Source organism: Thalassophryne amazonica, chromosome 1, assembly GCF_902500255.1.
Source record: "Thalassophryne amazonica chromosome 1, fThaAma1.1, whole genome shotgun sequence".
NCBI lineage: Eukaryota > Metazoa > Chordata > Actinopteri > Batrachoidiformes > Batrachoididae > Thalassophryne > Thalassophryne amazonica.
In genome coordinates this window covers 73,744,992-73,817,080 of record NC_047103.1, presented here as the reverse complement: position 1 = coordinate 73,817,080, position 72,089 = coordinate 73,744,992, and the positions used below count along the sequence as shown (strand labels likewise).

At 41.4% G+C, this 72,089-nt stretch overlaps 1 protein-coding gene across 1 annotated transcript; it reads right to left on the bottom strand.

Moving 5' to 3' along the window:
- Positions 1 to 16,235: 16,235 nt before the first annotated feature.
- LOC117511793 (leukocyte elastase inhibitor-like) lies at positions 16,236 to 70,410 on the bottom strand. Its single transcript, XM_034171710.1, has 10 exons — positions 70,264 to 70,410; positions 63,694 to 63,868; positions 59,696 to 59,800; positions 36,447 to 36,578; positions 34,051 to 34,168; positions 32,309 to 32,451; positions 23,238 to 23,315; positions 20,517 to 20,606; positions 17,919 to 18,099; positions 16,236 to 17,334 (listed from the first exon to the last, which is right to left on the bottom strand). The coding sequence occupies exons 2-10, from the start codon at positions 63,862 to 63,864 to the stop codon at positions 17,108 to 17,110; spliced, it is 1,245 nt and encodes a 414-aa protein (XP_034027601.1). The 5' UTR covers positions 63,865 to 63,868; positions 70,264 to 70,410; the 3' UTR covers positions 16,236 to 17,107.
- Between the last annotated feature and the right edge of the window lie 1,679 nt (positions 70,411 to 72,089).

Below are 72,089 nucleotides of genomic sequence, written 5' to 3'. Positions count from 1 at the left end.
ATATGTGCAAAACACAACTCACAAGGCAATTTGAGACCCCAAAGAGGTAAATTTCCAACACCACAATATCCCTTTCAAGTGATTCATATGGATTATATACAGCTGAGTAAACATGAAGGGAAGGAATTTTGTTTAGTCATAATTGATGCCTTCTCAAAATGGGTAGAATTGTTCCCTACAAAACATGCAGATTCACTTACAGTGGCTAAAGCATTATGCAAAGACATCATCCCACGATTTGGAATACCAGAAACAGTCTATTCAGATAATGGAGCGCATTTTGTTAATGCAATAGTGCAATACGTGGGAGAAGCACTACAGGTTAATCTCAAAAATCATTGTTCTTATCATCCACAAAGTGCCGGATTAGTGGAAACGATGAATGGAACAGTAAAAAACAGACTTAGAAAGACAATGGAGGAAACAGGCAGACCATGGACACATTGTGTAGATTTGGTAAAAATGTATATAAACATAACTAGTACCATGGGGTTGACACCGTATGAAACATTGTTTGGCAGAAAATATCGATTGCCATATTATGGACACATTTGGGATGTACCTGAGGAAGCCAATTTGGCGGATTACATGAGGAAAAATGTTAGAAGGACACCGAGGGAGAGTTCCAAACATGATGATCCCATTTCTCCACAGGAGGACCTAAAGTGGTACCTGGAGACTGGGTGTTGATAAGAAGCATCAAGAGAAAACACTGGCATTCACCTAAATGGGAAGGGCCCTATCAAGTACTACTCACAACACCCACAGCTTTGAAAATTGGGAAAGAAGTACATGGATTCATTTAACTCACTGTAAGAAAGTCATTTCTGCAGACACAGCCAAACAGTAAGAACAGTAGGACAAGACTAGTAATAGTGTGTGAGCTTGGTGTTGAGATCCAGGTTAGACACGAAAGCTAGCAGAAGACATTAAGAAGCCACTGTTCGGAACATAGGTGTGCTGTAGTGTGCAGAAATGGCGAAAGAAAAAATAAAAGAACGGGGGTTTCTGGACCCCACGGACAGTCCTTGTTATGCTACTTTTCTTTTTTGAATTGGGAGTATTATAAAAGCCATGAGCACGGGACATGATAATAAGGATCACATCCGCAGATTGCAGAGACCAAAAGAAGTAACAAAGACCCCAGTCCGATAATTAATGCCACAGTACATAGCGTGTGATGGGAATAATGCATACCGATTTGGTGTACAGGCCTGCATTCCTAGAAATACTTCTGTGATCATCTCTGTACCATATAGTGCTCTTACCCATGGAATGCCGGATGGTGACAGAGGGACTAATTACGGAAATAGTTTCTCATGGTATATGACCAACGATCAACAAGATAGGAGATGGGAAACGTTGGTAGCCGATGAATGGAGTAGATGGACACCAAGATGGGCACAAACCGAGTGGGCTAAGTACCAGAGTCAAAGTCTCAAAATGTATCAAACAGATGATAAGCTGTCTATAGTGGTGAATACCACAGAAAAGGAACCATATTCCCACCTGATATAGAGGGAGACTGTTGGTTGTTCCTCCTTTGGGTATACAAACAAGGAAAGATCCGTATTTCAATTCTTCCTCTGTGAAACAGATAGAGTACAGCAACCAATATTGACCGAATTAAGTACGTCAAAGGGGGTGTCCATACAAGCAAAGGGGGTGTCCATACAAGCAAAGGGGGTGTCTGTACAAGGCACAAAAGACATGAAGGCAGATGACTGGTTCCTAGTAACTACTGGAATTAGTGGACAAAATAACAATTGGCTTTTAATGGCAGAACAAGCAGGACTAGCAGCAAAGAAGGACTGTGTTGTATGTATGGGACCCAGACCTATATTACAGGTAATACCGGCAGCATTACCCAAAGACTGTCTACTGACTGCTATGACACAGACATACATTGCGGCAAACAACAAATGTTCTAAGTGGGACAGATCTATCCAGTGACCAAATTGACTAAGATTAAACCTTTATTCTCAAGCAAAGTTGGGCATGCTAACCATACATGTGTACACTTGACAGGGACAAGTAAGACTTTGGGTAGCTTAAACCACACCGCCTGGTGTAAGAATGTGGTCCATAGTACTCCCACATTCAAACCTGTCGGGAGGAGTGACGTATGGTGGTGGTGTGGGGATAACAGAATCTTTGACAGACTGCCACGAAATGTGTCAGGTTATTGTGCATTAATATCATTATTGTTACCAGTTGAAGCCATACCCATGACCCCTGAAGACGTTACGACATATGCAGCCTCTCTATTCCTGAAGATTGGCAGAAAGGCGTAGCCAGACATAGAGTGAAAGAGATTGGAAAGGAGTGGGAAATCCAACATATATTGACGCAATAGGAGTCCCCAGGGGGAGTGCCTGACGAGTATAAACTGGTTAATCAAATAGCAGCTGGATTCGAATCTTCCATCTGTTGGTGGTGCTCAATTAATAAAAACGTGGACAGAATAAACTACATCCACTACAATGTACAGAAATTAGGAAATTGGACTGAGGAAGGATTTAAGGCTGTCCATTCACAGTTAGAAGCCACGTCCCTTATGGCCTTCCAGAATCGCATGCTCTGGATATGTTGTTGGCAGAGAAAGGAGGTGTTGTGCCATGTTCGGAGAACAATGCTGCACATTCATTTCCCAACAACACAGCTGCAGACGGCAGTCTCACTCAAGCCATTGACGGGCTGAGGACGTTGAACAGGAAGATTGAAAGAGCACAGTGGAGTAAACACCGAAGGCTGGGATTGGTGGCTGGAAGGGATGGGAAAATGGAGGTCTTTGATTTCTTCACTATTAGTGTCTATAGCAGTATTTGCTGCAATTCTAACATTGTGTGGATGTTGTTGTATTCCATGTCTCCGAGGCCTTGTAAATAGAATGATAACCACAGCAATAAGTCCAGGACCAGGAGGGGGTCCAGCATCATATCCACTTCTGGGGACAGATGACGACAAGGAGGACGATGGCTCTCCTGACCTGTACCCAGACCAATGGCAGTATGATGCCCCAGACACCGATGATGGTGACAATGATGACATCACCTCTGGGGTGTAAGCCTAGAGAAAACATACCATGATGAACCTCTTAGTGAAAATCTCAAAAAGAAGTGCTAAGCTGAGTGATGCCTACTGTATGTTTTAACAGGCGATAAACAGGAGGGGAATGTTAGAGATTTTGTATACATGTTATCACTGTTAAACGTTTGTACATTTGCCTTCTTTCTCATGAGAACGGTGTTGTGCTGTTTTGCACTTCACCCTGAGAACGTACGTGTTATTCAACCTTGTTTAGCTTTGTCTTCTTTCTCATGAGAACGGAGATGTGCTGTTTTGCACCTGTCTTAATGCAATCCTGAGAATTCAATTTTGTTTTGACGTTTGTGATGTGGTGTTTAGTGTGAAGGAGTGTGGAAGACAGGACACTTCAGGCAGATGCAGAACAGCTGATACCTGCAACAGACGAACGAGATGTGCTGACCTGAAGTGTTCTTCCTTACAGCTGCACTTATTGACGTATGCGTTTATGTTATGGAAGAAACTTGTCTTGCGTCATTACCCCCACCCTTAGGACAAGTTTCTTGTTTATGTGATGAGGGCGTCTCTTAATAAAAAGAGCGGAAAAGCAGGCCAGACTTTAGTGTAGCCTTGGTGTACAGCCTGGCCGCACTCCGCGCGTAATATTTGACTTTCTGTCTCACTGGTGTTTCTTGACTCTGTTTGTCTTGTTAAAGGTTTTAAAAATGTTTGGAGGAGAAAATACCCAACAGCTGTGAGCTTTTCATCCGCGGTTTTCTGCAGCAGCTACGACTCGTCGTCACCTCTTAAAGCGCGGTGACAACAGTACACCTGCACTGAGCTTTACAAAGACATTTCATTGCTTTTTCCTCCTTTATTTAGAATTCTGAGCTGAGCCACTCCATATCTGCTCGTTAAAAACAGCTGATCCTCCGCAACGTGTCAACAGTTAACACTATTTTCCACTCAAATGCACCTAAACTCTCTTTCGTGGTGTGAAAACATGAAAAAACTTTACCTGTAAATCTGGTCATGGTTTCTGCATAAATAAATGTTATCCATTCTTTGTGCTCAAACGCCAAAGCAGGGGCAAATCCAGATGGAATGGGGGCGTCGGGCAAGGATGTGCCCCCCACAACACCCCTAGATTAAAGGTCCAGTTTTGAAGCCTTTTTTTTTACTACAACTACTACTACTACTTATAATAATAATTTCAACAAAAAAAATGTTTAGACAGAATTTAAATGTTAAAATGTTAGAATTTAAGTTACATTTATAAACAATTTAGGTTAGAAATTGCAAGTTTTACTGTTACAGTGCTGTCAACAGTTAAATATGAGGGTCAAGAAGAGGTCTTTATTTTATTCTTTATAAAATAAGTATTTATTTCATTGAAGTCAAGAAAGGGTGACTATAAAGTGAGTTTTGGCAAAACAGGTGGTGGCCAAGTGGTTAATGCGCTTGGTTTCAGTGCAGAAGGTTCTGGGTTCAAATCCCACCCCTGCCACATTTATCCATATAATGTGGAGTTGCGTCAGGAAGGGCATCCGGCGTAAAACTTGTGCCAATTCAACATGCAGATTCACCTTGGATTTGCTGTGGCGATCCCGAGTGCAAACAAGGGAGCAGCCGAAGGGACTTACTAGGTATCGTCATGTTGAGGTGGCAGAGGGTTGTTATCGGCAGCTGGGGAAAGTAACTAGTAATCGAACTTAGTTACTTTTACAATTGAGTAATCAGTTAAAGTAACTAAGTTACTTTTCAAGGAGTAATCAGTAATTGGATTACTTTTTCAAAGTAACTGTGGCAGCACTGGTCGTGGATGGGTCTTCCAACATGACAATGACCCGAAGCGCACAGGCAGGATAACCAAGGAGTGGCTCTGTAAGAAGCATATCAAAGTTCTGGAGTGGCCTAGCCAGTCTCCAGACTTAAACCCAATAGAAAAACTTTGGAGGGAGCTCAAACTCCATGTTTGTCAGCGACAGCCTAGTAACCTGGCTGATCTAGAGAAAATGTGTGTGGAGGAATGGGCCAAAATCCCTGCTGCAGTGTGTGCAAACCTGGTGAAAAACTACAGGAAACCTTTGACCTCTGTAATTGCAAATAAAGACTACTGTACCAAATATTAACATTGATTTTCACAGGTGTTGAAATACTTATTTGCAGCAGTAACATACAAATAAATTATTAAAAAATCATACATTGTGATTTCCGGATTTTTTTTTTTTTTTTTTTTTTTTGATTATGTCTCTCGCAGTGGACATGCACCTAAGATGAAAATTTCAGACCCCTCCATGATTTCTAAGTGGGAGAACTTGCAAAATCGCAGGACGTTCAAATATTTATTTTCCTCACTGTAACAGTCACTTACAAAGAGGAAAAAAAAAAAAAAAGATTCAGGAACAAATATCACAAGAACTCAGAGATGGACGGACTGTCATCAGAAACTAACCATGAAACCAGAGCCAGAAGGAACGTCAGCACTGCAGAATCACTGGCATCTACAACCCCTGGCAATAATTATGGAATCACCGGCCTCGGAGGATGTTCATTCAGTTGTTTAATTTTGTAGAAACAAAGGAGATCACAGACATGACACAAAACTAAAGTCATTTCAAATGGCAACTTTCTGGCTTTAAGAAACACTATAAGAAATCAAGAAAAAAAAATTGTGGCAGTCAGTAACGGTTACTTTTTTTAGACCAAGCAGAGGGAAAATAATATGGACTCACTCAATTCTGAGGAATAAATTATGGAATCACCCTGTAAATTTTCATCCCCAAAACTAACACCTGCATCAAATCAGATCTGCTCATTAGTCTGCATCTAAAAAGGAGTGATCACACCTTGGAGAGCTGTTGCACCAAGTGGACTGACATGAATCATGGCTCCAACACAAGAGATGTCAATTGAAACAAAGGAGAGGATTATCAAACTCTTAAAAGAGGGTAAATCATCACGCAATGTTGCAAAAGATGTTGGTTGTTCACAGTGAGCTGTGTCTAAACTCTGGACCAAATACAAACAACATGGGAAGGTTGTTAAAGGCAAACATACTGGTAGACCAAGGAAGACATCAAAGCGTCAAGACAGAAAACTTAAAGTAATATGTCTCAAAAATCGAAAATGCACAACAAAACAAATGAGGAACGAATGGGAAGAAACTGGAGTCAACGTCTGTGACCGAACTGTAAGAAACCGCCTAAAGGAAATGGGATTTACATACAGAAAAGCTAAACGAAAGCCATCATTAACACCTAAACAGAAAAAAAACAAGGTTACAATGGGCTAAGGAAAAGCAATCGTGGACTGTGGATGACTGGATGAAAGTCGTATTCAGTGATGAATCTCGAATCTGCACTGGGCAAGGTGATGATGCTGGAACTTTTGTTTGGTGCCGTTCCAATGAGATTTATAAAGATGACTGCCTGAAGAGAACATGTAAATTTCCACAGTCATTGATGATATGGGGCTGCATGTCAGGTAAAGGCACTGGGGAGATGGCTGTCATTACATCATCAATAAATGCACAAGTTTACGTTGATATTTTGGACACTTTTCTTATCCCATCAATTGAAAAGATGTTTGGGGATGATGAAATCATTTTTCAAGATGATAATGCATCTTGCCATAGAGCAAAAACTGTGGAAACATTCCTTGCAAAAAGACACATAGAGTCAATGTCATGGCCTGCAAATAGTCTGGATCTTAATCCAATTGAAAATCTTTGGTGGAAGTTGAAGAAAATGGTCCATGACAAGGCTCCAACCTGCAAAGCTGATCTGGCAACAGCAATCAGAGAAAGTTGGAGCAAGATTGATGAAGAGTACTGTTTGTCACTCATTAAGTCCATGCCTCAGAGACTGCAAGCTGTTATAAAAGCCAGAGGTGGTGCAACAAAATACTAGTGATGTGTTGGAGCTTTCTTTTGTTTTTCATGATTCCATAATTCTTTTCCTCAGAATTCAATCAATCATTTTTTTTATATATATAGCACCAAATCACAACAAACAGTTGCCCCAAGACGCTTTATATTGTAAGGCAAGGCCATACAATAATTATGTAAAACCCCAACGGTCAAAACGACCCCCTGTGAGCAAGCACTTGGCTACAGTGGGAAGGAAAAACTCCCTTGAGAATTGAGTGAGTCCATATTTTTTTCCCTCTGCTTGGTCTAAAAAAGTAACCGTTACTGACTGCCACAATTTTTTTTCCTGATTTCTTATAGTGTTTCTTAAAGCCAGAAAGTTGCCATTTGAAATGACTTTAGTTTTGTGTCATGTCTGTGATCTGCTTTTTTTCTACAAAATTAAACAACTGAATGAACATCCTCCGAGGCCGGTGATTCCATAATTTTTGCCAGGGGTTGTACAACAGGCGTCTGTCTTCATATGTCAGAATTGTCCAACAGAGGATTTAAATCTAAGATTGATTCACACAGTCAAACAAGATAATCCTTCTGGTGCTACACCATAGTCAATATGACTGACGGTTGACAACAGATATAAATAAGTAAGAAAATGGTGAGACCACTTTAAACCTTTAATAATGCAAACTGTTTAGGTGGTTTTACAAACATCAAGCTAAATGTTGAGACAAATATGCACCTTGATAAAAGAACTAATCATTTCTCCCTAAAAGACAGATTAATATAGCGTCTAATGACAGACATTTAGCATGCGAGGGCATGTTTATTGAAATTTGCAATTCGTGGATGTCTTGTATGAGTTATATTGTAGCCTGCAGTCTTTTGATGTCAATTGCAATTTCAGGAGCACTTCTGAAATATAAAAATAATAAGAAAAGAAAAACTTTGTGCAAAATTTTGACCTTTATTTCGGGGGGGGGGGCTCGGAGGGGGGTCTCGCCCCGGGCAGTAATTCAGTGTCGAACCGCCAGTGGTTCTTGTTCTGTGCTGCGTCCTAAGTGGACTTTTGCCACCAGACAGCAGTATCTTGCTGAGCGGAACAGCGGAGAAACAGGAGCAGTGCAAGATGATCCGTCCGGAGTCAAAGCAGAGTTGAGGAGACAATCGCCGAACCTTTTACACTGGTTCTGTTCCGTGCAGCTCAGCAAGCAGGGGCGCCTGCAGCTGCAGGGAGAGGGCGCCAATTTGCTAATTCCCCACACAGTGATATGATCACCGCTTTGCGGCGCAGACGACTATTTATTTTTTCTTAAGTGTTTGTGCCGCCTCCTGTGTGTCATGAAAAAAATGCGCCCCAGGCAGCTGCCTGCTTCACCTGCATCAAAAAACCACACCTGTTGAAAACAGAATACAGACACATAAAAACAGAATAAAAGTTGGTTTGTTATTTTCTTGTATATTACAGTATGTGCTGTCTGAGTGCGCTTCATTTTTAGATTGAATGAATTTTCACAATAGATCATGAATTGTTTCTGTTCCCTTCATGAATCAAGTAGAGCTAAATGAATCATTTACACTTTCTTTTATTATAAATAACAGTTTCATGTTTTTATTTGCTCCATATTGGGGAAAATAACCTTTTCTCAAAACACATAAAATCTCAGGTTTCCCCTGTGAATCCAAGGGTAGTGCAAGACAGAATACACAGACATCAATACTTTTGAATTTAAGGTAAACCTACCAGGTTTATTAAAACAGCAGAGCAAATCAATCATCAAAAATCACTCATCTTTGTGCTAAAATGGGTTCAGAATGCATACACATCTTTTAATAGCACCACAAAACTGATACCCACAGCAATGTGCAACAAATGAACACTCTTCTTTTCAAAAACAGGGCTCTTATTCTTTCAGTCCAGAAATCTGTCCGGGAGGGGTATCCAGTCCCACACACCCTCAGTCTGAGCGCAAAAATGCACTCCATGATAGAAATGGAACATTGTTATTAATCCTTAATCCTCCAACATTGTGATGGAAACTGATCTGATAATCACCCTGAGCGCAGAGGTCACCAGTACATACGCCCTCACATTGTCTTCACGACAATGTGTAACTCATTAATTAATGTAGTTCAGTGTTAAGGAGTCACTCTCTTCAGCTTGTTGTTACAGCTCCATTATGAGAGGAAAAGTCCACGAGTTCAGTTCACAGCAACGTTATTGTATTCGTCCAGACACTCTCAAGGTTGGCTTAGATAAGAAATAACCCAGCCATTGTTTTCCCTCTGGAAACCAAACTCTTTCACACTGCCAAAGTATGAGATCACTCACATTTTACAGAATAAAGCAAGCAGCAATTAATTTTGAACAGTACAATCATTCAACTGCACATTATTGATCAGCATATTTAAACATGAATGTAATAAATCATATAAACCATTTGATTATAAACACTTCTAAGCATGTTATTTTATGAAAACCTTAAACCAAAACACTTTACTGATTTGAGTCAACACACCTGTCAGCAGTTCCACATGTTCAATACAATTCATCATAAGCACATATTTCAATCATTAATGAAACCGTATAATATTGTATCATTTCAAAATCACCATAAATCAACTGAACACCCATCAAAGCATAGGCATACACATTTTCATTCATTTGACATCATGATAAAACCCTTAAACCATTATGGCACAAGTATACGTATAGAATATGATTGATCTGCTCTGCTGCTTTAACCCTCTGGGGTCCGAGGGCATTTTTTTGGACAGTTCACTCTCCTGGAATATAAATGATTTATTATTGCTGTTAACAGCTCTCCCTGCATCCCACAATCAAGTTTTATGCCTCTTTTATTCAGGACAACCTGTGCTTTCATAATATATATGGTTTTGTAATGTTTTATAAGTGTAATAAAGGTTACAATCAGAAATAAGAAAGGAAAAGTAAAGCGGAAATAATAATGGCAGCTCTTTGGTCATAATCAACTGCTTAAAAAATAGTTTTACTATTTGTGACATCAGAAAAAGTGATGGTGTGGATTTTTTTTATTTATGACTTTTTTCTGAGAAACACGTACATTCAAATCTGAAAAATGTCACGAGGGACTGAAAATATCAGCTATTTTTAAATAAATATTGTTTCCTTCTTGAATACAGGTAGTGTACTGTACATTAGTAGCACAACACATTATTATTAAATATTAAAACCATTCATACAAGGAGAAAATAATTTAGTCTTACCTGTCTGTTTCAGTGAGATCAGTCTGATGAAAACGTCTGAAAATAATTTAATTTGTTGACCTGGTTGAACAAAAGTCCATGATAGTCAGTCTTTGCTGCACTGATCCACAACTGGCACAGTAAGCTACAGGTGTAATCCGTTCATTGCATCTGCGGCTGTCATGCGATGTGGTCATGAACCTGATCCAGCCATCCTTGCTTGGTACTAGGTACCACATTTACATGGACAATTTTTACACGAGTCCCAAAAAACTGAGGGGCCTCTGGTGTTTGTAAAGTGGATGGACACACGGGAGGTGTCTGTGTGCTCCACCATCCATCATGCGTTTTCAGGTGAGACAGTGCAGAGAAGGGTGAAGGATGAGCAGGATGAACGCTGGACAGTGAAAGACATTCCCTGTCCTACCCCAGTGTTGGCTTATAATGGGTGGAGTTGACCTATCTGACCAGCTTGCCCAGTACTACTACACCCATCGGAAAACTGCACACTGGTACAGGACAGTGTTGCTACACTTCCTTGACACTGCAACCACAAATGCATTCATCTTACATCGTCAGATCAGCAGTGTCAACCAAGTGCAGATCATGACACACAAGGACTTTAAGGTGGAGCTGGTGTGTCAACTGTGTGGCACAGACAAAACAGGTGTCCCACACGGACCGGCGCCACGAGGGGGCGTTTGGGGGCGACGCCCCCTCACGTCATCAACCTCGCCCCCTCGGATGTGAGAGTTATCAAAAAATAATAAAAAAGAAAGAAAAAGAAATACTGGAAAATATAGCGCCTTGCAGTTTCACTGATTTTTTTAGTCCAATTTTGCATGCTTTTTTTTTTTTTTTTACAGTGCATTGTGCTCTGCGTCCTCATCAAGCAGGCCGGTGTTCTGTCGAGATGACGGGACACCTGTTGCGGCACCGCGAAGGGAGAGTACGCGCATTGTGTCCTGCGTGTCTGTTTATAAGAATCTTCTCGCCCAGAAGAAAAAAAGAGCACCAACAACTACCCATAACTGTGTTCTTCACTTGGAAAAAGACACCTGCACCGAGGCCTTCAGTGGAGCGGCGCCACGACGAAGAGGCGCAATCAGAAGAACTGTGAAATACTGGTCAGTCACTATTAATGATTTCTTATGTGTCCAACCTCGTAGGTTGATCGTTAAAATTAAAGTCATTAGTCCTAAAAGCCATCATAATTATTTATAGGAAAACGTTCTATTTTTATTTCTCAAACAAATGTTTGGGCCTGGAAAACAGGTTGGTCTTATTTTTCTACAAAGGTTTGAACTTTGAGAGTGTATACACACGAGAGAAAGAGTGAGAAATATTAATGCCTGTTTGAGAAAAGTGTACAACCCCTGGCAAAAATTATGGAATCACGGCCTCAGAGGATGTTCATTCAGTTGTTTAATTTTGTAGAAAAAAAGCAGATCACAGACATGACACAAAACTAAGTCATTTCAAATGGCAACTTTTCTGGCTTTAAGAACCTATAAGAAATCAAGAAAAAGATTGTGGCAGTCAGTAACGGTTACTTTTTTAGACCAAGCAGAGGAAAAAAATATGGAATCACTCAATTCTGAGGAAAAAATTATGGAATCACCCTGTAAATTTTCATCCCCCAAATAACACCTGCATCAAATCAGATCTGCTCATTGACATTGACCCTATGCCATGACATTGACCCTATGCCATGACATTGACCCTATGTGTCTTTTTGCAAGGAATGTTTTTGCAGTTTTTGTTCTATGGCAAGATGCATTATCATCTTGAAAAATGATTTCATCATCCCCAAACATCCTTTCAATTGTCCAAAATATTAACATAAACTTGTGCATTTATTGATGGTGTAATGACAGCCATCTCCCCAGTGCCTTTACCTGACATGCAGCCCCATATCATCAATGACTGTGGAAATTTACATGTTCTCTTCAGGCGTCATCTTTATAAATCTCATTGGAACGGCACCAAACAAAAGTTCCAGCATCATCACCTTGCCCATGCAGATTCGAGATTCATCACTGAATATGACTTTCATCCAGTCATCCACAGTCCACAACTGCTTTTTCCTTAGCCCATTGTAACCTTGTTTTTTTCTGTTTAGGTGTTAATGATGCCTTTCCTTTAGCTTTTCTGTATGTAAATCCCATTTCATTTAGGCAGTTTTTTACAGTTCGGTCACAGACGTTGACTCCAGTTTCCTTCCATTCGTTCCTCATTTGTTTTGTTGTGCATTTTTGATTTTTGAGACATATTGCTTTAAGTTTTCTGTCTTGACGCTTTGATGTCTTCCTTGGTCTACCAGTATGTTGCCTTTAACAACCTTCCCATGTTGTTTGTATTTGGTCCAGAGTTTAGACACAGCTGACTGTGAACAACCAACATCTTTTGCAACATTGCGTGATGATTTACTCTCTTTTAAGAGTTTGATAATCCTCTCCTTTGTTTCAATTGACATCTCTCATGTTGGAGCCATGATTCATGTCAGTCCACTTGGTGCAACAGCTCTCCAAGGTGTGTTCACTCCTTTTTAGATGCAGACTAACGAGCAGATTTGATATGATGCAGGTGTTAGTTTTGGGGATGAAAATTTACAGGGTGATTCCATAATTTTTTCCTCAGAATTGAGTGATTCCATATTATTTTCCTCTGCTTGTTCTAAAAAAGTAACTGTTACTGACTGCAACAATCTTTTTTTCTTGATTTCTTATAGTGTTTCTTAAAGCCAGAAAGTTGCCATTTGAAATGACTTTAGTTTTGTGTCATGTCTGTGATCTGCTTTTTTTCTACAAAATTAAACAACTGAATGAACATCCTCTGAGGCCGGTGATTCCATAATTTTTGCCAGGGGTTGTATAAAATGTGTAGTGAGGGGTTTTACAGCCTTAAAACGTCTATAATAATTGTAAAAAATAACACTGTCTACTTTGCGGATTTCGCCTATTGCGGGCTATTTTTAGAACATAACTCCTGCGATAAACGAGGGACCACTGTATATCTACATGAAAGGTTTATCTTTGACCCGTTGTGTGACTGTTATGCCCAATTGCGCTGTGTTTGTGCTTGTGATGGAGGGCTGTATGTGGGGTTAATCTACTGTCTCGTGTCGTTTCTCAGATCAGTTGTTGGTTTGGTTTTGTGGTATGCAGGAGATCACTTGACCGAGGGTCTATACGTTCAAATAATTTAAAAAATACTGTCATCACTCTTTACTCTTAGTCTCTTACAACGGTGTAGCCTAAATACACGAGCATTCTAGGTGCGCACCCAATTCATTACGCACGCTCAGAGGCACGTCCCCTCCGGTGCGCCCTTTTTTTGGGGGGAGGGCGACCCCGCCCCCTGTGAAAAACTCATCACTCCCTTAATGTTTTTTTCTGGCGCCGGGCCTGGTCCCACAGAACAGGAGCCAGAACCCATTCCTGTGCCATTTGTGACAGGCACAGATCCTTGCCAAAAAGCCAGCCACACTTGGCATCAGGCAGTGGTCAGGGTGGACACTAAGCTCTCATGACATGTAGGTGAAAGCCTGGAGCGAAGCATCACTTAGGCTGTTTCACTGTCAGCGCCAGCATCCTGGAGAGACTGTAAGTGCAAGGACAAGTGAGAAAGGGAGTTCCCTGGACATAGGATCAGACCAGCACCTCTGAAGCTCTTCAATATATGGTAAAGAGGGTGGGACACTGAGCACTGCTTTCTGAGTGACCTTACAAAAGAAGGAGCAGTCTCTGTGGGAGGAGCATCAATTCGAAGCCACGAGAAGGCCAATTTTAAGCCTGCATGTCGTTTACTCAGTGTAACAAGGTGAAGACCAGATTGAAAAGATGTTCCCGCGAGCTTGGCTAATGGGGAATTCCCCTTTGGCTGACCTGGTAAGAGTTCTGGTCTTTAGTTCGAGCAGTCCAGGGTTCGGTCCCACCGCTGTCCCGGCCACAAAGAGCCTCCCGTCACAATTTGCGTTGTCGGCAGGATGTGGGTAGTCACAGACAATGCTTAAATGCACCTGTGACTTTGGGACAAAGTCAAAAATAGTTGGGGAGTCACACTCAGGTCCTCCAATCACACTCAGGTTTATATTTGCACAGAAAGGCTTGTACCTTACCTTTCATTGTACTTGTTACAATGACAATAAAGAATCTGACAGACTCTGACTCCTGAGGAGAGTCTACATCTAAGGTGTGGGAGTCCCTCTAGAAGGAAGAAGGGAACAGCTTCCCTCTTTTTGGCCATCAAACTGACCTGTCTGGTCCACACTAAATAAAGACTCAGAAGCTGTGATAGACATAGCATCCTCATCACAATAGCTAGTAGTGGGGAAGTCAGCTCCTTCTCACTATATTCACAGGAAGGCACCAACTGCTCTGTGACAGGAATAGCAGAAGCTGTAGGAGGCTCCAGACAAAGGAGCAATGACTGAATCTGAGCAAATTCAGAGGCTAGCGTGTCGACCTTAGCAGACAAGACCAGGTTACAGTTATTCTTCTTTGCTGTAGTAGTAAAGACCTCAGCATGTGGGTGCTTACATCAACTGGAGACCAGTGTTACAGAGAGCATCTCAGCTTCAAACACAGCCAGTCTGGCCATTCTCTCAGCCAACGGTATGGAAACACAATTGAAGCAAGCAGCTTCTGTGAGTGCTTGTTGCAAGTGTCCAGCCCCAAGCCAAGTTGTACATAAATTGTGGCTGTCCTCCGGACTCAGAGGGGCCAAGCAGCTACTGCATGCGTGCACCAACGCGGTCAACATTACTGTGAGTAGTAGTCAGGAAAGCACAGTCAACGTGCTACAACACAGTAAAACAGGGAGCAGGAAGTACTCTCAACCCACCAGCTACTTTACTCCGTGCTACAGGATCCTCATGGAAGGGAGTGGAAAGCACTCACAGCACCTCAGACTCACAGCCAGTTGTCACAATGTTAGAGCCCCAAGTAGCGGGGTAGCAGGGAGCACTCACACTACTGAGGCCAAGTCAGCTTGGTTTGTCCCAGCTATAGCTGCTGTATGAGTGGAGTGGGAAACATTCGCAACATGCAGTGTAATTTAAAAAATATGCCAACAGTCTGTGGACTAACACAAACGGCAACAGTAACGAGTTAAGCCACCAACTTGTAGTAAGCTGATTTAGTCACTGAGTGGTATTCCTATCTGAGAAAAAGAAAGGAAGTTGTCATCTTGCAGCCTCTGGAGGACGCATATGCGTAACTCCAGCCAAAATGATTCAGACAGGAGAAGCGATCAAAAATATTCCTACCATCTGCTCTAAGCGAGAGATGTAGAAAGAACAGAATGCTGAGACAGTTTTATATATTGTTACTTACGTCACTCAGGTCACGTTCACTAATGTGGCTTTGTTGGTACAAGAGTTCGACTGCTGCACATGACGCAACTTCACATTACATGGAGAAATTGGCAGGGGTGGGGTTTGAACCAGGAGCCTTCTGCACTAAAATCAAGCACGCTGACTCCTTGACCACCACTTGTCACTTTATTTGATCAGATGAAATTGATCATATACACTGGCTGGTGTCAAATCAGTAATGTGAGTGATATGTCTTTTAAATCATGACATGCTCCCCCCCACACACACACCTTAACATCTTTGCTCATGTTATATGCATATGGCCCCAAGGTTTCAGATGAAAGAAAAAAGATTTCAGGATGTAATGTAGCTAATATGCATATTAGCTACATTTCCATTCTGGCTAAAATGTCAAAGCACGGTCTTTTATACTGAAGGTCGTAAGTTTTCATTCTTCCTGTGGCCGTGACCTTTTGACCTCTGATTACATAAATTAAGTTGACCTTAAATTAAATTTCAGTGTGCAGGGGGATCTAGGCCATCTTTATCAAGACCTCAACTTCTAATATATCTTACAAGGAAGTTATTCAAATTATTATTTCCCGTTCCCCCAGGGCCCCCCCTCCAATACTTTTTTGCCGTTGTGCAAAAAAGTAGTTTGTAGGACTATCGGCATGAAATGTGGACAAAGAATTTAAAGTGTGTGCATGTGAACACACAACCACCACAGAAGGATGTTCCACCAATAGCAGCCCTCCATTCCCCAGTTTAAATTTAAAAGAGAGCCATACAGCATCTGGCAACTACACACTTTAATTCAACACGTGAAAGCAAATACAAAATAGACTGGACTCAATTTAATTTTTGAACTTAACAAAATCTGTTGTCTTTGTACTTAGTTTCATTGGAAGCATAATTTCCAGTTAAATGTAACGGCACTGTGCAGTTACAATGTGTAAAGGACACTTCACTCTTTCTGACAGCTTGTCTTTGCTAAATGAACCGTATCAAATGATGACATCACATTTTTGTTGTACACTGCATTTCTACTACTGATATTAAGTGTGGCAATGCGTGCACGTCTACGGATTTGTCCTCATCCTGTGGAGGCTTTACAAGAAGCTGTCGTGTACTTTGGACAAGATAAAGTCCACATAGGCAAGCTGTGATTTTTGGCTATATAATTCAAACAGAACCGATAAAGCACAGAAAATCTTTCCACTTTCTGATCATTAGGTGCCATAAATGTTCAGCTGGTGTCTGCATTGTCAGGTGAACAACAAAAACTTTTTAAAATTATGCAAATTATAAAATAAGACAACCTCTAGGTGCAAAGAGAACCCAACAAAAAGGTCGCAACAAAAAGGGCTTTAAAAGTAAAAGTAAAATATCATCCTAAAGCTGCTCAATAAGGTGCAACGAATATCAAGTCCACAAAGCTATTGCTAGGAAAAGGCACACTGTTAACAGAGTGTGTACACACACCTGTTGATGATTAGGTTAGAAAATTCATCATATTAAAAAACAGTGTTGAACTCTGTTTCATATCGGCAATGTACAGGAAAGTTGTGGTGTGCACACAAATTGCAACTGTGTTTCTCAATTTTCATTTTGATATTGTACTCTTATCAGATTTACAACAATCAGATGAGGGTGAGAAAACAAACTCATTCAGGGCTGCAGTAACGGCCAATAAACAGAATGCTCTTGGTCTTGTTATGTCTGATAAAGAAGAGGAATGGGTGATCTGCAATGAAGGGGCGCTGGATCCGAAAACAACGCAGCATCACGATGGCGGCTGTGGCGGCTGCAGCTTCGGTTCCCTCCTCGTTGACTTCCACACAAGCCTTGTGGACGACTTTTGACAATGTCAGATCATTGGTGGGAGACATACCTGTCAGCAGGAAGAGAAGACAATTTTATTTACTTTCAGACATGTGTGCTTCTTACCCTGTGTGCTGCGAAACAATACTGCTGGAACCTCAGTTTCCCTGGAGGAGTCAAAGTTCTATCTAATCTGCTTTTACTGATGATGTTTACTTATACAACCCCAAATCAGAAAAAAGTTGGGACAATATAGAAAATCAAAGTAAAAAATATAACAGTGCTAAAATACCCTCAGCCATATGAGCATTGTGTTTTTTTAGAATTTGCAGTTGTTTAATTAATGCGTACAATTTTGACATGTTCAATAAAGCCCCTCTATCAATCAAAAACAATATTTACATTTTAAGAGCGGAAGTTTGTAGATCAACCTCTATTTGTATAGATCACCCTCTATTTAGAATATATTTCCAAACCAGTTTTTGCTCAAGTCACCAAATCCCCCTTAGATGCTAAAAGGTTTGGAATTGAGAAGGTTTGTGGAACTGTGCTAACCCACTTCATACTGTGACTCTTCACAAAGGCCATTTCCTGTTGCTTGCTCTTTAAAGTTATTTGGGAATACATCTGATATGGTATAGCCATGTGACCTACCAGAGAAGTTACTTGCTGCCATGTCAAAAGCATCCACCATGCCCATGTTGGTCAAGACATCTTTCAGGTCAAACTTCTCCTCCATCTTGAAACGTGGCAACCCCACCTGGATTTCTGTTTCATCCATCATGTCTGGACGAGTCCACTCCATAAAGTTTTCAAAGGTCAGTTCTCTCTCCAGCTGAAGGAGATGCAACATCAAACATTAATTTGTGCATTTGTTTGGGAGCATATTAGGGGAACAAAGATTAGAGATCGGACAAAGTATCTGTCAAGTCACTCTGGTGGTGTGAACTCCATGTCAAGTTCAAAGTCATCTGAACAGAAACTGTTTATATGGAATTTTTATGGTCCAAGCACTTTATAGTGATGCCTTACATTCACCTATTCTCTCTCTCTCACACACACACACACACACACACACACACACACACACACACACACACACACACACACACACACAGCAACTTTGCTCTAAATATGTGGCAGTCAAGCTGACTTGAGATTTACTGTGTCAAGACACTTGAGAGAAACTTTACAGGAACTTGATCCGACTTCAGGTTCAGTTTTACCAATAACTGTAAAATTTAAGTGTCATTTTAGCATTTACACTATTGTGTAAATATACTTTTGAATGAAACCTGAAGTATGAGATAAAATTTTTACAGAAGTGTAAACAGTCTTGGAGAATAGCAATTTACACGCTGCAGTAAATATGTGTTGCTGGTAAGTGAGTTTTTTTGTTTGTTTTGTTTTTCAAAAATCTAAGTTTCTGAACAGTGTTATTTTGGTGACTTTCTTTTTTCCTTTCTCAGTGACCTCACTGTTCTATGAACTGTGGACAGATGCCTGGAATCTGCTTTTTTTTTTAAAGCTTTCAAATTTATACTTTGAAGTTGTTTTATTCTTTAAAACATTCAGACAATTACTTTAAGCTTATTTGACATGCATAATTAAAGGCTTATTGTTGTCAGCTGCAAAATCAGTCTGCCTTATCCGTTTAAAAACACCACAATGAGGAAATGAGGTTGAGCTTCAAATCTGAACTTTACAGCCACAATTTTACAAAAGTAACTGGCTAATATGATTAACACAGACTCCTGCTTTCCAATTTTAAGATTAAGAAGTAGTTGGCTAAAGATGCTTGTTAAAATGATTGTGGTTGTTATTTGCCGTGCAGAACTTAAATTATCTTAAATGTTCTACATTATTTTAAAAAGTATTCATGTGTATGTATCTGTATTTACGTGTGATCAGTGGCAGGACATTTACTGTGATGGAAAATGTTTTTTCCAGGTTCTCTAACTCCAAACACGTTTAAATTACTGAACGTGAAACTTTTTAGCTCTTAACTGCTGCATTAAAATGTAATCTGTTGAGATCACCTGCAACTGGCAGGAATGCAACATGAAATATTGCATTAACAAATTAGAAATTACAGCCATTTTTAGTTCCTTCCCACACTGAAAGCATTTTGTGGTTGGTAAGGTTAGTCAGACCTGACTTGTCTGATGCGCCTTGAGGCAGGTTTGTTGTGATTTGGCGCTATATAAAAGAGTGAAATAAATGAAATTGTGAAGTGTATGTACTGACACAAAAATAGGATTATTTTATTTTTATGTAACTGCCCACATCAGACGTCTGCGTAGGGCTTGACCAAGTCCCACAAAACTACAAGGACACAGAGTGGAGAAAGAATATATGAAGACAAATAAGCAAAGATTTGGAAACAGATTACGGTATGTACTTACATTTTTTTACGGGATTTCCCTGGTATGTATTTTTACTTGTATTATCTCATGGGTGTATTTGACATTGTATTTACCAATTGTAGATCCACAAACACGGGCTAAAAAGTGAAAGAACAACAGGGATGCCTATCAGGGAAACAAAAAGTTGCTGAAAATGACAAGCGGCCAGGCAGCAAGCTTGGACCCTACGCACGATACACCCTAAGCCAGATTTCATTTATATGCTCACAGTCTGGGTTATGCAGTCCTCAAAAACTGAGTGACTGTGCAAACAGGAGACTTGTGTGAGAAGCCACCAAGACAACTCTGAAGGAGTGATATGTTTCTGAGAGTGTCCCCGGAGAAACTATGCACAGGGCAACTTTTGTCTGTTGCATCAGCAGTTGGACAGCTTCATGGTGGAGTGGACAGTAAAGGATAAAAAAAAAAGTCAAGGAACAAATTTCTGCTACAGTTTGCCAGAAGGCACATGGGAGAGACTTAAGCCGAGATCGGATCTGGGTTTTTTTTTTTTTTTTTTGCATAAAATGCTTTTCTGTTCCACTAACCAAGGAAGCTTTGACTAGTGATGCAAAATGCAAAAGCTACACTCTGCACAGTTTCTCTCCATGTGAAGGATGTTCAATGCTACTTGAAAAGAGCACATTTTTTATTTGGCAGCATAGTGATGCACACCGAGTGGTCTCTTAAAGGGGCCACACTAAAATAATTTAATACTGAAAGGTAAAAATAATTTATTCAACATGAAAACAGTTCTTTAGAGCCAAAGCACATTACTTTCCTGTATTTCAAATTGTCATTGATATACTGCTTATAGTATATACAGTACAGTAAGTAGGTGCCCTACCTTCTCCAGACCTGATGTATCATCTTCAATTTCATTGGGCAAAAAGATGAGCATACTGAGGTCCTTCCCTTTGTAAGGCATCTCTAGGATCTGTCAACACATACAGTAACAGTGATCATTTATTGTGAATTAAATGAAATGGTTGTTACGGTTTAATGCTACACTGAATCACGATGGGATCCCAAATGCAAGCAGCCAGAACGTGAAGGTGAGGGTAAAAACCAAGGTGTTTTAATAAACCAAAATGACAGTGAATGGCAAAGGTGACCCCAGATAATCCCACGTGACAAAATTCCAAACATGCCACCAAAACACTTGGTGAAAGAACAAACAATGAGATAACAACAAAACAGCTGTCAAAAAAAATACAGCAGGGAGAAACACTTGCGAACAGGAATAACCAGGTGAAGTCGGACAGAACACGTGACAGAAACGGGACTGAACGTACTCGACCGGCAAACAACAGTGAGGAGGGAGAGTCTTATGGCCCAGTCACACGGCACAGGACAATTCCTGAACAAAGTGAAAAAAGTAAAAAATCACAATTAATTGAGAAAATGTGGACGAAAGAGCTTTATCACTGAATAGCCTGCGAAGCAAGAGTGCAAAAGGGACGAAAGAGGAAATTAACAAAACCTAAGCTAATGATCTTGACGCTTTAAATGAAATGCACCAAGAGCCCCAGCTGGAGAAGTGTGTGTCTGCATCTCTGAGTTCCAGGACTCAGCGATGGGATGGAGCTCATAGTGCCTGAGTCCTGGAGAAACTGCAAACAGAAGCTGGGGAGATCTGTGTGCACGTCGGTGGGACCACCTGCTCTGGCTCCTTGTCCAGAACAAAAGAGGAATCATCTCCTCATCAAGAGAATCCTCACTGTCTGACGACATGCTGCGCACCATCTTGCTCCAATTAAAAAAAAAAAAAAAAAACCTCTGGTGTGCCGTGGTCACTGCAGTATCACTGTATAAGGTTACTAAGCCATGCCATATATATTGATTTATAACAGAAAACTGTCAAAAGGGGGAATAAATCCAAGTGTAAAGATGATTGAATATATCAGAGCAGTAAATTGATCAGTGCATGTGAACGTGCATTGACTCACGTGCGGTTATTTCAACCAGCTGCAGCTGATCCACAACGTGAATTCTGCCTTCCAGAACAGCTCTTTATATAATCTTTTGAATTATCTACCTGTTGCCACATGTACATAAGGGCTGGACTGTCATTCCTACACTGATATTATATTTAATCAAAAATAATAAGCACACGCAGGAGCTGCTGCTGCTAATGCTGCATTCAAGTACCGGCTGAAATTAGACAACTATTTTGTTGTTTCAAATTCAGCAGTTGCTTGTGGCGAAATACTTAATTGTATCCATAAAAAAAGATTAATTCTTCCCTATATAAGGTGCCTGAGCCCACTGAAGCTGACCCACCACCCAGATAAAAAAGTCGAAGCAAGCAGGCTGAGTTTGCCCAGTAATTTCTGACGGTACATGAATGCAGCTGCAGTAGCAGCGCTCATGAAACGTTTTCAGCACTGTGTGAAAACATTCGAACGACTTCGAATGAAGTCAAACTAAACAATAACGTTACAAAACCTAAACAAACGATTAAAAAAACGTCAAGAACGACAGCAAAACGAAACACGGACGAATTGAGGTTTTCGTTGCCCTTCGTTCAAATTTTTCAAGTTTAAAAATCCTGACAAAGCACCAGCTGCAGGAATGAAGCTGCGCGAAGGTTAAATGATGTCAACGAAAGTCCAGATTTATTGTTTCGTTAAGGCTTCGTTGCCCTTAAGTGCCGTGTGACTGCGCGATAAAATACAACTCACCTAATTAACAACGGGTGTAACAAACGAGTGAACGGAAAAGCCGGAATACGAGGAGAAAATGAAGGGATACAAAATAAAACAGACAACTCGAGGTGAGTGGAAAATAAAACCAAATCATGAAATATCAAACCAAGACAAAGTGCAAGAAACTGTAAAAAACAAAACAAAAAAACAACACGAAACAGACAACACAATGTAGCAACCACACAAAGACAAAACAGTGCCAAAACCCGACATCTAACATCCCAGATTGCACACAGAGAAAACGAAGGTGGGGCATGAGACAAGCTTACAAAATCCTGAACAGAATGGCATAAAATACAACAGACCAGACAGTGGGAGGAACAACATAAAGACAGACACATGTACGGACGACATGACACACATGCAAGGGAGCAAACCCCACAGATGACATTTCCACACATCCACATGAAAGAAACAGACACCAGAAAGATCGCAACACACACACACACACACACACACACACACACACACAGGAGCTGGGACACACAGTGGGGAGCCATTCCACAACACGCTCATACACACACACACAGATGACAGTGAGAGGTAAGACACACTCACAAATCCACACACCAAAACACAAACACAGACAGGTGTGCTCACACACACTCGCACATGACTGACAGATGAGGAGGACAATCCATACACAGACAAGACCCACGCCACACAGGAGACAGACATGACCTTAACACATGACAGACTAACAGGACATAACACACAGACAGGGACTAACAGGGCACCCCCACAACCGGTTGACATTTTGTGCAATGAATAAAATCCTTACTTGGTTATCGATACGCGTGCTATTTGAGTAAAATTATGTGACTGTAGTTTCACAGTTTACCAATTGAATGATTCATTACCTGGCAGTTGATTTCAGGGATGTAGGTGAGAGGGAACTTCGCTTTCTGGTGCATCATCTTCACCCGCTTAGTGTCTTTCTAAAAAAGAAAAAAGAACCTCAGAGGCAAATCTCACTTTACAAGTTACTCCTCTGTGTCAAGTCTCAACATTTCTTTAACTGTAAATCAGTGGTTTCTCCTGCATGTATCCATCCACTTACACCTGTGCATGTCACACATTCCCTTATGAAAACCACACTGAATGAAAAAGCTTTGTCCACTTCCATGAAAGAGTTCATTCAAATACAACTGTAATAACCTGTGTTCACCACAAACAGTACACACTTCATAGAGGCACAACAACAAATACAAAGACTAACTATTTTGTCTTAACTTGAATTTGCACAGGTTTGTCGAGTCACTGGAATGACGTGGTGCCAAACACAAAGTGTTGCACATCACCACTTCCACCACACTGCAGAATGACATTGGGTCCTGGATGTCAGCCACCCAGACAGACTAGTCCATGCCCACTTCTCAAATTTAAACCATCGAGATCAGTTTCTTCCAGCTCAGTCAGCTGTTTATTAGCTAAACATACCTGATTAACTGATAGAAAATACAAAATGTGCAGTGCATTGGGTCCCAAGGATCAGGATTTGGAAACACTACTCTATCTGTTGCAGCTAGGTGACACATGGGTACCCACTTGGTCTGTTTTCTCCATTGTTGGGGTCCTCGACACTGAAAGACCTGCATGTTGAATTAAGTCCAGATACGTGTGCGGACTTTTTCAAGGTGTTTCTTCATTTTCTTTTTGTTCCTTTAGGGGTAAAAATAAATTGGGTGAAATTTCATGAGATTTGAAAAATATTACCCACTGCTGCACGGCCCCTGTTTTTTGTGACATGCAAGTGACATTTTGAGTTATGGACTGGATACATCAGTTGATTAGTGGCAGATTTTGTTACATCTGCCTCAAGTCGCATTTTTGAGGCATTGAACATCAACATGGACTTCTTCATCAAGGACCCCTCAGAGTGGGAGGAAGACCCGTCATTCCAGTCGTGACAGCAGGTTCTGGATAATGCTGCTGCTGTCAATGATTTTGCTGAGCGACGAGTTGCACTTATCCAAGATTATAATCAGACCGTAATGAAGGATGAACAGCGGCACCAATACCTGCTGCAAGTTGCTGAGTGGCATCAACATCAGTTCCAGGAGGCAAAGAAAATCGTTACCAAATGCAACTGCCCATGACTGTTTAGTATTCATCAAACAGGTGGACAAGTAATACTTTAAGGATTGTAGTTTCCATTGTATTTCATTTGTGAACAGGTACATTACTATTGCTGGTTTGCACCAATATGTTCAACCACTGCAATTTCCACCCCATGTGCAGCAGTGGTAAAAAAAAAATATATATATATATAGCCATATTGAAATAAAATTATGCACAAAACATTTTTCCATCAAGATGAAAAATTTTGTCAGGAAACACCTTAAGAAAGTCAAATTTTTATTTATAACATACTGTAGAGGACTACCTTGACCAAAGGACTAAAATGTCACAGCTGACATTTCCTCAAATGCAAGTGATACGCTTCATTTAAGTGTCCCCAAGTACTGTATGTTTCGGACTATAAGTCGCACTTTTTTTTTACATGTTTTGGCCGGGGTGCGACCTATACTCCAGAGCAACTTATAAATGAAAAATATACCGGTAGATTCTCAATTAATTACCGTAATAAAACAATTTACGTGACAGAGTCGCTCTATGTTTTAAAAATGGTCACCGGAAACGGAAATGCAATGCATCATGGCACTGTAGTATGGCGGCCACCCTATAGGTCACGCTGGTCATGATAACCAATCAGAGAACAGAACATTGGACGCGTATTCTCACCTCATCCAGACCTACCTGACACAGGCAATGATTGTGAAACAGCATGTGAAGCAGATGAACACGGTGCTTGCTGTTATTCCCGGGAGGGCTAACAAAACAGCTTCAACCCTTGGATATCAGTGTGAGCGGAGTGTTTAAGTTGACGCTGAGAGCTGCGTGGGAGCACTGGGAAGGAGCTGGCGTCGACACCACAGGGAGGTCATGAGCTGCGCAGGTAGGTGCTGCACGAACATCGGCAGCTGACACCTGGTGTGTACTATGGTCCACAGTGGGTAATGTGTCAGAAAAGAACCGTTCAGCGATGGTGCGGGTTATGGTTCGGCTCGCAATGTGGTCCGCAAAATACAAACATATCCGTACGGAAAATGCAGCTCACGAGAGGGCGTTCAAGACTTGTGTGACTGTTCCTGCGACTTCTGACTACCATAGAAAAATAAAAATTTCAACATTACTGATAAGACAACGGAGAAGGCCCGAAAAAATGCCACCAAAAAGAAAATCATACTCTGCAGATTACAAGTTGCAACTGGTGAAATATGCATCCGAAAACAGTAATCAAGCAGCAGAGAGAGAGTTTGGAGTGAGTGAGAAACTTGTGAGGGACTGGAGGAAAGCGGAGGTTACTCTAACCACCATGAAAAAAACAAAAAAGCTAATCGCGGGCTAAAAGCTAGATGGCCACAGCTAGAGGAACGAGTCCGCACATGGGTGCTCAAACAACGTGCGGCCAGGAGAGGGTTGTCAACACTGTATGTCCATGTGACTTAAAGTCCAGTGCAACTTATTTATGGTTTATTTTTCTTTATATTGGATATAGTGGCTGGTGCAACTTATACTCCGATGCGACTTATAGTCCGGAAAATACGGTACGTAGCCATTTGTTTGACACAAACGTACAACCCCAATTCCAATGAAGTTGGGATTTTGTGTAAAATATAAATAAAAACAGAATACAATGATTTGCAAATCCTCTTCAACCTGTATTCAACTGAATACACCACAAAGACAAGATATTTAGCGTTCAAACTGATAAACTTTATTGTTTTTGTGCAAATATTTGCTCATTTTGAAATGAATGCCTGCAACACATTTCAAAAAAGCTGGGACAGTGGTATGTTTACCACTATGTTACATCACCTTTCCTTCTAACAACACTCAATAAGCGTTTGGAAACTGAGGACACTAATTGCTGAAGCTTTGTAGGTGGAATTATTTCCCATTCTTGCTTGATGTACGACTTCAGTTGTTCAACAGTCTGGGGTCTCCATTGTCGTATTTTGCACTTCATAATGAGCCACATATTTTCAATGGGAGACAGGTCTGGACTGCAGGCAGGCCAGTCTAGTACCCGCACTCTTTTACTACGAAGCCATGCTGTTATAACGTGCAGAATGTGGCTTGGCATTGTCTTGCTGAAATAAGGACGTCCCTGAAAAAGACATTGCTTGGACAGCAGCATGTGTTTTGAGCAAATATTTGCACAAAAACAAAAATGTTTATTAGTTTGAACATTAAATATCTTGTCTTTGTTGTAAATTTGCAAATCATTGTATTCTGTTTTATTTACATTTCACACAGCGTCCCAACTTCACTGGAATTGAGGTTGTATTCTGTGTTTCAGTCAAGCTGATTTTGGAGGGTCCTGCACCCTACCCAAATGCAGTCCATCCTGTCTCTGTTCCCCCAACCTTATAAAACCAAGCAGCAGTTCCACAACTATGTCTGCAGCCACAAGTCAAGCTGTGATTGTGTTTGGACTCCACAATTAACTGCATTTGATTGTGTGATTGTAGCAACCTGTTGCCAGTTTGACCTTCAATTAAAGGCTGGAGTGTACATTTCAAAAACTGTTTGCCTGAATAGTTTGTGTTGTTAGAGCACTCCTCATTTTTTGTGTGTGCATGGTGCAATAAGCACTTCCAGTTGAAAATATACTCAGGAAGGCATTGTGTCTTCTGCTCTGGGGAGAACTGTGTCGTTTCTCTCTGCAGACACTCAAACCCCTGCTGCCGATTGCATTGGCAGCAGGGCAGCAGCAGTCTTCAACAGAAAGTGTCAGAGGTAACAATGTCACACCTCTATCTATATTATTATAGCCACATGGCCTCCGTGTGTGTGTGTGTGTTTTCAGGTTTTAAATCAATTATCTTTGTTAGTTGGCTATGTACCACAGGCTTTTAAGGTGGCAGTAATTAAACCATTACTTAAAAAGCCATCACTTGACCCAGCTATCTTAGCTAATTATAGGCCAATCTCCAACCTTCCTTTTCTCTCAAAAAATTCTTGAAAGGGTAGTTGTAAAACAGCTAACTGATCATCTGCAGAGGAATGGTCTATTTGAAGAGTTTCAGTCAGGTTTTAGAATTCATCATAGTACAGAAACAGCATTAGTGAAGGTTACAAATGATCTTATGGCCTCGGACAGTGGACTCATCTCTGTGCTTGTTCTGTTAGACCTCAGTGCTGCTTTTGATACTGTTGACCATAAAATTTTATTACAGAGATTAGAGCATGCCATAGGTATTAAAGGCACTGCGCTGCGGTGGTTTGAATCATATTTGTCTAATAGATTATAATTTGTTCATGTAAATGGGGAATCTTCTTCACAGACTAAAGTTAATTATGGAGTTCCACAAGGTTCTGTGCTAGGACCAATTTTATTCACTTTATACATGCTTCCCTTAGGCAGTATTATTAGACGGTATTGCTTAATTTTCATTGTTACGCAGATGATACCCAGCTTTATCTATCCATGAAGCCAGAGGACACACACCAATTAGCTAAACTGCAGGATTGTCTTACAGGACATAAAGACATGGATGACCCTAATTTCTGCTTTTAACACTCAGATAAAACTGAAGTTACTGTACTTGGCCCCACAAATCTTAGAAACATGGGTGTCTAACCAGATCCTTACTCTGGATGGCATTACCCTGACCTCTAGTAATACTGTGAGAAATCTTGGAGTCATTTTTGATCAGGATATGTCATTCAAAGCGCATATTAAACAAATATGTAGGACTGCTTTTTTGCATTTGCACAATATCTCTAAAATTAGAAAGGTCTCGTCTCAGAGTGATGCTGAAAAACTAATTCATGCATTTATTTCCTCTAGGCTGGACTATTGTAATTCATTATTATCAGGTTGTCCTAAAAGTTCCCTAAAAAGCCTTCAGTTAATTCAAAATGCTGCAGCTAGAGTACTGACGGGGACTAGAAGGAGAGAGCATATCTCACCCATATTGGCCTCTCTTCATTGGCTTCCTGTTAATTCTAGTATAGAATTTAAAATTCTTCTTCTTACTTATAAGGTTTTGAATAATCAGGTCCCATCTTATCTTAGGGACCTCGTAGTACCATATCACCCCAATAGAGCGCTTCGCTCTCAGACTGCAGGCTTACGTGTAGTTCCTAGGGTTTGTAAGAGTAGAATGGGAGGCAGAGCCTTCAGCTTTCAGGCTCCTCTCCTGTGGAACCAGCTCCCAATTCAGATCAGGGAGACAGACACCCTCTCTACTTTTAAGATTAGGCTTAAAACTTTCCTTTTGCTAAAGCTTATAGTTAGGGCTGGATCAGGTGACCCTGAACCATCCCTTAGTTATGCTGCTATAGACGTAGACTGCTGGGGGGTTCCCATGATGCACTGTTTCTTTCTCTTTTTGCTCTGTATGCGCCACTCTGCATTTAATCATTAGTGATCGATCTCTGCTCCCCTCCACAGCATGTCTTTTTCCTGGTTCTCTCCCTCAGCCCCAACCAGTCCCAGCAGAAGACTGCCCCTCCCTGAGCCTGGTTCTGCTGGAGGTTTCTTCCTGTTAAAAGGGAGTTTTTCCTTCCCACTGTAGCCAAGTGCTTGCTCACAGGGGGTCGTTTTGACCGTTGGGGTTTTACATAATTATTGTATGGCCTTGCCTTACAATATAAGCACCTTGGGGCAACTGTTTGTTGTGATTTGGCGCTATATAAAAAAATTGATTGATTGATTGAAATGTTGTTATTGTGGTTCATGTTAGTTTAACAGTGTTGTTAGTGTTATTGATTTGTTGTGTTTTTGTAGTTCTGTTGTCTCATATTGCCATTACCATGAGTGAGTTAAGTTTCATGTTGCTGGTTCCATGTCTGAAAACTGTGCTGCATTTGATGGGGAGGTGAACGTCTTGTGGTTAAGCGTTGGGCTTCAGACCAGAGGATCAAAACCCAGCCAACAGAAAAATCACTAAGGGCCCTTGGGCAAGGTCCTTAATCTCCTAGTTGCTCTCAGTGTGTTGTGAGCGCCTTGCATGGTAGCACCCTGACATCGGTGTGTGTGTGTGTGCGCGCGAATGGGTGAATGTGAGGCATAATTGTAAAGCGCATTGAGCTTATGATGCAGATGGAAAAGTGCGATATAAATGCAAGCCTTTCTGCATTCTAAGAATTGTTGAGGTCTAGCGTTTTATAAACATTATGGACGCAGACGCAATTCCAATTCATTATACAAGCTCTGCTTAATTTATTACCACCCTTGAAAAAATGTCAGCTACCTATTTTATAAACACTACCCAATCTAGAGCCAGTGGATCCCCATGAGCAACATGCTAGTTGACATATATTTGGACATAACACCTCCAAATATATTTTTGCTATATAGTCATATGCTGAAATGCTCTCTGTTTGCATGATGCATTTGTTTTGTTAGAACTTCCTTTGCATGATTTGTTGAAGCGCCTCCTCAATAAACTTTCCTCACACAGACGTTTGTGCTCCAAAATCCAAGTGTTACTTAAAAGAAAAAGATGAAAATATTGGGATTGTGTGTTGTTTGTCAGACAGCAGCAACTTTAAGCCATTCACTGTGCTCCGCCTGAAGCAGGGTCACTATAACTGGTACCCTGTGGGCCGTATGAGGCCTGGCCTCCTTTTGTGTGGACATGCTTTACCAGGCTGACTGGAGTAAAACTTTGAAGAAAAAAAAGTGTGTGTGCATGCACCCTGAGTCACACAAGAGAGACAGATAAATCTTTTCAAAAACTCAAACAAATAAAGGGACCAAATCAGTCTTTACCCTTTTCTTGTTCATTGCTTGGGGGTGCAAAATATTTCCAAAACCCACATTCAGTGACAGCAAATGACATTTTAGTGTATTTGTTTGTGTTTTCAGACTTGGTCGCTGCAGATACTACAGTCTTTGCTGCGCTTGATGCATTCTCGAAAGGCAAGGGGGCAAACAGTGGCAGTGGCTCTTCACTATGTTCACAGTGGAATAACTGAAAGATTTCTTAAAGTAGCCCAAAATAATCGCCTTTTCAAGATGTTTATCTCCTTTGTCAAAGGCTTTGCTTCTCCTTCTTTCGTTCAGCATGTGTGGACGTGGTCACTGTGCCAGAAATAAAGCCTCAGTCCCACCGAATAATAAACCATGAATAATGAGCTATGCATGGGTGTGTCAGCGATTATTCAAACAATGATCCACATTTTAAGTCGTCACATATCCGCTACTAAGGTGCCTTTTATGCCTCTCTGTATCTCACATGTGCCAGGTATCAGCCTCTAGTGAGCCACGACCGACGTCATTTGAGCCCCGTCCAGCTCGTATCGCCGCATATGATCCACGTCAGGCCACATATGATCCATGTAGCACCATGTAACGCAGGGTTGGTGCATGTTTAGGTATGGGTTTGGTCCAAACCTCCAGACCTCCCACACTCGGTCCCTTTAAAGTGTGGGTTTTCAATTCACAGCATCCATTCAAGATGATGTCACATTTTTTAAACACAGTCCAAAAAAAAAAACAAAAAACACTCCTGCACAGTCCGGCCAATGTGCGCCATGTACCAGGCTGCTGTTCACCTGTGTTCCAGAGTCATTCAATGCACAAGACCAGATAGGACTGAACAGCAAGTTCCTGGACAGTTGCCTCTGCACTTCTTCTCACTGGCTTTATTTCTTCCGCGGCTTATACAGTCATTTTGACACCATGATCCAACTTTTAACTTTGTGTTTGTCCGTTAATGAGTGCAAAATCGCTCTTTTGTGAGCTGGCGTTCTGCCTAAATGATCATTTTGAGGGCGAGTCATTGCGTCAGTGCGCACACACAGCGGAGGTCATCTGATCCATTATAACAAGATCTATCATAAACATACTTTTATATCTGATTATATAGAATGAATTAACATGCAACTGTTTTACCAAGCTATTACAATAACATTACAAATAATTACCTTTTAAGCTGTTTCAAATACGTTCTCCACCTCAGTGCACAAGAGAGAGAAGAAAAAAGCTCCAAAGGTCCTCTGTGATTCCAGAAGCGATTAGAGGTGTTTTCTACATCCAAGCTCTGACAGATAATGATTAATGCACGACAAAATCATTATTTTATATACAGCGTCCAGCGCACAAAGCAGGTGGAACTGTAGTGTGCAAGAGGGCTATGCTTGTCCAAAAGAGTCTCTCCGGGCCAGGTGCTCAGTTATCGTCCTCACCACACACATACCTCTAAAACCCCCGTTTGTCCTCGTAGTATCTCATACACAAACTGCCCCATGCTGCTGTTGCTAAATTTTGAACTGGTTGAAATTAGTGCCATGCTCAGAGATAAGCCTCGTTAGCTAAATATTCTGCCTCTAAGAGCCTCTCAGAGCCTCTATTCTCCCAAGATTGTTGAATACCTCCTCTCGTACGAGGACTGGCTCATGAGAACTGCATATTATTCAACAGCGATTATTCAAACAATGATCCACATTTTAAGTCGTCACATATCCGCTGCTAAGGCGCCTCTATGTGCCTCTCTGTATTTCACATGTGCCAGGTACCAGCCTCTAGTGAGCCACGACCGACATGTCATTTGAGCCCCGTCCAGCTCGTATCGCCGCATATGATCCGCGTCAGGCCACATATGATCCAGGTAGCGCCATGTAATGCAGGGTTGGTGCACGTAACAACTCGAGTTGTTTCTGGCACAGTGGTCCCCTCCAGCCATGCTGAAAGAAATGAGGAGAAGCAAAGCCTTTGACAAAGGAGATAAACGTCTTGAAAAGGTGATTATTTTGGAACACTTTACAAAATCAGTTATTCCACCATGAATGCAGTGAGGAGTCAAGAGATGCCACTGTGGTTTGCCCCCTTGCATTTCCTGAATGCATCACGCACAGCAAAGATGGTGGTATCTGCGAGTGAGTCTATAGTGTTGCCTTCATGCAGCCTTACCTTGTTCAATTTAAAATCCTCATCACATGTCTCATTCTCCTTGAACTGACTGTCCCATTTGCCTTTGAAGTAGATTGCATTAACCAGCACCAGCTTGGTCAGACTGTCCAACACACCCTGGACCAGCAAATCCTTGATTTTCCCTGATAAACAATATTCATGCGTCACTACAAAGTGGATTATTCATGGCCAATAACAGCAACATTCAAAGGTCTGGTCAAGTTTACTGGTACAACTCTGGCACAATTTGAAGCATAAAAAAATAATAATCAAATTCTTACTATTAAATAACGATAAAAATATTCTCAGCAAAATTTTTCAAATTTGGAAACAAAATTATATTAGCAGTTATATGAGCTACTAACTGTCTTTTTTTTTGTTTTGTTTCAATCTTTATCATCAAGAGTATCTATTCAAATTAACAGGACACTTAAGAAAGAATGAAAGCACTGAACCGTATTAACACCAGTGGGTTTGGTGCATCACTAAATAACCTTCCTTTCCAAAATTAATAAATAAATAATCCTTTCCATGCAAAACAAAAACTATATATATTTTGCAAATACACATAACTTACTCCATAGTCATTTATAGCTTTATAGATCCATTTGTACACATGCAATGTATTTCCCAGATTTGTGGATCACTTCTTGTTAGTTTATATACGTATGACTATCCATCCATCCATTTTCTTCCGCTTATCCATGAGCCAAATCTCATGACCATAGATCGATCGGTAAATCAAGAGCTTTGCCCCCTGCTCAGCTCTCTCTTCACCACGACGGTCCGATACAGCGACCGCATCACTGGAGATGCTGCACCGATCCATCTATCGATCTCACGCTCCATCCATCCCTCACTCGTGAACAAGACCCCGAGATACTTAAACTCCTCCACCTGAGGCAAGGACACCCCACAGACCTGAAGAGGGCAAGGCACCTTTTTCCGGTTGAGAACCATGGCCTCAGATTTGGAGGTGCTGATCTTCATCCTGGACGCTTCACACTCGGCTGCAAATCGCCCCAGTGCACGCTGAAGGTACTGGTTTGATGAAGCCAACAGGACCACATCATCCGCAAACAGCAGAGATGAGATTCTTTGGTTCCGTGGTTCGGGAACCACAAAATCTATGTATGACTACTTGAAACAAATTATCTTGTGATATTTCTCTGAAAGTTCCATTCAGTGGCACACAACATCTTGACATATGTTAAAACTGTGTTTTCATTTGGGCTACTGTTTTGTAGTTTGGCCCAGAGTCAGTATTATTTATTTATGCTTAAATATGTCATAGATCTGATCTTTCTTGCATAGTCTAATCTGATGTCTGGCAATGTAACTGCTATGACAATCAATGCAACCTTATCCACTACATGAACATGTCAAATCAGATTTCTTGGTACAGACTTGCCCCAGGTGCATATATGGTTCTCTGTCTGATTTTGAAATTGTCTGATCTGAAATTGGTGAAAGTGTAGGGCCTGGCCTGTAACACCTATATTATATGTTGGAGTCAGATCATCACAGATGATGAAGCTGACAAACTAAAACAATAGGTTTATGTTTTCGATTGTGTCTTTTCCCTTCTCTGTTTATTAACCACAGTGTATCACTACAGCTTCGGGTGCATGGACTGCACACCTTTTCACTGCGTTTTGTTTGTGTGTATATGCACAGACGTGTCCTCTCGGATCAGTTATCATACTGGGGTGTGTGTGTGAGAGTGTGTGTGTGTGTGTCACCTTGTGTTTGATTCTCCACCCAGCTGTTGATGTTGAGCCTCGCTGCTTCTGCACTGGACAAGAAGTCCACAGTCTCCAGCTCTGCTATGTAGTGCTTTTTGGTAGCTGACAAAAAATTCTAGAAACATAAACGATGTATTTACTGATGTGAACCCTCCGAGTTCTGTTAATTCTTTCAGCCTTGGGATTTTGAAGCCATTAACAGCTAGCTTTATTTGCTTGAATGCTGATCTAACAGATTACAACAGATCAGAGAAAATGCACACACATACGAGGTCTGTTAGAAAAGTATCCGACCTTATTATTTTTTTAAAAAACCATATGGATTTGAATCACGTGTGATTACATCAGCCAAGCTTGAACCCTCGTGGGCATGTGAGAGTTTTTTCACGCCTGTCAATGACGTCATTCGCCTGTGAGCACGCCTTGTGGAAGGAGTGGTCCAGCCCCCTCGTCAGATTTTCATTGTCTGAGAAGTTGCTGAGAGACTGGTGCTGTGCTTGATCAAAATTTTTTAAAAAACTGTGAGGCACATCCGAGTGGACACCATTCGAGAAATTCAGCTGGTTTTCGGTGAAAATTTTAATGGCTGATGAGAGATTTTGGATTGTATCTATCGCTGTAAGGACTTTCCACAGAGCGGGACGTCGCGCAGCGCTCCGAGGCGACGTCGTCATCCTGTTTCAAGCTGAAAACCTCCAAATTTAAGCCTCTGTCGACCCAGGTCTGGTCAAGTTTACTGGTACAACTCTGGCACAATTTGAAGCATAAAAAAATAATAATCAAATTCTTACTATTAAATAACGATAAAAATATTCTCAGCAAAATTTTTCAAATTTGGAAACAAAATTATATTAGCAGTTATATGAGCTACTAACTGTCTTTTTTTTTGTTTCAATCTTTATCATCAAGAATATCTATTCAAATTAACAGGACACTTAAGAAAGAATGAAAGCACTGAACCGTATTAACACCAGTGGGTTTGGTGCATCACTAAATAACCTTCCTTTCCAAAATTAATAAATAAATAATCCTTTCCATGCAAAACAAAAACTATATATTTTTGCAAATACACATAACTTACTCCATAGTCATTTATAGCTTTATAGATCCATTTGTACACATGCAATGTATTTCCCAGATTTGTGGATCACTTCTTGTTAGTTTATATACGTATGACTATCCATCCATCCATTTTCTTCCGCTTATCCATGAGCCAAATCTCATGACCATAGATCGATCGGTAAATCAAGAGCTTTGCCCCCTGCTCAGCTCTCTCTTCACCACGACGGTCCGATACAGCGACCGCATCACTGGAGATGCTGCACCGATCCATCTATCGATCTCACGCTCCATCCATCCCTCTCCCTGTAAGGACTTTCCACGGAGCGGGACGTCACGCAGCGCTCCGAGGCGACGTCGTCATCCTGTTTCATGCTGGAAACCTCCAAATTTAAGCCTCTGTTGACCCAGGACGTCGTGAGAGAACAGAGAACTTTCAGAAGAGGTCGGAATCAGCAGTTTATCCGGACATTCCACTGTTAAAGGAGATTTTTTTAATGAAAGACGTGCGGACGGATTGGCTGGCGCGGCGCGCCCCCCACAGGAAAAACACCTCCGTTGGAAGCCTTAAGGACAAGTTGGAACATGCCCTGCTGTTAAACAATTTCTCAGATACTCACTCAACTGAAAGCCACCAAAAGCCGCCTGGATTTTACAAATGGTTATCAACACGGAGGTGTTTTTCCTGTGGCGGGCGCGCCGCGCCAGCTGCAAACCAACGCGCCAATCCGTCCGCACGTCTTTCATTAAAAAAAATCTCCTTTAACAGTGGAATGTCAGGATAAACTGCTGATTCCGACCTCTTCTGAAAGTTCTCTGTTCTCTCACGACGTCCTGGGTCAACAGAGGCTTAAATTTGGAGGTTTTCAGCTTGAAACAGGATGACGACGTTGCCTCGGAGCGCTGCGCGACGTCCCGCTCCGTGGGAAGTCCTTACAGCGATAGAAACAATCCAAAATCTCTCATCAGCCGTTGCAATTTTCACCGAAAACCAGCTGAATTTCTCGAATGGTGTCCACTCGGATGTGCCTCACAGTTTTTGAAAAAATTTTGATCAAGCACAGCGCCAGTCTCTCAGCAACTTCTCAGACAATGAAAATCCGACGAGGGGGCTGGACCACTCCTTCCACAAGGCGTGCTCACAGGCGAATGACGTCACCGACAGGCGTGAAAAGTCTCATGCATGCGCACAAGGGTTCAAGCTTGGCTGATGTAATCACACGTGATTCAAATCCATATAGTTTTTAAAAAAAAATAAAACTGTCGGTTTCTTTTCTCGCAGACCTCGTACTTGCCAAACACGGACAGACAGAGAGACACACACACACACACACCTCAAGAAACGTGTAGGACTGCTCTCCGTACAGCCTGTTGGCCAAACTCAGGGAATATGGAACGTCGGGCTTGTTGAGCTCAAGCAGCAGCTGGGAAAAACCACGATGGGCTTCAGAAACCGCTTCTCTCTCCTGAGGACAACAACAACACCACAGCAATTCTCTGAGCTCGTGACCTCTGAGGGTAATTTCATGCGGTTAAAGAAAGTCAAAGACAAATTAACTTTCCATCATGGCCACACAAACATATTATGGTGTCACTCAATCACAAAAGAATTATTTGCATCATTATTTATCAAACATGTCAAGTCAAAGGTGAAGCATTTCCTGCAGTTTTTCCATTGTGGTGAGCAATGTCGCAGAGAGCTCCGCCTTCTCTGCAAACACAGTGGCACAGGACCAAACACCGAAAGCTGTAGAGTACATATACACACACTTATTTATTACGCATCCCCCAGGGGGGAAGTGAAGTATTGTTTTAGTGGCTCAGTATGTATGTGTCTGTCTGTTTGTGTTTCTGCACTTTCAGTTCAATTCAATAAATGTTTATTTCAAATATCAAGGCACAAAATAAAAAACAACAATAATAATAATAATAATAATATACAATATAAAGAAAACATAATCAAATAAATATTTGAAAGGAGTGAGAAGAAGCAAAACTTATTTACTCCCACCCCTTGTCCTTAAGTAAATAACATAATCAACTTCCTTCCATCTCTTACATATATGCACACACGAGGTCTGTTAGAAAAGTATCCAACCTTTTTTTTTTTTTCAAAAACCTGATGGATTTGAATCACGTGTGCTTGCATGAGCCAACCTTGAACCTTCGTGCGCATGCGTGAATTTTTTCACGCCTGTCGATTGCGTCATTTGCTGGTAAGCAGGCTTTGTGTGAGAATGGGTGTAGTCTCTCGTCGGATTTTCTTTGCAAGGAAATGGCGGAACGACTGGAGCAGCGTGACTGCATCAAATTTTGCCAGAAACTGGGTGACAGCCAGGTGGAAACCATTCGGATTATTCAGACGGCTTTCGGTGACGATGTGTGTGGAGAAAAGATTATGTTGTTTTGCCCCTGTCTTAAAGTAACCCTAATGATGTACTTGTTATTATTACACTGATTGCACGAATTTGTTTTTGTAGCCACTAACGACTGGGAGTGAAGAGCTGGGGTCATTATGTTTTTGCAAGAGGAAATAACTTTCAGATGCCTGTTGATTAGAGGAATTATGTGCGCCTGGGAGTTTGAGATGGCCACTCACCCTCCCTTCGCGCACACACTAGAAAAGAGGGGGCAGAGCCATGCTCCGATAGAGTCTGCTGCGGGTTACGTGCGAACGCCCAGCCGGTTGACAAGCGCACTCTGCCGAAGGTGTTGGCTCTCCACCTTAAAGGCGTCACGGTAAGAGAGAAAGAGATATTTTATGCGCTGCAACCACTTGTGTTTGATGTAACTGCTTTTGTGGGGAATAAATATACGCCTGTTTGTTCTAGCAAAATGCAGTCTGTGTGATCATTTCTGTGTGCCGATCTGACCGAACCTTGTTTCAAAACACGATGCTATGGGCATCACACAGATTAAAGAGTGGTGCAACTGGTTTAAAGACAGCCGCATAACGGTGGAGAGCGCGCTGCGCTCCGGTCAGCCATCAACATGCTGAAATGACCAGATCATTCCAAAGTGAACGCTGTGGTGATGTGGGACCGTCGTGTGACTATCTTCCACCATTTGGAAGATTCAGATGGCTTTCGGTGGCTTTTCAGTCGTCTGACTATCCGAGAAATTGTGGAAGAGGTGGGCATGTCACAACATGTCCTGTGAGGCTTCAACACGGTGGCGCTTTTGTTCCGCCATCAGCATCGTGCCCAAGCCATCGGCATGAATTTCGCTGCAACTCTTTTCATGGCCAAATCTTCTGTCACAGTGGAATGTGCCGAAAAAGTGCTGATGTCCACCTCTTCCGCAATGTCTCGGATAGTCACACGACGGTCCCACATCACCACAGCGTTCACTTTGGAATGAAAACGATGAGAGACTCCACCCATCCTCACACAAAAGCTGCTTACAAGCAAATGACGCAATCCACAGGCGTGAAAAAATCCACGCATGCGCACGAAGGTTGAAGGTTGGCTCATGCAAGCAAAAAAATAAAAAGGTCGGATACTTTTATAACAGACCTCGTGTATGTATGTATTTATGTATATATACAGTGATGCCAGTAACGCGTTACTCTAATCTGACCACTTTTTTTAGTAACGAGTAATCTAACGCGTTAATCTTTCCAAATCAGTAATCAGATTAAAGTTACTTCTTCATGTCACTGTGCGTTACTATTATTTTTCATTGTGGGTCGATAGCAGCATTAAACTTGGTCCGTGGGCAGGAGGTCGGGGTTCGACTGAACGTCCCACTTTCAGTGAGCTGTGAGCTTTTCATCCGTGGTTTTTTGCAGCTGCTCGACTCGTCGTCACCTCTTAAAGCGCGGTGCTCAGCACACCTGCACTGAGCTTTACAAAGACATTTTTATACTTTTTTTTCCTCCTTTATTTAGAGCTGAGCTGCTCCGTATCGTCTCGTTAAAAACAGCTGATCCTCCGCGACACGTCAACAACTAACACTATTTTCCACTCAAATGCACCTAAACTCTCTTTCTGAGGACCACATGATGTGAAAACACAATAAAACTTTCTTACCTGTAAATCTGGTCACGTTTTCTGCATAAATAAATGTTATCCATTCTTTGTGTTCAAACGCCAAAGTAGGGGCGAATCCAGATGGAATGGGGGCGTGGGGCAAGGATGTGCCCCCCTCACAACACCCCTAGATTAAAGGTCCAGTTTTGAAGCCTTTTTTTTTTACTACAACTACTAATACTACTTAAAATAATATTAATTTCGACAAGTAAAATATTTAGAGAGAATTTAAATGTTAGAAAAATGCTAGAATGAATTTAATAGTTACATTTAGAAACAATGTAGGTTCGAAATTGCAAGTTTTACTGTTACAGTGCTGTCAACAGTTAAATATGAGGTCAAGAAAGAGGTCTTTATTTTACTTTTTATAAAACAAGTATTTATTTTCATTGAAGTCAAGAAAGGGTGACTATAAAGTAACTTTTGGCAAAACAGGTATTGTCATGTTGAGGTGGCAGAGGGTTGTTGTCGGCAGCTGGGAAAAGTAACTAAAAAAGTAACTAGTAATCTAACTTAGTTACTTTTACAATTGAGTAATCAGTAAAGTAACAGTTACTTTTTCAAGGAGTAATCAGTAATTGGATTACTTTTTCAAAGTAACTGTGGCAACACTGTATATATTATATATATATATACATACATACATACACATGCACTTCCATACATACCTACAGACAGACATATACAGTACATACATCATACATAACGCATATGCTATAAGTAAGATGTACTTAACATACTATAATACATGCACACATGCTATATGCATTGATACATATAAAGATACACACACAGGGTCATTCCTTGTGAAATCATCAGATTTTCCAAAATCTTCCCGCGTCACTGACTTGGATTCTCAGTTTTTTTTTTTTTGCAAGTACCCACATGTCTGATGAACATAGGCAAAATATTTCTGCTTAATTTCAAGTAGTTTTTTTTTTTTTTTTTTTTTTACATATTTTTTTTTAATCAGGGTACCCACAATCGTATTTTACACTCTCAAATGCATTTTGGGCTTTTTTCCCCCCCATTTTAAAAAGGCATTATCTACAGCTATAAAGCTCAAATTTGGAATACACCCTATTTGGGCACCCCAGATACAGTAGTAAATTTCAAAAATGGGATACAGAGCTAATTTTTTCATTCTGTAGCATCACAAAAATGGCAGTTTGTCCATTCTTGCAAAAAATTACAAAATCTCAAAGCACTGTACTCAAGAAGGTAATCTTCATATTGTAGAAAATACATTACCTGGGGTACTAGTTATATGTGTGTAAAACATTGTGGTCATAACTTGAAGGGTTTTTGAATTACTGACTCTCGAAAATTGAACATGATCATAGAATGTGAAAAATAGGCCTCCAGTCTCTTTATGATTTGACCATGTGGGCAAGTGCTAAACCACTTCATTTTTTTTTTTTTTTTTTTTGTGGAGAGCATATTGATATACCAACTTTATGCCAAAAAATTTTTTTATCTAGCTCAAATGCCTTCATAGTGAAAAAAAAATTGCAAATTATGGTACCGTAACATGGCGCAAACCAATTTTGAACCTGTATTTGCATATTCAGAAAGCAATATATCAGGTCTGAATGGAACCATAAAGCTCAAATTTGGTATTTACAATATTTGGCACCCCAAAATAATGGATCAACTTTGAAAGACAGATTACTGATTTATTTTTTCTTTCATGGCATCACAAAATTAGCAATTCAGTCATCAACGCAATTTTGTTACAAAGTTTTGAAGAGCTGTACTCCGAGAGTAAATTGAGAGTATATGGATAAATGGACGCTCAAAGCGCTTCACAAATAATGCCTCACATTCTCCCCGATGTGAGGGTGCTACCATACAAGGCGCTCACGACACACCGGGAGCAATAGGGGATAAAGGACCTTGCTCAAGGTTGCCAAGATTTTCCAGTCAGGCTGGAATTTGAACCGAGGATCTTGTAGAAGAATTTTTAGGTCCTTATTTGAACTATGATGAACTATCAAGTGTCCTGATCCGAACTGTATGTCCTCTGGTTGAACTAGCAGGTGTTCAACCCAAAAAAAAAGGGCTCTATTAGTCATTCAGTCTGTCAGGGGCTTTCCAAGGCCTTTTAGGTGCTTTCCCGCAGGCCACGTGCAGGGGCCTCAGGCCAGCTGCACCTGTGGCTGAGGCCACGTGCGGGGGGGGCCTCAGGCCAGCTGCACCTGTGGCTGAAGGTCTTTTAAAAAAAATCAGTTGTAATCCTTCACGTTTTAATGGGAGCGTTTGTCACATTGAAATAATGGCCTAACACCTGCTTAGGGTTCACTAGAGGACGCTTCCAATAGAAAACCATGTCTTGGGAATGAAATAAATAAAAAAGTCGAAGGAGGAGCAATGCCCGCGGGTCTCCAATAAATAGATGAGCGCAGTTGTCACTTATTCAGTCTCTCTAGAGGACTCAGTTTGTCTAAGCTCTGTGTCGAAGGCTTAAATAAACTTAATAACTCTGTGCATTTTATCTTGCTTAAGGCTGAATTATTCTAAAGTGTGTCCTTTTCTAGCATATCACTTGCAATTAGTTTGTGTTATCTAAAAGACGACATCCTGAGAAGACTAAAGACGAGCCACGACAGAACTTGGCGAGCCAGCTTCAGGAGGGTCCAGGGGCATTCCGGCAGCCTGGGGCAGTCCAGCTCATCCCTCCAGACCGTAAATAACAGTGATCACGACTAAAAGGTAAGCAGAAACCTTTTATAACTTCTGCACAATCTGGAGGAGTGAGTCGGGATTTCCGCCCAAGTTGACAGGTGATATTTTTAATTGCCTCTTACCCAAAAGAACCTGGACTAAGAAAATTGATAAGAAACTAAAAAAAGATAAGATTGAAAATTATCAGGCCTTGTAGATAAAATGCTCAGAAGGTGTGTGCGTTCCCGGGAAAAAGAATGTCTGTGTGAGTGAAAGGTCAGGAATGTTCATGAACTCTGGTGCGGAAAAGAGTGCGTGGAGAATTAACCTGGATGCTTGGGGAATAATTGGTGTTGAAATTCGTTACTAACGTGCCGGCTGATAGCATGCGCTGTAGGGGTTAATTTAGGGGAGTATACTGACAAATAGATACAAGGTAATACAAGGTTATTTAAAGAGTTTAACAGAGACTGAAGTGAAATAAGTGAGAAAAAGAGTTTAACAGAGAATACGTGCAGAGGAAGCACAAGATAAGCGCCTGAGGGGGCGCAGTAGAAATACCGTATGTGATAAAGAGATTTAAAAAGAAAAGTGCAAAGTAGCACAGCTGACAGTAAGTAAAAGAGCTCAATAAAGGACGTCATTTTTTAAGAAAAGAGAAAAACTATAAAAAAAATAAAATGAATGAAGAGTTAGTACAGAATACATGAGAATTAATGAAGCAGAAAATAGTGCAGTAAGGCACCGAATACACGCTTGTGGGGCGTGGGAGAAGAATAAGTAATTAAGTACACAGTAATGAGTTTTTTATAAGAAAAGAAAAAGAATATTTTCAGTGCAAAGGCACATTAAGCTCACGAGGAGCTCAGTAAGTGGAAAAAAAAAGGTAGAAAAAAGTGCAGAAAGGCACAGGATATGCACGCGAGGCGCGGTAAGGCGTAGAAATAAATGAAATATTGTATGCTCAGAAAGGAGCTTGTGAAAATAATATAGTAAGCACAGGATACGCACGCGAGGCGCGGTAAGGCGTAGAAGTAAATGAAATATTGTATGCTCAGAAAGGAGCTGGTGAAAAATAATATATTAAGCACAGGATACGCACGCGAGGCGCGGTAAGGCGTAGAAGTAAATGAAATATTGTACGCTCAAAGAGGGCTTGTAAAAAAAAAAAAATAATATATGAAGTTGCTGACAGCGCCGGAGAAGCTGTCTAACGTGAAGAAGAGATACATGCTTAAACAGAACACATTGGTGTTAAGTGAATAAAAAGGTTGTTTAAAGCCGCGGAGTGAAAAGTGGCAGAAGTCTAGATAGAGATATATAGAAAGTTGTTTTTAATAATTTTTGTGTATAAAGCTTTTGAAGATTGGTGTGTGGGAGAGTGGAGAGTAATCTGTGTAAAGCTGTGAGGGCCTGCAGGCTGGCTGACATACAAGATTAATGTGAAAGAGTACGAGGAGGAGGTGTTTAGACCCACTAGAAGGACTTGGGAGGTGCATGACAGGCAGAGAGGAAAGTGTGAAACAGAGACAGTGAAGAAAAAGACAGGATAAGAGACTAGACTGCTATGTAAATACAGAGAAGGTAGATATTATTTCAAAGAAAGAAAACTAATAAACAAACATAGCAGAAAAAGACGAGAAGCAGAAAGTTAAAAAATTAGAAGGAAAATAGAAAGTCAGGAGCAAAGACATTAGGAAGTGTTAGGGTTGTAAGAGGATTAAATAAATAAAGTTGGTTATAAATCAAAAGAGTTAAAGCTTAGATTATAGTGAAAAAGCTGACAGACTGATCAATGCTTGGGACAGTCATTGATGGGAGACTTAAGTGATGATGAAATAATACTCCCAGAACATTACTTGACTGACGGAAACATCGAAACCCAGGGAATCAGGACACATTTTGGCTGGAAAGGACCTATTTTGACAGTGTAGGAGCAGAACATTGGCAGGACGAACAAGAGATCAATCAGAAATTATGGCAGATTACTAAGGTAATCAATCTGAAGCAAAAGAAAGAACAATTCCCTCTAATTAATTGGGAGCTGCTGATAAGACGTCTGTGGCATCAGGGTTTAACCCCGTGGTTGGAGCTGCTTTGTGCTGATCCTAATAAAGAAATTAGCATACCATTAAATCATTTAATAACACTGCCAACCGATCCAGGTGAAGAACTGTTTCCTAGGTTGACTCTGACTGTGGTCCCAAGGAAGGTTTGGTGGGAAACAGGTAAATATTCGTATTTAGTTAAAGAAAAAGAAGACGGGCATAACAGTTGGAAATTTAATCCTTTTAAGGGTTTAAAATACAACACAGGTGTTACAGCCAGCAAGTTATTGGTCTGGATCAGGACAGCCCCTGAGGGACTACCAGAACACCATAGAAACACCTCACATAGCGTTTGTCAGGGTTACATGGGTAACTCTCAAGGTCAAGGTCGGGAAAGTACCCCGCTAGACTTAGTACTAAGAAAATATCCAGGAAAACGCACTAAGGCCAACCAATGTATGAGAAAGTGGCACAAAAGGTCACATGGGGGCAGGCAATGGCCTTTGGAGGGATCATTTGATCCGGTGATGTGTGAAGCAGTTGCGGTAGAAATACAGAAAAAAGAAATTAAAGATCAGCAGAAGAACGTAAATAACAAAAAACGCACTGAAGAAAAAGAAGTTTTGGCCTTGTTCAAGCAGGAAGCACAGAGGCTACAGCAGAAAAGAGAAAAAATGACAGAGGAAAGATCCAAAGAGACTAAAGCCAGTGCACCGAGCTGGGAAGCAGAGCCACCCCCATATAAACGTCATGATATGGGGAAGACAGCTGGACAATTTGTATTAGGAACTCGTGAAGAGGACCAAGGCATGGATGTGGAGGACAAATTCACACCGACACTAAAAGCTCGAGAGCCACAAGGAGACAGGTCCTCAGTCTGTCAAATGGATCATACAAGGTCTCCAAGTCCGAAAGTAAGTGGTCGCACACCACGACCAGCAGGGGGGGGCCACAAATAACAGTGACACGGAGGCAGACGAGGATAAAGAGAGAGACCTGAAGGCTCCGCCTGCACATCGAGGTCCACTGAAAACCGTCCCCTCCCACCATAAGTCAGCCGACTGGACCTTCACAGGCTATAGAGGCTCCGAAGAGTGGCACAAGAGCTTCTGTGACACACTGGATCTGGCCAGAAGAGATAATTAAGAACTAGCTGAGCAACTTCGACTAGCGAAGGAAAGAATACAGAGACATAGGGACGCCGAGGAAAGAAGAATATTACAACAATCGACGCCCAATCAAGGGAATCACATTATACAGCCACCCACCCGAAAAATTTCTGGTGAGATCGTCATTGAGAGTGCAAAAGAGGCCCGACTCAGGCAAAGACAACAATGTGTAGCCAAAGACATAGCGGCTTTAGAACAGAATATAACCGACTGGATGGACTGCCTGGAACCAGTCAGTTGCACTCGATCTGGAAGACAGTATGGAGCCCCCACAGAAGAAGAGGAGGACGAAGACCTCATATGCCCATTGGTGGTTAGAAATGGTCATCATGTGTATACCCCATGGAGCTGGACAGACATGGTGGGGCTGGCCAACAGGCTGCCAGACATCACCCAAGGAGCTGGGAGATGGATAACTGCCTTAGAAGAAGGCACTGCAGGGGTAACCTTGTCTTTAGGTGACATAAAAGCCTTGCTAATGCATGTAATGGGAAAACATGACACTGAAGAATTAGCAGGAAAGGTTGGACTAACACAGATGATGGGCACAAATCAACATGATGAAGTCCCCTTTAATCGCTATAGAAACTCCATGTGGGAAGGACTGAGAAGAAAGTACCCTGAGGTCTTGGATCCCTCTAAATTGGATGATGAGGAGTGGACACCTGAAGAGTGCCCAAAGAAGTTCCTGCACCGATTCCAGAAGAGATGGGCGGAGGAAACAGGAAATGCATGGAACCATTCTCCAGCAACTGAAATCCTGTTTAAAATAACTGTAAAAAAGGCTCTACCAGATGAGGTTCAGAAAGCCCTAGATGGAGTCGTGGGACTATCGAAAATGCTTTATACTCTGAGCATATTTGTCACCATCTTGAAATCTACAAGAAAGAAAAACAAAAAGAAGAAGATGCAGCAAAATCCCTGACGAAAAAATTGGTGCAGATGCAGTTGGGAGAGCTAACCAAAGTCAAGAAAGAAAAAACAAAGACCCAGGCACCAATGATGACCCCTGTTCCTTCTGAGCAGGCAAGCCTAGGCCCTACGGCAAACACTGCTGCCACCATACAGGCACCTGTGGTAACAGCCACACAGAGCCCCCAAGAAGCAGCAGGGAGCACTGCTGCAGGAGAAGTCTCGGCACCAGTGGAGCATCACTATCACTATCACTGGCACACCCGGAAATGGACCCACCTACAGTCATGGGTGGAGAGGAGAGTCACGGAACTTTCAAGGTCAAAGAGGAGGGTGGCGAAGAGGATCTCGCCAACCTTCATTTGGAAGCAGATTCCAGAACTCAGCTCCCAGGAACAGTCAAGCGGGACCGCCTATGGGATCAACACCCCCAATAGGGGATCAACCCTCTAATGAGGGTTGGAGCTGTGGACAACCTGGACATCGAATGAGAAATTGTCCGGCCCGGCCTTGGGTTGGACCCTCTGCCTATTGGCAATAGGGGGGCCCTAGAGAAGACAGAGGGGGAAACGGTGGCATTGGCTATTTCGATGATACCTAAGGAAGAGCCAACTGTCACCGTTAATATACAAAACAGAGATTTCCCTTTCATGGTGGATACAGGGGCAACATACTCTTGCATAGGGAAAATGGGCGCTCATCTCCCCCTCTCTGGGTCTGTAATTAAGACCATCGGCTTCTCTGGGAAAACTCAAATAATACCTTTTACACGCCCACTTCCTGTAACGATTGCAGGAAAAACAATTGAAGCACCCCTGTTATACTCACAAAATACACCTGTGAATTTGCTGGGAAGAGACATTTTATGTAAGCTACAAACCCAGATAGTGTGTACCCATCAAGGACTGCAAATACACTTTCCTGATGAAGCACTCACCAACATTATGGTGCTTATGGACATGGAAAACAAGGTCCGACCTGTGCAACCCATGGTATACTGGCTGAAGTTACAACCAGAAAATTCAAATCTCCAACTGGAATGGGAAAAATGGAAGCCCTGGGCAGAACAACACTATGAAGCAGTATGTACACCTAGTTTACCTTTACATGTCACCCTGATGTTCGATGCCAAACAAGAACAAACTGACTATGCATGCTGCTGGGATGTATTGATGAATCAACGGCTGTTTCACATAACCACCACAGAAATTTATTTAGGCCCCCAAGGGGCCGCAGCTTCTGTCAAGCTAACTTTAGCTGAACAACAATGGTATCAAGTGCCGAATGCCACGCCTCATGTGACCCTTTTAGTCTCAGAAAAGTACAAATCCCATGACCTAGGTCCAATGGTAAAGACAGCCTCAGAAGTTGAAGAATGGCAAAACATGGAAAGTCCACAAGTACATCTGTCAAAAGACCAGCAGTTTATACGAATTAATTTAAAAGTAAATGATGAGGCTATAGCTCAAAAAGTGGAGCTCAATCCTAGACCAGAGGGACAGATGGTGTTATCGGCCCAACAAGAGAAATTGTTAGCGCAAATACCACCAGTGGTGTGGTCCAAAAGCAAAACAGATGTAGGACTAGTAAAAACAGCCTTACCAGTAAAAATAAAAGTAAAACTGGGAGCAAAACTGCCTCACCAAAGGCAGTATCCATTAAAACCTCAGGCTATTGAAGGCATAAAACCAGTAATTAAGGGACTAATGGCAGCTGGAGTTTTAATAAAAACTGCAAGCCCATGCAATACTCCTATCTACCCTATCCCTAAAAACAATACCAAAGAGTATCGGCTGGTACATGATCTGCGTCCTATCAATGCAATAATAGAAATGGATGCACCTATAGTACCTGATCTGCATACTATCAAGCATCCCTGCTGGAGCAAAATGGTACACAGTAATCGATCTGTGTTCAGCCTATTTCAGTGTGCCTGTGCACCCAGACTCAACATTTGTTTGCATTCACATTTCTGGGACAACAGCTAACGTATACACGGCTACCTCAGGGACTGAACCTGTCCCCAGCCATCTTTAACAAAGTCCTGGCTGAAGATTTACAACACCTTGACATACCCAGTACATTGGTGCAATATATGGATGATCTCCTTATTGCATCAGAGACTCAAGAACAGTGTGAAAAAGATTAATTAATTGTATTGCATGCATTGGCAGATGGAGGTCATAAAGTAAGTAAGGACAAATTGCACTTCTGCAAACAACAAGTAGAATACTTGGGAAGACAGTTGTGTGGGACCACGCGATATATAGCCCCAAGCCAAGTGGAGGCTATAATCAAGGCTCCCAAACCCCAAACAGTGGGACAGATGCTTTCATTCCTTGGGATGGCAGGGTACAGTCGGCCGTGGATTTGTGATTATGCTATAAAAACTGCACCTTTGCGTGCCATGATTAGAGCAGTGGGGCAAACAAGCAATGCAGCTCTCCTCGTCTGGACAGATCAGGCAACGGGAGCTTTTGAGGCCCTAAAAACAGACATGCAATCTGCTCCCGCGTTAGGTAACCCAAATTATGGGAAACCTTTCCATTTGTATGTTACTGAAAAAGCTGGATATGCATGTGCTGTACTAATGCAGGAAACAAATGAAGGAAAACAACCATTGGCCTATTATAGTACAAAGCTTGACAACATTGAAACAGGATTGCCACCATGCTATCAGGGTCTAGCAGCAGCTGCCTTTGCATTTCAAAAAGCATCATCCATAATCATGGGACATGCAGTAACGTTGTACACGTCGCATCAGTTACATGCCCTGCTAACCAGTCAACGTTTTGTCTTAACACAAGCTAGACGCACTGGATATGAAGTTGTGTTGTCCGCTCCAGAAATAACAATACAACGTTGTCACACGGTGAATCCTGCCACCAAATTGACCACACCGTTAGATGGTACTCCACATAACTGTGTGGCAGAGACAGAGAAATTTTTGAGAGCCAGAGAACATTTGTATAATCACGCCATAGATGCAGATCTAACCCTGTTCGTGGATGGCTCATGCTTTCGGGATGCCGCGGGATTGCATGCGGGTATGGGGATTGTTAAACTAAACACGGATGGCGAGACCTTTGAATTACTGGAGTCCCAAGGAATTGATCAGCCTTGTTCAGCCCAACTGGCAGAAATCAAAGCCTTAACTATGGCTTGCCAGATAGCTAAAGATCAACGTGTTAATATCTACACAGACTCAGCCTACGCTTATGGCATATGTCATGTACATGCAAACATTTGGAAACAAAGGGGATTCCTGAGAGCAGATGGCACCCCTGTCACTCATGGAGAAGCGATTTCCCAACTGTTACAAGCTCTCCAATTACCGTCTGAGGTAGCCATCATTAAATGTGCAGGTCATCAAAAGAATAATAACATCATAGCTCAAGGTAACAACCTAGCAGATGACGCAGCTCGCAAAGGAGCACAAGGAGAAAATATGTTTCCCCTGCTAACCATCCAAGATTGTGCCCCACTGGTTTCACTTGACGCACTGATAGTGGCTCAAAGTAGGGCCAGTGGAGAAGAAAAACGAATGTGGGTTAAACAAGGCGCTACTGAGACACGCAGTCAGGGGCCAACGGACAAGCTGTGGCGCAGCAGTCATGGACATTTTGTGTTACCCACCAATTTATTACGACATGCAATCATTTGGGCCCACTGACCTGATCATTGTTCGCGAGTCCAAATTATGAACAAACTAAAAGCTGTCTGGTGGTCACCATATATGGCAGCAACAGTGGACCGTTTGTTGAATGAGTGTGAGGTATGTGCACAGTACAATGTCCGGAAATCATTCACAGCCCCTTTAGCCCACATTCCGGTCCCTGATGGGCCATTCAGACATCTTATGATGGATTTCATAGACAGGGGAGCTGAAAATCGAGTTAAACGAATGAGATATGTTTTGGTAGTGATATGCAGATTCAGCCGATGGATTGAGGCAGTAGCCTCTGCAAATCAAGACCATAAAACGGTAGCCAAATTCTTGTGCCGAGATGTCTTTCCAAGATTTGGCATTCCAGATACTATCTCATCTGACAACGGTAGGGCTTTTGTAGCCAAGGTTACACAAGAAACATTCAAACAATTGGGTATCAAACAGAAGTTTGGGTGTGTTTATCACCCTCAATCAAATGGGGCGGTGGAACGGGCTAATGGCATTTTAAAGAACAAACTAGCAAAAATCATAGCAGACAGCAATGGCAAACTAACCTGGCTGGATGCGTTGCCGCTTGCTTTATTGTCAATGCGCTCACAAACTAACCGACTAACCCATTTGACACCATTTGAAGCTCTTACAGGTCGGCTGATGCCTATTCCATACCTGAGAGGACCCTACGAAGGACCATCGCTGGAGCAGCTACAAGACGAATGGCATAATTATCTGAGACAGTTAACCCAAATACACAAAACTATCTTTTTGCAGGTCAAAGGCGCTACAGAAGACAGAGAAGCAGAGATTCCACTCGGAAATCAGAGCATCCAGCCTGGTGATCTGGTTTACGTCAAAGTGTTCAAAAAGAAGTGGGACAGGCCCCGCCGAGAAGGTCCTTTTAAAGTTATTCTTGCCTCACGTACAGCAGTCAAAGTAGACGGTAAGGACACTTGGTTTCATTTAAACCACTGCTGTAGGGTTGGTGGCCCAGCGCCCCTGCGGCCTCGGCAAGCTCGTCTTGGCAGAGCCGCCGGGCCAAGGGGGGAAGCAGGAGAAGCCAGAGACCCTACAGCAGCACCGAGGGACGGCCACGCCTCCCTGCAGCCAGAAGAAGCACCGAGGGAAGGCCACGCCTCCCTGCAGCCAGGCGAACACCGGCCAAGGCGCTCACAGAGACTGATTGAACAAAGACGACGCACAGCTTCAGAGAGTAGTGGATCCCTGCCAGATAGAGCAGCGACAGACTCAGAAACAACTGGAGACGCAGGCCAACAGACAGACAGAAATACAGACCGACAGACAGACAGGCCACAGGAGACATCAGACTCGGACAGCAACTTAGTAGATTTACCGACAGAAGAACCACAGGAAGTACAACCCAGACAAAGCACAGATACACCACACATCCCTAGTGACAGCTCATCTAGTGACGGCTCACTCAGTAGCACATCTCAACAGTCATCAGAGCAATGATTAAGGAATTATTCAAGGGATTGACAATACTACTGGTGGTCAGTATGGGAGAAAATAGACATCCAAAACATACAACGGACTGTGCCGTGGCCATGGCCGCAATAGCAGCTAAACAAGGCATTCTAAACACAGGAAAAACATAATTTGGTATACATTAAATCAAAAGCCTACAAGAACATAGGAATACAGGGAAAGCTGGGGGATTACATATTAGGCGAAGCCATTAGCATCAAATGTGAAGAGGAGGGAACACTCAACATAGAGGTAATTTGTGATAAAGGAGGATGCAGGGAAACCAAGCAAGACGTAACTGTTACAGTACATGAAGCCACAAAATGGGTAAAAACCAAACCAAGGAAAAAGAGGACAATTAGAAGCCTAGAAACAAGCAGTCACTTAGGGAGATGGGATCCCAGTACAGACCTAGCCCGTACACAAGGGTTGAAGACAAATCTACTTTACCAATGGTTGAAATTTTCGGCTAGGCAGATCAGTGAAAAGCCTTGCATAGCCTGTCACCGGAAAGGTGTGATACCTCAGGCTAAACCCCTACCTGATATCAACAACTGTTATAGGAGCCCCCAACATAACTCAGACCAAGCAGAATGCTATACACAATGTGTTATGAAAATGGCAGTAGGTGATGAAAAATATGCTGCCGACAGTAAACTTTGTCCAGTGCCTCTAAGTACAGAAGGAACCGTTCCACCTATGATTAAAATAGAGAAAGGGATGATACACCCATTCTGTATAGCTAAAGGCTTAGTAGCACAATACATAAGCGATTGGCAGGTAGGGACGACCCAGTCAAAACACCACATACAGTGTATGCAAAAGCAGCAAGAATACAAACCGGCCAAAACAGCATGGAACATTACCGTCTGTCACACCCTGCCAGCAGCAGGCATACAGTGTGAACAAATAGTACCGGCCACAGGGGGGTCTGTAATTGGACTGAATCTCACCCATGCTTCATGGGTATCTACTCCAAATTTAGCTAAGGGAACGGCACCCTTAGCTGACATCTTTTGGATATGCGGACAAAGAAGGAAGCTCCTGTCATCGCTGTCCCCTAATTGGAAAGGCCTTTGTGCTCCTGTGATGCTCACAGGAGCTATAACAGTAACTGAAATGCCAAATTCAATACAACCCATGCCACAGAAACTTTGTAAGAAAAGAGGAATAATGACGTTTAAAACAGACTACAACATCACAGTAAGAAACGGGATACCAGAAGGGATACCCCGACAATTAGAAGCCATAGACAGTAGCAGAGTTAAAGCAGATGAAGACGCGGATAAATGGGGATGGGCATTGGCTCTGTTCGGGGTTACTCCAAAAATCCGTTCTAGGTTCCAGGAGGTGCAGTGGATTAATTACTTGTGGTATAATCAGCAAAGATACCTGAACTGGACATTGGCAGCAGTAGGAGCCTTAACCGAACAACTGCACGCCACCTCGCTAATGACAATGCAAAATAGATTAGCTATCGAGATGATGATGGCTGATGAACAAGGAGTTTGTATTATGATCAAAGCCACCGAATGTTGCACAGCTATTCCCATGCGTACAGGGGAAGACGGAAATTTGACAGAGCTCTTAATCACACTTGAAGAGATGCAACAGGAACTGTTAAGTAACTCCATAGGAGGGAGAAATGAAACTGACGATTCTGGATACATTGTAGGGAATGGAATGAATATTGGCCCACTGTTTTCACTGTTTGGGGCTCTAAGGAGAGGGTGGATATCATGGAAAGACTGGTTATACCAGATAGGTGTAGTCTTGGCACTAACAGGGGTGGCGGTCTTGCTGGTAATATGTTGTGGTATTCCCTTGATAAAATTTCTGGTCAATAAATTGATTTCATCCACAGTAGGACAGCTCCCACTGTTAGCCATCCGAGCCCTAGAAGAAAGCACAAACGAAACAGACAGAGAACCAGAATATATGGAAATGGATGAAATACCAATTATCCTCCCCAACAGCCCCCAGCTCCCTAATATTGTGGCGTACACCCCAGATAGGGAGGACTGGGATGGACCATGCTTGGTGATATTGTAGACGAGGAAGAAGACATGCACGCACATTTACATTCACACACATGCACCCACAAAAATGAGGGATAGGATAGACAATATCTGAAAGAATGACATGGAGCTGTAATAATGAACGTATATGTATATTACTAGGACACAGGAGTATGGCTGAGAGACCAGACTCCCCTGATCAGGGACCTATGCCTGATCTGCCTCTATCAAGTCTGATTGGACTCTCAGAACTGTTTGGAGAAGAGGATATACAGGAGGGATGGTCGAGACATGATTGGTCGCCACAGCCGCCATCCATCCAGCAGCTAAACCAGTTGGCAACAGAAGGATCTTCATCGTTCCAGCATCTGGCGATGACGGCTTCACAGAATCTGCCTGCAGCAAGAGTCGGCCCAAGGACTCCACCATCACCTGAAGGACCCTTTGGACTCAGGAACACACCCCTTCCGCAGATGCCATGGAGACAGTCACATGTGCCAGTGGCAACGATACCCTCCAGGGGAGGCAGCCAAGGTTGGCCATATGCAGCAACCGCCCGAGTGCATCCTAGACCCAATTCACTGCTAGGACCTGTCCCCAGCTTTCCACCCCCAAGGCAGGAGAGATATTCTGATCAGCCCAGTACCTCTGGAGGAGGATCAGCAGGGGTGGACCTTAGTCGAACTCACCCACCAGGACAGAGGGGAGCTTTGTACAGGCTACTAAATGCCCAGAGTGTCCCAACCACTTGCCTGTGCGATATCAACAATACTCCCCCCACACACGAAATGCCTTCCCCCTTGTACTTCCTGTCCCCTGGACTGCACAACCTTAATCTGGTCATGGTCACCCCACTGGACATGGCAATCTTGGTTCGAGAGCTTCGTCTTCCACAAGAGTCTGTTCCAAAAACCTTGGAGCAGCTCCTGCCCCTCACAAATCACATTCCCCATGAGCTATTTGAGGAAATCATGCCACAACTGAGTCAGACAGCTGCATACCTGTTAAGGATACACCGTGACAATGCCAACATCTCTTGTGCTCAGGAGGGCCTCCATACTCAACTGTGTGGTCTTCAGTCTAGTATGGACATGCTAGCCAGCATGATGGAGCATATGGAAAGGGAGCAGCTAGGACTGGCCACCACCACCCTGAATGTGGGCAAGAATTCTCTGGGGGCCCTGTACAACCTGGCCAAGCAGCACAAGGAGCTGGAAAGATCCATCAGAGAACTGCACGACTGTCTGAAAGCCAGAATTCCTGATCCTTCCCCCACTACCCCTGAAAGGCCAACCTCCCCATGTTCCCCAACTTCTCCCAAAACTTCAGATGCTGAGTAAATGCTGAGGAGCGCGGACTGACGTAATGGCACTGAAAACGGACTATGATCTTGGTTCTTGAGTTTGAATTGCGGACTGGTTTCAGATATCTGAGTGTAAATAAAAACAAAGAAGGATATATGTTAGTAACGAAGGTTGGGTAAATGTCTGTCCTTACCATCATCTGCGTAACACAGATAAAGCTAAATGCATACACATAGATATCACATTGCAAAGTTATAAAAAGGGGACCCTTACACGGCGTGTTTGGAGATTTAGTAGTAAAGATGCACCATAGGGACCCCTTTTTCTTAAATTATAGCATGCCTCAAGAGACATGCATCGCCTAAATTTGGCGTCTGGCCAAAAAGGGCATTAGAAAACAAGCTGAAAAAGAAGAAAAACAAAGTGGAGAATGTTGAGAAATGGCCTATAATGAAAACCATTATATGATTGACTAAGGCAAATGACTTAAGGACGGACATGAAGGGAAACCATTTATTGTGTTTATCATTTAACTAGACATAGCTGCGCTAACCTTAGAATAGTTTCTTGATTGGTTGACTAAATAGTGGTAACGTAGGGGTTATTTGATGCATTTAAGTAATAAATGTGTGACGCTTTAACAAAATAATATGTAGAACCAAGTATAATGGGTTGGAGCCTCTGGTTGAGTGAGACAATAGATGCCAGAAGATGATTGGTTGCACTAATGTCAATGTAATGCCTTTACTTTGCCATGATTAAGAGGTTGCTGTAACTTGTTTTATGTGGCCATTTTAAGTGCCTTGAATTACACCAAAACTCAATGTTTGAATGTCACCTTGCGTTGATATAATCCGGCTAATTGCTCACCTTGTGCCTTAGTATGTAGGTTCACCTGCACTTCAATATATTTACCGTGTGAAGTATCACTGATATTCATATCCGCACCAGAGTTATCAGTAAGTCGAGTGATGTGTTTTTCTTTTTTATTATTGCAATGCACAAATGAAGATGTCTTGTCAGTAAACAACCCAAGAGTATAGTTGAAGTAATGGGACTCTTTCGAGTCCCAGAGGAGGGACTGTAGAAGAATTTTTAGGTCCTTATTTGAACTATGATGAACTATCAAGTGTCCTGATCCGAACTGTATGTCCTCTGGTTGAACTAGCAGGTGTTCAACCCCAAAAAAAGGGCTCTATTAGTCATTCAGTCTGTCAGGGGCTTTCCAAGGCCTTTTAGGTGCTTTCCCGCAGGCCACGTGCAGGGGCCTCAGGCCAGCTGCACCTGTGGCTGAGGCCACGTGCGGGGGGGGCCTCAGGCCAGCTGCACCTGTGGCTGAAGGTCTTTTAAAAAAATCAGTTGTAAATCCTTCACGTTTTAATGGGAGCGTTTGTCACATTGAAATAATGGCCTAACACCTGCTTAGGGTTCACTAGAGGACGCTTCCAATAGAAAACCATGTCTTGGGAATGAAATAAATAAAAAAGTCGAAGGAGGAGCGATGCCCGTGGGTCTCCAATAAATAGATGAGCGCAGTTGTCACTTATTCAGTCTCTCTAGAGGACTCAGTTTGTCTAAGCTCTGTGTCGAAGGCTTAAATAAACTTAAAAACTCTGTGCATTTTATCTTGCTTAAGGCTGAATTATTCTAAAGTGTTGTGTCCTTTTCTAGCATATCACTTGCAATTAGTTTGTGTTATCTAAAAGACGACATCCTGAGAAGACTAAAGACGAGCCACGACAATCTTCTGGTCTCAAGCCCAACGCCTTAACCACTAGACCACCACCTTACCACCATAGATATGCAGGAACACACAGGACTTCTGCATAGTGATCATTAAAATGGCTCAAACCGACAATTCTGGAAGAGGCTATTAAGTCAGCACCACAGAACTCCGAGTTCACCGATGCAACAGCAACAAGAATTCCGGTAAAAGGAGAGAAAGACTTTTTTGTGCACAAAGATAAATGTCTGTGCTAAAGCGCTGCTGTCCAGACTATGAACCTTTATCACAAACATCTACTGAGCCAAAGAAGTTGTCTTTCCTGTCTGAATGGTAATTCCTCATGTGCTCTTTGCTAGACCGGGACCACAACTGGCACAGAAAAAGACCTGTCGTAATTATCGTGTTTATGTGAGCAACTGATTAAATTACAAGTAAACCTCATTTTACACTAATAAGCAGACTAGTCAAATGAAGCCACAATGATGAACTGAAAAAGATGATGGGAAATCTGTGATGTTTATCTATAAATGTGCAAGTGGTATCCTTCTGTTTGTGTCTTTACTCACATAAACAGTTGGATGGAAGCTTCCATACACTCATCATGGGCTTTAATGTCATGGTAATTTTTGGGCATTTAATGATGTCTTTGAACGTTTTTTTTTTCTGTTTTTTGTTTTTGTCAGGGTGGAATGATTGTACATACATAATTAATGACTTTAATAAACAAGAATTGGGTGGACAAGTTTGAATTTAATTTGGATCCACACAGGGTCAAAATTATACATATAAAACAAGGATCACCAACCCTGTTGCTGGAGGACACCTGTCCTGCATATTTTTTATTTTTTTTTTTAAACTCTCCCTGTTCCACTCCCAGGCAATTAACTCAATCAGGTGTGCTCAGCCAATTAAGAGCTAGAAAACACCACTTAAAAAAAAACAAAAAACACAGGAAAAACTAGAAGCACTCAGAGAGTGCAAACCTCCGCCAAGGCCATGGGGTCACTGACGCCATAACAGCTACACGCCGTGGAATCATTGAACCTAAAAAAAAGTCTAGCAATGATGTTTGCTCAGTAGTAAAAAAGTTTAATCTGCTGTGACTGGATAGCATGTATCCTTAGCACTTGGCATCACAGTTTATTGCAACTTGCACCTTTCCCAGAAGCTACTGAGCACTGATATTGAATGTGCTTATAGACTAAAACAAATAAGAGACAAAATTCAATTTATTATTCAACTAAACTGCAAATATATGAATTTTTTAACATTTATGAAACACTTCTCTAAACAAGGCCATAGGGTCACTGACCCTAAAGAGATTCCCTCCTTGGCACAGTGATCTATTAAACAATTCAGTGTTACAACCAAAACTATGATACATACACTTTTCTTTCCTTTATATTTGACATCCTTGACCATGAAAACATACCACTAGAACTTGGAATCACTTTTATGTCTTTATTAGTTCAAAAGTTATTGTATAAAAACGATTTTTCGGTAATGACAGTTGTCTTCTGGATCTAGCTCCATAACATTTGAAGCTACATCAAATCTGATGACACCTTACTGAATCAGTACAGATTCAGCTACAATTTGGTGTTAGTTGTGCATCTCTAGCTTCATTTGTCACCTCACACTGACACATTTTCTATTTTCCCTATATTTTTGCATATTCTGGATCACCAGATCCGGAATCCGGATCCGATCATCACCAAACTTTGTTGTTTGATAGAACATTTGACTATGTTACACCCTAATTTTTTTCAAGCCTTTCTGCCTTGTTTTTGTGGCGTTAGAAACTAGAATGTCAAAATGCCCCTTATCCCGCAATGGTGAAAAATCCTTTAAAAAAATCCTGGATCCGGATCGTGATCTGGATCACCACTAAAATTTAATCACTTGTTCCCCTTGTCATTTCCAACCACTCCACAAAATTTCATCAAAATCCGTTCAAAACGTTTTGAGTTATCCTGCTGACAAACAGAGACAGACAAACAAACGCGACTGAAAACATAACCTCCTTGGCGGAGGTAACAAGAATGGAGGGCTGGCTTGTCCAAATGTGCTTTAGCATACCTCAAGTGACTCTGTTTCGGGCGTGTACACAGAAAAGGCTTCCTCTGCATTAATCTCTCAATCATTAATCTCTCATCCAGCATCTCCTTGTGCAAAGTGCTGTGTATACTTGAACGATGCACAGAGACACTATGTGCAGCAAGATCATGTTGTAGGTCTTTGGAGCAGGTCTGTGGGTTGACTATGACTGTTCTCACCACCATTCACTTCAGCTGAGATTTTTCTTGGCCTGCCACTATGGGCTTTAACTAGTACTGTGCCTGTGGTCTTCCATTTCCTCACTATGTTCCTCGCAGTGGAAACTGACAGCTGAAATCTCTGAGATAGCTTTCCCCTAAACCATGATGTTGAACAATCTTTGTTTTCAGGTCATTTGAGAGTTGTTTAGAGGCTCCCATGTTGCCACTCATTAGAAGAGATGCAAAGAGGAGAGACATTTGTAAATGGCCACCTTAAATACCCTTTCTCATGACTGGATTCACCTGTGTAAGGACGTCAAGGGTCAATGAGCTTTCCAAAAAAATTTTGTGTTTTGTGCCCAAATTTATACACCTGCCTAATTTTGTTTAAATAATTATTGCACACTTTCTGTAACTACTAGAAACTTCATTTCACTTCTCAAATATCAGTGTGTTCATCTGCTATATATAACTGAAATTTCTGATCCAGATAACCAATGATTTATAAAGGGAAATCATGTAAATTATCAGGGGTGCCCAAACTTTTGCATACAACTGTAGTTTAAGCCCTCCTTGGTGGTGATTGTGTGAACTCATGTGTATACATTAATTTACAATCGCCACCAGGGGGCATTCATGTCATGGAAAAGTACACACCATCGCCTCAACAACAAAGAGCAAGTCCCTTTGGCTGCTCCCTGGTTTTCATTCGGGGTCACCAAAGCAGATTCACGGTGGATCTGTGTGTTGAATTAGCACAAGTTTTACATTGGATGCCCTTCCTGAAGCAACTCCACATTACATGAAGAAATGTGGCAGGGGTGAGGTTTGAACTGGGAACCTTCCACACTGAAACCAAGCGCAGTAACCACTTGGCCACTACAATAAAGTACCTACCTAATCAAGGTATTCAGACAATAAATTAAGTGATGCCCCTGTTGTTGGACTGCAGCTGGACATTGTGAACACTTTTCCATAGATATATACAATTGTCTTTTATATACACAAGATGGTATGCAACATTATGATGTTCAAGTCCAAGCACACTGGATAGAAAGTAAACATGCCTGAAGCTACTGCTCCAGTCATGTTTACTTTTCTTTTTCATCTTCGGTGTAATTAATCTTCATGAATAAAAAATATTCCAAATTTAGAATTAGAGATAAGCAAGTAATGAACAGCAAACAAGCATGAAATGCTCCCCTGAGCCAGTCTCTTGAGGATCCCTGCACCACAGAACACCACCTGAGCTGCCTGTTAGTGCAACCCTGCTTTGTTTGTTAATCATTAAGCATTGTTACCATTGGTGGGCAACGTGGCTGCTGTCTGTTGGACTGAACCTGTTGCTCCATCTGCTGCTCCATCGACTCTGTGCCTCCATCCTGCTTCTCAGTGAAGCACAGGACCTGCAGAAGTGCAATTAATAGAGTTCAGATTGTGCCTTTGATCCTGTAAACCATGTGAAGAATAAAAATAAATCATCTCATTCCCACACTGCTGCATGAGTCATCTGGAGTTCAGCATCTTGCTCATACAGGTTTTTTATTTAAAAAAAATAAATAAATAAATAAAGTGGCTTGTACATAAACTACTACATGCCAACGCCATGAGCATCCATGCAAAGTGGTGACTTCAGTACCAAGTGCAATTTAGGCTTCAGTGTCTTGCCTAAATGAATTTTGATACAAAGGCATGTATAACCAGCATAAGGGATTTGATCCCATCACCTTCAACTAATAGATGATCTGCCCTACTCAATCTGTAGACACACAGTACACACCAACATGCCCCTCTACCATATTCATTATATTACTGTTTTAGATTTGGATTTGTGACCCATCACTGTTTTGTCACTTTTCAACTTGAAGTGAGAGGACATTTTGGCATCCTTGGACTCAACGTTACCCACAACTGGTATTTAGAAATCTTTCTGATGAAGGTGTTTGGGTGTTACAACCCAATGATGACTTGCTTCAATTGGCAACTCTTTGCACTTTACACTGACCTTAAGAATAGAACCTAATTATTAACACACCACATGAAATTAATTTGGACATACAGCTGAGCCACCAACTGTTCAATTGTTTCTGCTCCTTTAAAACAACTTTAACAAGACCTGCTCCCAATTTTCACCATTCATGTGGAGATACATTTATACACTGCAACACATCAGATGTGTTCAGCATGTCGCAGACAGGTCTATAGAATATTACATAAGCAAAACAACATCATTTAATTGATCTGACGCACCAATGTCCATAATTGGAAAGGGAAAATAAGCCAATGACACATTGCCCCCATTGTGCGGAAATCCAAAGGGACAAATGTCAAATATCAAGGCAACAATTTTATAACATTCATTTTAAACACAAACATTAGATTTCGACTTCATTAATATATTCTTTGTATTTAACACTGCCTTGGGAAAAGTTGCCTCAATGGCCAAGCTTGAAGCTTTGGTGAGTGTATTTCATTTTTCTCACTTTTTGAAGAAAACAAACAAAAATCTAAGGCTTAGTCATTCTCCAAATGGAGGCCATTAATGTTCAGTTGTGTGCATGATGTGAGATGGTCCCTGTTCTTAAAGAAATATTTGAACAAACTCATCTGAAACTGAAATCAGGAGTAATAGCTGGTGATGATTAGGCCAGTTATACTGAATTAAGTAATGTTATGATTCTGAGTTTCCCCAACCTTAAGATAAAGAATTCTGGGACATTTATCAAAAATACATGTGCTCATTACCTCCGCCAACAAAGTTGAGCAGAGGTTGTTTTGTGGCCATTTAAATTTAACAATGAAAACCCCATTTAATGTATATTTTACATTATATCTCAATCAAATATGCCCCAACCACTCTCATATTTGAAAGTGAGGTGCAGACTGACACTCACTATTGCCTGACAAAGGTTGATCCAGGTTGTGGATAACTGAATTGAATATTCAAATGTCCACAAAATTAACATCACTTTGACCAGATGGAATTAGTTAATTAGTGAAGTCACCTGGTGGAGTGGGTGGTTGCAAAGAAAACCTGCTCCCTCTTGGCCCTTTCTGGAATCAGTTTGAGACCTCTGCTTTAAGACCAACAAGCAAAACACAGATGGTCTCAAAACTCTGGCTCTTCATCCTGCTTTTGTTCACTGTAATTCAGTTAAATCCACCAACATTACGTTTAGCTGAACTTGATCGTTACTCAACATCCAATTTCTAAACAATTTAACCACCCAGTCAGTATGTCACCAGTCATTTATTTCATCCCCCAAACAAAAAGGTTGCCACCCAGTTTTGTCCACTGACAAGTCAATCCCTGGTCAACAGGAACTGCATTAGTCAGCGCACATCATGAACCATGTCCAAAATCCTATCAGACAACCTCTGGATAACTTTACTCCTATTACATCACAGCATGAAAGAAACTTAAAGGAGAAGTATAATTTGCAAATGAACAACATCTCATGCAAAATCACAAATGATACGCTACTCTCTGCCATATTAGCTGCTTGGATGAAATATATAACGGTATTAATAAATCTTTTGTGATGAAATATCTAAATGAACAAATTGATCTCTCTCTATAAATGTAATTGACAAATATGGAACATTTTAAAACAACAACAAAAGTCTAATTATCTTCCTTTAACAATGTCAGAAAAACATTTTCCTCAATGCACATCTTCACATGATGTGAATTTTCACTGAAATCCATAAAGCTGCTTAGCAGGAGTTGCATTTACAAGGTTAATGCATCCATTAAAAAACAAAGAACCAATGAGTTTCCCTTAAAGATGTTGGATCAGAATTATTTCTTTTCATGCACACCTTCATAGTGTTCTACCAGTGTGTAAAGTTTCACAGAAATTCACCAAACAGTTTAGGAGGAGTTGTGCTTAGAAGACAAGTGGACAGATGGACTCTTATATACCCCCTAAAATTCAGTTCAGTGGGGTATGACAATCTGCACAGACAGACAGAGTTTGTTCACTGCTTTTTGTCCTATTACTCCTTTTAATAATTTGACTATGTTGCTGAACATTTTTAAGTCTAAAGAGCGCATGTTTGAAGACAAATTCCTTTTCTTCAGCCAAATGTGGGAGGGCAGTTCCTTCTTGTAATTCAAGCCAGTAATGCCACACCCTGTCATTTCCACTCCTGTGAGATATTTGGGTGCAGCCTTTCTTCAGCATTCAGTTGAACAACAGTTTTACACTGTCAACTTCTGCCTACATACCAACTCTCTCCCTTTATTATCTATTGTATTGGTCACCAGCAAGGCCTCTCTGCTGTTTATTGTGTGAAACATATAGCCAAGAAGGCAGAGAGCTGAGCCAAAGACTTTATTACCCATGTCTGAATTTGCACCATTTAACAGTGACATTGTTCCCACTTATCTTTTTCAAACAATTGCCTCACTCCTTTTTCCACATAAAATGTGGAAAAAGTGAAGTGCTGTGCATACTTTCTGGATATACTGTAATATAATGGAGGACAGCAGCTTTTAGATCAACGTTATGGTAAATGGGCTGCATTTATATAGCGCTTTTCCATCTGCATCAGAAGCTCAAAGCGCTTTACAACTGTGCCTCACATTTACCCATTCACACAGACACACTCACACTTTGAAGTTAGGGTGCTGTCACGCAAGGTGCTCACTACACATCCGGAGCAACTATAGGGGATTAAGGACCTTGCCCAAGGACCCTTAGCAATTTTCCATATAATCAACTGTTGCACTTCTTTTATTTAAATCACAGACATGTTAGCTGCATCCAGCAATAACAGAATTTATCAGCAAAAGAGTGATGAATAATATATTTAGGCTCTTCCAAAGTGATAAATCCAACCATCTTTTCGACACCTTCACAGCAAGGCAGAAGTATAACATATTCAACTACAGGACGTTATTGAACTGATAAGCTTTACTGCTCTACACTTCCATATTCTGCAGCATGTTTCTACTGTCACAACACACAACTACATCCAAAAAAATCTTAACCCGATTCAGGACAGAACAGGTGTTTGAGACTCCTGCTGAAGATGGAGGTTTACAATAAATCAGGATAAAACTGCACCTGATCCTTTTGCCGGATCAAAGGTCAGTTTAACACACCAACAGGGTGTGTCACGTGCACATACGTAAGAGATAAAATATCAAACTTTAACCCAGGTCTGCTTTCATTAGGAGGAATAAAAATAGAAAACACAAGCACACTGTAACTCTAATGATAAGATAAGAGAGATTAACCTTCCTACAACAGGGTTAAGGTGTGTACATGTACATTTGTCACGCGTACCATACCTGTGACATCTGTGTGGCGGTGTTACCACGGGCTCCCAGCAACACCATGGATAGAGCTGAAGAGATACTAAAGGGGGAGAAGAATACATTTCCGGATTCGTTGTCCTTGCTCAGCTTTTTGAACAAAGCCAGGGAAAAGGCAGTGTTGGCTTTGGATACTGAAGTTTCCATAATGCTTAAAAAAAGAAGACAGAACATTCCATTTTAACAAGCAGCTTCATCATACAGCTGGGAAAACAACACTAAAAACAGTTCAATACTGAAAACCTGCATAAATAAATTATTGGTCGGAGTTAATGAGCTGTGGGTGGAGCATGGAGAGTAAAAAAACATACAGGGCAAACGCCCCCCCAGGAGCAGATTTGGACGGCCCTGCGACAGAAGAAGCAAAGTGCCTTCTTGCAGAGGGAGGGGTCTCAAGAATGAAGGAGAGGCATCCGGAGCAAAGTTTTATCCAGTTTTTCCTGAAGAGCCACTTTGAAAAAACTACCACCATCCATTTTACAAAAATGTAAGACTCTTGGAGCCATACAGACTTTACAAGTTAAGGAGGACAGGGTCCAAATTAACACCAAGGAATTAATGAGCTTTGTCCAAACTAATGACCTGATGAAGGATTTAGAGTCATCCAACTTTAAAAGAGCACCGTATCATGACAGACACGAAGGCTTGTGACCAAGGAGAAGGCATAAAAAGCCACACAGATTTATAGTTCATCAACAGGACAAAGGCTGAGGCTTAATTTCAAGAGTTTTTTTTTTTTTTTAAGTAAAAATTGAGACAAAGAAAACCAACGGGTAAGGTTGAAGAAAGGTCAGTACTGTGGGTAACAAAAAGGAATAAAGCTCCCGTTGCCATTCACTACATAATTAAGGGATTCATGATGTACAACCAAACCAAAGGCTTCATGTTTGTCTTTTGTACAGTCAGCCATAGCCGCCGCCTTCTTCCTCTTTCCGCTGCTCCTGTTAGGGGTCGCCACAATTCAATTTATTTCATTTATATAGCACCAAATCACAACAAAGTTGCCTCAAGGCACTTCACACAAGTTCACACGATAATTTCTCCAAAAATACGATAATTTTGAGGTTTTGGTACGATAGTTGCATATTTCCTATCTGGCAACACTGCCACTACTTGTAGCTGCACTATTCCACCGGACTCCCTCTCAGTCACACACATGCACCCAGTCTTGCTCCTATTGTGTTTATTCATATCAAACTAATTTCTTTTGGCTTAGATTGAGTACAGCAGATCTATTATTGATCTGTGGTTGTTACTGTGATCTTTCGAGTTGGACACCAGATGTTCTGCCCTACACAACTCCAGATGTACAGTGAGAATGTGGCACAAGTAGCCTCAAACTCTGGACCTTCTTCTTATTTTTTAAATTTATTTAATTACCCCCAACTCCATTCAAAAACCACGTACAGTCACTTGCCCAGTTCCGGATCATTGCCAGTTCCAGATCACTGCTGTAGTTTTTGTGCCGCCGTTTCTCGTAATCAGCACAAATAAGCTAATACTTGGTACCAATGGAAAGATTGATGTTTTGTCTACAAACAACCACAAGCTCGACCGGATCCAGCCGTCCTTGTGATCAGCAGAGGAATCAAAACATCCCGGTGTCTGCGGTGTGCGCACTTTTTCTGACTCACTCATTCCTGCAAATTTGAAAATAATCTCTAAATGTAGCAAAGGTGAGTTGGCCATTCTGTGTTTTTGGTTCTAGAGTGGGAAAATACTTACCTGGGTAGAAAATGTCAGTGTGTTATGTCTTGCTGTTTAATTGATGCGCGCATTTATCTCCGACGTGAAAATTTGCCGTTTGCGGATCACTGAAGCAGCAGCCTCCTGTCTGTAGTTGTGAGTCATGTGGACTTTGGGGGTCATCTCAACATCACGAATGGACATGAATGTGGGGACTTTTACTTTTTAATTTGGGAGAAATCTCACCTCCACACTTCATTTTTTGCTCGTAAAAACGTATAACAGCGCCTTTCGAAACTAAGTAAATTCTCATTTAATAAGTATAATTTCTATCATTTTATGTTCAAAACACATTCTCAGGCACAGTGTGTATCATTCTGTATTAGAAGGGCTCCAGCCAGATGCCAGGAATGACCCAAAGTGACACAGAGGTGTCATGATCCTAAACTGGCAAAAGTGATCCATGTCTGGCAAATGTTTGCATCACACATAATGCGGCTTCACCTTTAAGTAGAAGCGCTGCTCCACGCAGACTTTTCAGCTAAATAACATCCAATACCCAATACACAATACACAATTAAAGGACATTCAGTTGCATTATGGCAGGGGTGGCCAAGTTCGGAGTCCTCGATAAAGGTGGCTCTCGAGGACCGAACTTGGCACCCCTGCATTATGGCTCCGTATAGCGGGACTTTTAAAACGGTGATCCGGAACTGGCATCCGTCTGTACCACGAAGTACACTTTCTTGGGAGTGAAGCGAATGAAGTTTATAATTTTGACCCTATTAATCAAAGAAGAGAAGCAACGTGAAAACAATCGAAATTAAGAAACGTTGTCCAACTGTTGTGTTGTGAGAGACCATATAGATGTTGAATTATGTAGTGTTTGAATGATATGAATTTAAAAGACACCTTGTGGGTTTGGATGAAGAGTGATGGTTACCATGACAGTCTACTTGGTGTTGTTTATAGGAAAGAAGATGCAAGTGATGAATATAATATGAGTCTGTTAGAACAATTTGATATTGCAAGTAGAATTTGTAAAGGTAAGCTGTTGATAATGGCGATTTAATCTGCCAAGTATAGACTGGCAGAATAGCCTTGTAAATTGAAGGTTGAAAAACTCATTGCACAGAAATTTCTGATAAAATTTGTGATTTGTATTTATGTCAGAATGTCTAGAGCCTACTAGACAGAGAGGGACTGATTCCCCAAGTTGTTTAGACTTAGTCATTTCTTCTTCCTCGCCAGTTGCAGTAGAGCATGTTAAGGTTGGATGCCCTATTGGTAATGCTGATCACAGCGTATTAACCTGGGTCTTTAATATTAAGGTCAATTATCATGTACTCGTGAGTTATTTAGGTATGATTATAATCGAGCAGCTTACGAAAACTCTGTAATTTTATTAAAAATGTTGATTGGTCTTGTGTGTTTACAAATGACGTAGATGTTGCATGGGAGTTTTTTTCATAGGCAAATTAATACCGTTGTTAAGGAATGTGTACCTTTAGTAAAAATAACTAGTGGTGGCAAGATTAATCCACCCTGGTTAAATGTTTCAGTTAAAAGGGCTATCAGAAAGAAATATTTTTCCTTTAAAAGATATCAGGAAACGAAATCTTACGCTAGATATCATGAGTATGTTAAGGCCAGAAATGCTGCCAATAAAAAAACCAGGGCAGCAAAAAGAGAGTTTGGAAAAAATCTCTGTAAAAGGGCCAAAAAGAACCCCAGGCTTTTTATAGTATGTAAATAATAGGACTAAAAGCAGGTTTAATATCGATAAATTGAAAAATGAAAATGGCATGATTACTGATGATGATGAAGAAATGCTGTAGGAGTTAAAATCATTTTTTCCAGTCAGTTTTTGTGAATGAAGAATGATAAGAGCTTGATCTGGTTTAATGATTTTATGAAATGTATTTATGGCGAAACAGTATGTGATCCCTTTAATTTTATGGTCAAATGTTGAACATCGTGTTTTAGATGACATATTTTTCTCACCTGAAGATGTGAAAAAGCTGTTGCTTCAGATGAATGCTAATATGTCGATGGGCCGGACGGAAATACATCCTCGAGTTCTTAAAGAGTCGGCTGAGGCCATTATTACCCTTATTTTGCATCTTAGACAATCTTTTGACCAATGTAGACTTCCTGGCACTGGAAGAGGGCCAGTGTGACTCCTATTTTCAAGAAGGGTTGAAAGACCATAGCAGGTGTTACGGCCTGTGAGTCTGACATCACAGGTTTGTAAAATTATGTGAAAAAATAATTCGAGACAAGCTTGTAATCTTTATAGAAAAAAGTGCTCTCGAACGATCAGCATGGTTTTCGAAGGGCAGATCATGTCTCACTAATTGACTTGTTACTCTTGAGGAATGGACGCAAATGTATGACGAGGGCTTACCCTTTGATGCCCTGTATCTCGATTTTCGCAAAGCATTTGACTCGGTGCCGAGTGCCAGACTTATTTATAAATTGCGAAAGTACGGAAGAAGGAAGACGTAATTGGATAGAAGATTTTTTAAGTGATAGGGAACAGAGAGTTTGCATGAATGGTGTGAAGTCCTCTTGGATGAAGGTCACCAGTGGTGTCCCCCAGGGATCAGTTATAGGTGCCGATGTTTTTGCTTTTTAGCAGATGATTTGCCGTGTGCAATAAAGTCAAACTGTAAAATTTTTACCAATGACACGAAGGTGTATCACCCCATCCTTTCCTTAACTGATGGGGAAGACCTCCAGTCAGACATAGATAGTCTCATGGCTTGGTCTGAAGAATGGTTACTTGGGTTTAATGAAGGAAAATGCAAAGTTCCCCATATTGGTAGAAAAAAATCCATGTTACGATTATTTTATGAATGAAAAACAATACAAGTGGTTTCAGAAGAAAGAGACCTAGGAGTGTTGATTTCCAAGGACTTATCCTTTTCCCGCCACATTGCTCTTTCGGCAGCTAAGGCCAATAGAATTCTTGGGATGATAAAAAAGGGCCTTTTTGTTTATTGACAAGGACTCTTTTCTTCTTTTATACAAAACGTTTGTTCGTCCTCACCTTGAATATTGTGTGCAGGCATGGCCACCATATTTGCAGAAAGACAAAATATTTTAGAGAAAGTACAGAGAAGGGCCCACTAAGTTGGTTCCAGAATTTAAAAATTTGCCTTATGAGGATAGGCTCTTGCAACTTGGTCTCACAAGTCTTGAAGATAGATGAACTCGAGGTGATTTGATTGAAATATACAAAATTTTGCATGGTTTTGAGAATGTTGTACCCCACGGTAGTTTTTGAATTGAGAAGGTATACTAGCCTTAGAGGGCATAAATGGTGCTTGGAAGTTAATAGATCTAGATTAAATGTGAGGGAAAGAATTCTTTAGTAACCGAGCAGTAAGATCTGGAATAGTTTGCCACCTGAAGTGGTCTTCCCCAAGTACAGATATTTTAAAGCAAATTATGATTTGTATTATAGTATAACGAATGCCACAGATTTTGATTTGATTGCTGATAGCTGTTTTTATTGAATGTTATGATTATGATGTATTATATGCAATCATGTATTATTCTTAGCGATATTTTTAAAGCAAATTATGATCTGTATTTTAGTATACGAATGTCACCTGATTTTTGATTGATAAGTTGTTTTTACTGAATGTTATGATTTGTTATGATGTGTCATTAATATGCAATCATGTATACAATATTTTACACAAAATGAATTATGAATTATGTTGAAATAACAAACTACTAGTGATGTTAAGCTCGAGTCAGGCTGCTCGACACAGCATCGAGCTTTGTGAACCAGAAGTGTCGGTGAGCAGCGTTTCGAGCACGCCCCCATCACGTGACCACTGCGAGCGAGGCCTCGTTACGTCACACCACGTGTCGAGCTTCGCGGGAAAGTCGAATAATCTGGGCGTGTCAATACGACCCGCCAAGTATTTAAATGAGATCTGAGTCGCGGCGCAAACTGTGGGTTTGTGAGAGGAGGAGACCGCTAGCGACAGTGTTATTGCCAATTACTACGTGACAGGGACAGCATTAGTTTATATTTAGGTCTAGTTTAGAGTTCATTTAGTATAGTTAGCTACATACACATAGGACCTAACCACACACAACAGGCATCCATTCATATACAACATTTATCCACACAGTACATCAACACAAGTTATAGGTTAGACTATATATTCATAGGTAGATCAGAGACCGAGGCTGAGTAGTGACTGAAGAGCTGTGATTTTGGCGAGCGGGTCTTCTCCAAGCTGGAGAGGTGGTGAGGCAGAAGAGGAGCCGATTAAAGCCCAGCACTGTTGAAATGATTCTTTTTTGAATAAAAATTGTTGATATTGAACAATCACCATCTCCTATCCCCTCTATTCTAATTTACAAATTACAGTATCATAAGCACAAGTTGCAGAAGCACATGCCTTTCTCACTTTTCCCGTCACATTCCATCCAAATATTATTTGAGGACTGATGAATCTACATATAGTCTACAATAAAGGCTTTCATAACCAGTATGTGTGCATCTGTAGGGACTATTTATTACATTAAGAAAGACAATAATGAAGATGACATTTTTTATTAGTATTTTTCAAGGACAAACCACATCAGTCATGAATTACTGCAAGCATTTGTCACAGCACTCGCTCAGGGTAATTCTCAAAACAATCCAGCAGATATCACCCTTCAAACTGTATCAAACGCCTCGAAGCAGTGTGTCAATTTTCAGCCAGTTGTGTTGAAGTGGCTCATTGGTTCATGAGGCCTCGAAATTGCCATCACTACAAACTACTGCAACAGCGACTGGTCGTTATTAACAGAAGTAACAAAAGCCAAATGAAGCAGCGCTCAATTACTTACAGACACCGAGCTGACTGTTGTCTTTAGGAGAACGTTTGTGGACACAGGAAGACTTTAGTTTCTGTCACTGGAGAGTCGACGGTCAGTGGACACGCCCTAAAACACCACCTAATTCGAAACACCTGATTCACTTCCGCACTCTGCCACGCGACGGCAGCCGAAAGGATCCAAATTGCCTCTAACCCTTAGCGACCTCACCGTGATTATATACGCAGACGCCACATAACTTGCTGCAACGTAACCCAGCGTCACCGCCATATTGGATGGGTCTCTTTACTGTAGGCTCGCACCAGAGTCAATGAAGAGTGAGCAAATTTGCCAGTATTTTGTGCTGCTTATGGTTGCGGTGCAGTATAGAAACCAGAGTACTTTTCACAAATAAGATTGAACAATAATTTTGGTTATTTTACCATTTGTAATATTGCGCCATCATAACAAACGATACTTACATTAGCCGTGTTAACATCCAACTAGTATCGCAACTTTTAAGCGAATTTTCGTTAATGCGGCAAAAGGAGTGCATTTGTGTGTGAAGTTAAAATTGTCTCATTAATATTTGTAAATGCACGCAGGGTGATCTACAAATAATCATTGATTTGCAAATGTGTTCAGATATCCACAAATGCAAATTTCATATTTGTAACTTGTAAATTGGTCTTTGCAAATAATGTTGTATTTGCAAATATAAAACTTAATTTGTAAAAAAAAAAAAAAAAAAAACAAATTACATTTGTAAAACTGAAATTGTATTTGTGATTGAGTTTCTTGTGGATCACCAATTACACGCCATTCATCGCTTTCCTCTGCGACGTCATTTTGAGACATTCTTTTATGGAGTTAAAATTTGTCTCATTAATATTTGTAAATGCACACAGGGTGATCTACAAATAATCATTGATTTGCAAATGTGTTCAGATATCCACAAATGCAAATTTCATATTTGTAACTTTAAATTGGTTCTTGCAATAATGTATTTGCAAATATAAAACTTAATTTGTAAAAAAAAAAAAAATACATTGTAAAACTGGAAATTGTATTTGTGAATTGAGTTTCAGCATTTGTGGATCACCAATTACACGCATTCATCGCTTTCCTTTGCGACGTCATTTTGAGACATTCTTTTCGCGAACGCAGATCCACAAACAAATGCCGACTGATTCACAAATACACACGCACACTGGATATCCACTAGGTGGCAGTGTGGTTCCAATTCATTGATGTGGCAAGCTGAAGTTATTTTTTTAAAATTATGTGTCCGCGGATTTCATCATGGGAAAGGGGGCGGGGGTGTTAGTGTTGTACTCTTTAACGCAGTGGTTCAAAATGCGTATTAAAAAGCACTGCGCCTGCGCGTGCTCCGTGACACAGACAAGTGAAAGTTCTAAAAGTTGCTACATTTAGCTAAGCTTCGCACAGGAGCCACACAGCGTCACCGCAGCAACCAAACCAGTCCCGCTTTACGACAACTGTCGCAACAGCTAGGCTCCGCGGATCCGAGGAAACTGATTTGTACCTGTATCACACAGATCAGCGTCCGCGGACTTATACAAACTTGCATATGTCGTAAAAAAAAAACGCTTTGCGATAAGCATTTTAAATACTCAGTAACGATCACGATTAAAGAGTCATCCGGGAGCATATAGTTTCAGCTTGCCACATCAATGAATGGAACCACAGTGCCATCTAGTGGACATCCAGTGTGCGTGTGTATTTGTGAATCAGTCGGCATTTGTTTGTGGATCTGCGTTCGCGAAAAGAATGTCTCAAAATGACGTCGCAGAGGAAAGCGATGAATGCGTGTAATTGGTGATCCACAAATGCTTAAA

What these genes read in the sequence shown, in the direction of transcription:
- LOC117511793 (XM_034171710.1), bottom strand. Translation starts at nt 63,864, where the DNA reads ATGGAAACTTCAGTATCCAAAGCCAACACTGCCTTTTCCCTGGCTTTG. An exon ending in AGTCCTACACGTTTCTTGAG is followed by an intron (nt 34,169 to 36,446) that starts GTGTGTGTGTGT and finishes TTATGTTTCTAG; the next exon opens with AATTTTTTGTCAGCTACCAA. An exon ending in TCCCTGAAATCAACTGCCAG is followed by an intron (nt 20,607 to 23,237) that starts GTAATGAATCAT and finishes ATGTGTTGACAG; the next exon opens with ATCCTAGAGATGCCTTACAA.